This window comes from Pan troglodytes, chromosome X (assembly GCF_028858775.2).
Source record: "Pan troglodytes isolate AG18354 chromosome X, NHGRI_mPanTro3-v2.0_pri, whole genome shotgun sequence".
NCBI lineage: Eukaryota > Metazoa > Chordata > Mammalia > Primates > Hominidae > Pan > Pan troglodytes.
In genome coordinates, this window is record NC_072421.2 from 135,118,324 (window position 1) to 135,190,412 (window position 72,089).

The following is a 72,089-nucleotide window of genomic DNA, read 5'->3' on the forward strand; positions in this document are numbered from 1 at the left end:
AGCCATTATTTCAAAATAAAATGTTAAAAAATATTAACTCATCACTCCTAAAACTTTGTGATTACTCCATTTCTGTCAGGGAGACCAAAATTCTCTCAATCTTTCAGGTGAGAAATCATGAAACAGAGATTCTACTTTCTTCACCACCCTCTATATCCAGAAAATAACAAAGACCTGTTGGTACTTCCATCTAAATGTCTCTTGTATTATATCTTTTGTCTCCAGCCCCATAGCCATGACCCTAGTCCAGAACATCCCTCCTGGACTTTTGTAATGTGTTGTTCCTCCTGGCCACCTTCCAGGCCATAGCCAGACTAAATTCCCCCAAAAAACAATCTCACATTCCTACTCAAGGACCTACAATGGCTTCTGAGGATGAAGTACAAACTCCTTAGCTTGGATTTCTAGACCAGCTCTGTATATATATAGTTTAAAATTTTCTACCAGCCATATTTTAAATAGTAAAATGAAACAGATGAAATTAATGTTAACAATATATTTTACATTCTTTTTAAAATGCTATGTTTCCAAAATCTGGTGTGTATTTTGCATTTAGAGCATATCTCAATTTGGACTATCCACATTTCAAATGTTCAATAGCCACACACAGCTAGTGACCACTGCATTTTGGACAGTGTAGGGTTTTGGTCCAGAGTAAGAATCCACATTGCATTTGGTTGTCATGTCTCCTTAGTCTCCAATCTGGAACAGATAAATTTACTTCTGAATTAACTGAGGTATTGAGTCTTGGTGCTTAGAGGTAGTTACAGATAAGATCTTGAAGTGCAGGTAAGACTGGTCTGAAACTCTTGGGGTCAAGTGATCCTCCCGCCTCAGCCTCCAGTGTAACTGTGATTACAAGTGCCAGGCCCAGCTAGCGACTGAATTTAACATTAATAAAATCAGACTTTTTTTCACTTGAAATAATGTTTTAAAAGAGTTGAGAGAAATGAACAAATTTGTGGTTACAAATATTTTCTCCACTACTTCTCTGCCTTTTTTTGTCACTTTCACCATTCCCTCCTTTCTTCTGTCTGCTGGGTCCCCTCCCTTCCTTTTGGCTTTAGGTTGACTATTGGACAATTTGTTCGAAATTTATTAAGCACCTACTATTGATTATCTAGTTTATTCTTTAGTTCTTTAGTAATGATTATAACAGTGAACAAAGTATCCTTTTTTTTTCTTTTGACAGAGTCTCACTCTGTCTCCTAGGCTTAGCACAATCTTGACTGACTGCAACATCTGCCTCCTGGGTTCAAGTGATTCTCCTGCCTCAGCCTCCCAAGTAGCTGGGACTACAAGAATGCACCACCACGCCCGGCTAAGTTTTGTATTTCTGGTAGAGATGGGGTTTCACCATGTTGCCCAGGCTGGTCTCGAACTCCTGAGCTCAGATGACCCTCCCACCTCAGCATCCCAAAGTGCTGGGATTACAGGTGTGAGTCACTGAACTCAGCCCAAAATATCTTAATTCTCCCATATTTTAGTTAAATGTTTACTAGGAAATTAAATCAAGATATATGAATGTTTTGGTTTATGCAAACTCAATGAACGATATTGCTATCATTTGATTTATATTTGTATTACAAGGATTTATAGAAAGTACTGTTGAGATTCTTAAATACCCATATTTATCTTACCTGAATTATACATAACTGTAAGTGTGTTAAAACACCTCAAGCACTAGAATTAATTTAAATGTCAGATTCTAATTGACAGGAATGATTTAGTGAAATTTCCTTATACTGCTTCCCCCCCCCCCCAGGGGAAGAAGTTTGACTTTATTCTGACCTTTATTTACCCTTGTTTCTTTAAAAAAAAAAAAGTTTAATGAGAAAGACTTGGTGTCAGTTAACAAAAAAATGACTTCAGATTTACATTCTTTTACCAATGGAATAAATGAACAAAGTTTGCAATTGAAAAGGCAGTTTACACCTTTTGTTGTTTGGGTTCATAGAAATCCTATTATGCTTCATGCATAGCTCTGAAGAATGTGCAAACAAGTATTAGATCAATGACATTTCTTTGTAATTTCTTTTATCAACATATTTAAAACTGAATATTCAAACCTTCATTCATATTTTAGATGCCTGTCTCATCAGTACACTTATACCTGAGTATATTTCATTGCTATAGGTGTTTGCAATTAAGCAGCCACTCCACTCACTGGTGGCTTGGAAATTAGTGTTTGAAATTATTGTGTGTTATCTACCATCAATGATGATAGCATTCAAAGGAATTCATAGAAAGATATTCCACAAAAGCAGTTTATTTTAGTTTGGGGAGTAAAAACACATGAAAGAGCTTTATCGAATGTGATCAGATCGCGTGAAAATAAAGTTGAGTTTCCAAAAATTTTCATAATCTAGAGGAAAGGTTTCTCCCAGACCTCTGAAATATATACTTACTTTCTGCCTAACTTCTCTTTCATTAGTCTTTTTGATTCTGAGGAAATGCCCTGAATATGTATTGACAGTTCATCCTTGACCATTTTAACCACAATCTTTCATGGTGTAGAAATCCTAGAACGCACTTTTACAAGTAGGTCTAAGACAATCAATCTGTTTAGAAGCTTGATCCCAAAATTTGTACAGATAAGGCATTTTAGACAAAATTATAGAATATTTTAAACTAAGCCCTAGGTGACAATATATGTTAATTTTTTTAAAGTTTCCTCTTTGAGTATAAACCGTATATATTATATATTAAATTAGACCAAAGTTGTGTAAACCTTAGGTTTTATTACAGTTCTTTTGCATTTCAAATTGATGTTTTCCTTTGAAATAGAAAACAAACTTCTGAGAAGTTTTCTAACAGACGTTTCTATTTTTCTCAACTCTAAAATTCCAGATTAATAAACTCTACTACTAATTGTAGTATATTTTATTGTGCAAAATGCAGTATAAACACATGATGTAAAGTAACAAAAAGCATAAGGCAACTTTAAAATATTTTTAAGGTAGTTATCGTTGGGTAAGAACAGGTGCTTTAAAGTCACATTAGCTTTCTCAGGAGTAAATACGTAAATAAAATATTGAGTTAGTTGATGAATAAGCTGAATTGAAAAAAGCTAAGATAAAATATATAAAATATATGTTTAAGTATTGCCGATAGGGTTATTTTAGTTAGAATGATTATACACATTCAATGTGAAACGATAAAATTATATTGCAACATAATTACATTTAACTATTTGTAGTTTTTTAACTCTGGGAAAGAAATTGCATTCCCAGCTGTTTCTCAACTCCTGTAATTTAAATAAGTAAACCTTTTGTTCTTGAAACTTACTTAGTTCCTTCTAATTCTGTTGATGGACATCCATTTCTACTGCCTTATTTTATGTTAATATCTAACAAAAGAATGCTGTTAGCCTCCTGCCAGTAAAAGCCCACCTCCTTTGTTGGAAGGGTAGAGAGGAGGGAGATTCTTTTTTAGCCTTTTACTTTACAGAAGACTTAAAACTTCCTCTCTCCACATCTAGTCAAGAAGAGCATTTCTACTTGAGCTAAAAATTCCTAGGAAAAGGCTATAGCCCCCAAGTGTGGAAGGTGGTTCTTAGCTGTCAATTCCCTTTTGTTATTCGCTCAAATGGAATTATGAAATGTTCGTGGCTTTGTAGGGCAGAACACATTTCTCCCGAGCAAATGCAAATGCATTAGGTGTGCCCAGGTAATTTGAAGTGCTCATGCTGGCAGCTTTTCTGCATGAGTAAAGCTGTTTAATTAATGCATTTTCCCCTTCCTTCTGATTAGTTGATTCTGATTTTCTTTGAATAAATTAAACTCTCTGTAATATGCTTCCTATAGCTTCTTGGGCTACCCAAGCCCTGATACCTCCCACCAGGAGGGCAGATGCAAAGAAATGAAATGATTCCTCTGCATATTTCTCACAGAGATTTTTCTCCTGTACAAAAGACTGATTTTCCTTGTAATATAGCTCAGGCGAGTGATGTGTTTAAAGAAGATCTTTGAGTTTCTGTTGATGTTGCTCATTGGTAATTGTCCTTCCAACTTGAATTATGGAAATGGGTATTGGATCCATTTAGTTTTGCTTTATTGAGATTTGGGGAGTAAACATTCAGCGAGGTTGGACAGAAGTGGCATAAACACCTTCCCTAATAATAGTGCTCATGTTAACTGCCACTGCTTACTACAAGTGCCAGCATCTACAGATGGCATGGGAAGTTAACATTTTTCCCAGGGTTTCTAAAGGAAACCTTTGATTTGTGAAAAGAATTTCTTTGCATCAAAAAGGCAGAGTAGTGTAGTAGAAAGAAGGCTGGGATTGGAGTCAGGAAGAACTGTGTTTAAGCTCTAACTTTGCCACTAGCCAGTTTCTGTAAAGTCAAGATCTTGTAGCAGTCTCTTAAGTGGGACCCTTCCAGCCTGTATAGCCTCATTATTTTCACACACGAGGCATCTTAACAAGGGTTGAGATAAGGTCCCAAACTCTTGTCCCATTTTAAGTTTTGGCTTCCAGACCAAAACAGAAATCCCTAAACATAATTTTCTTGTTCCTCTCCAACCTTCACAACCTGGTCTCATTCCACTTGGACACACTGCAGAGGTAATGCAATCATGTTCATGAGAAAATTATTATTATTATTATTATTATTATTATTATTATTATTTTGAGACGGAGTCTCGCTCTGTCGCCCAGGCTGGAGTGCAGTGGCGCAATCTTGGCTCACTGCAAGCTCCGCCTCCCGGGTTCACGCCATTCTCCTGCCTCAGCCTCTCGAGTAGCTGGGACTACAGGCACCCGCCACCAAGCCCAGCTAATTTTTTGTATTTTTTAGTAGAGACGGGGTTTCACCATGTTAGCCAGGATGGTCTTGATCTCCTGACCTCGTGATCCACCTGCCTCGGCCTCCCAAAGTGCTGGGATTACAGGCGTGAGCCACCATGCCCTGCCGAGAAAATTATTATTATATTGTTTTGAGACAAGGTCTTGCTGTGTCATCCAGGCTGGAGTGCAGTGGCACAATCGTGACTCACTGCAGCCTCTAACTCCTGGCCTCAAATGATCCCTCCACCTCAACCTCCCAAATAACTGGAACTACAGGCGTGCACCACCATGTCCAGCTATTTTTGTTGTTGTTATTTTTTTTGTGGAGACAAGGTTTTTCTATGTTGCCCAGTCTGATCTTGAACCCCTGGCATCAAGCGATCCTCCTTTCTCAGCCTCCCAAAGTGTTGGGACTACAGATGTGAACTACCACACCCAGCCTCATGAGAACATTATTAATGAACATAATGACAATAGTCACAAGATCACTGCCGTAGTTGGTATTTTGTAGCCCTTTCCTTTTAAACATTTGAGAGTTCTCAGCAGCATTTTTGATTGATTTTTATATATTTATGTATTTAACAGAGCTACACTGACTTCATTTTTTTTTTTTTTTTTTGAGACGGAATCTCGCTCTGTCACCCAGGCTGGAGTGCAGTAGCGTGATCTTGGCTCACTGCAACCTCTGCCTCCCGGGTTCAAGCAATTCTCCTGTCTCAGCCTCCTGAGTAGCTGGGATTAACAGGCACATGCCACCATGCCAGGCTAATTTTTGTATTTTTAGTAGAGATGGAGTTTTTCCATGTTGGCCAGGCGGGTCTCAAACTCCTGACCTCAGGTGATGCCACCTTGGCCTCCCAAAGTGCTGGGATTACAGGCGTGAGCCACCACGCCTAGTTGACTTCAAACTTTTTAAGACTCTGGTCAATGAACATTTCTTGCTTCTGAGGCCCTTTCAGGGTTTCCTTCAGCTCAAAATACTCAGCATGCCAAGGCACCATATTTGGGATATCATGTTTTGAGCCCTGACAAAAACAAATGCCAATGCTACTCTTACAGTAACCTTCTCTATTTTTTATTCATGTCTCACCTGTCTCCATTGTTCACTTAATAAACCCAGTACCTCTAGCTTAGGGCTAATTGACATGGCTGATCAGTAGAAATTGGTATAGAGCCCACTTAATACTCCAGAAGTGTTCTTAGAGAAGTTCTGTATGATTAAGAACTGGTCAAGAGGGGAACAATACTTTTACACTGATCATTATAATTACGTTCAAATCCTTCATGAATGGGTTTTCTTGACATCTCTTACTACTCAAAGTAGTTAATGAGCTAGATGTAGTAGTATTTAAAGTAGACTTGTTTGATTAAGTGGACAACCCACTCAATGTATTTTTTTTTCTTTTTCTTTCTAAAAAATATAAAATGCAGGCCGGGCACAGTGGCTCATGCCTGTAATCCCTGCACTTTGGGAGACCGAGTCGGGTGGATCACCTGACATCAGGAGTTCGAGACCAGCCTGACCAATATGGTGAAACCCCATCTGCACTAAAAGTACAAAAATTAGCTGGGCATGGTGGTGGGTGCCTGTAATCCCAGCTACTTGGGAGGCTGAGGCAGGATATCAGTTGAATTGGGGAGACAGAGGTTGCAATGAGCCAAGATTGTGCCACTGCACCCCAGCCTGGGAGACAGAGCCAGACTCTGTCTCAAAAAAAATTTTTTTTATATATATATATATACATATATATATATATATAATGCTCCATGAATTTGTGTGTCATCCTTGACCAGGGACAATGCTAATCTCCGTATCATTCCAATTTTAGTATATGTGTTGCCAAAGTAAGCACTTAATATGTTATATATATATTTTTTTGACATGTGGATCCAGCTGTTTTGTTTTTACATTTTTCATTTTGAAGTAATTTCAAACTTACAGGAAAGTTGCAGGAAAAGTAAAAAGACCTCTTATATAGTTTTCACTCAGATTCCCCAATTATTTACATTTGCTTTATAATCTCTTTAAATATATATTTATATATAATATATGTAATTAATATTTCTATATATTATATATAATTAATATTTATATATGTAATTAATATTTCTATATAGTATATAATTAATATTTATATATACATAATGCATTCTCCTCTTCCTTCTGATTAGTTGATTCTAATTTTCTTTGAATAAATTAAACTCTCTGTAATATGTTTTTTAAAATAATTCTTTTTAAGTAAACATATTAGTATTTTTCTGAATTAATGGAAAGTTGCAGGCATGATGCTCGCTGCCCCTAAATATTTCAGTGTGTATTTTCTACAAGATAAGGGTACTTTCATATATAGTCACAGTACTGCCATCAAAATCAGGAAATTAACATTTATGCAATACCATCTAATCCACAGATCCCATTCGAATTTCACCAATGGTTCAATAATGTTCTTTATAGCAATCAATTAGTCAATAAATAAAATATATTTTTTAATCTGGTCCAGAATCCCTCCAGGATCATGTGTCACATTTAACTGTTTTGTTTCTTTAGTTTTCTTCAATCTGGAACTAGTTCCTCAGTTATTCCTTGTCTTCCATGACATAGATATTTTTAGAGCACAGTTATTTTGTATAAAGTCTCTAGGTTTATATTCATCTGATATTCCTTATGAGTAGATTCAGTAATGTATTTTTGGCAAGAATATCACAGAACTGAGATTGTGGTTTTGTCAATTTATCATATCAGGGGACACTTCGAGGTGTCCCATTACTGTTGATCTTAATTTTAATTGCTGGTTAAGTGGCATCTACCAGATTTTCCCACTGAAAAGTTTTTATTTTCCCTTTGTAATAAACAAGCATTTTGAGAGAAAATATATTGAGACTATGTAAATATCCTTTTCCAATGGCAATTTTCTAATATTATATTTTTGTACATTTATTAGTCAGCATCCTACTGTATGGAAGAATTTTTCTTGCCTATCATCTGTCTGTCTGTCTATGTATCTATCTATCTATCTGTCTGTCTATCTATCAAAACATAGTCCTATGAATTGCTATTTTATAAAATTGGTGCAGAAATAATGTTTTAGCAACTTTCTGGATATCTTTAATCTAGTCAAGTTGACACCTAAAATAAACCATCACAGACAATATATCCAACTGCCTAAAGAACAGTATAATAGTATAAAAATGTTTATGGAATGTTTTCTATTTTGCAAGCATTTTCTCCCTAATACTTCACATGTATTATCTCATTTCATTCCTCCCAACAGCTCTTTGAGATAGTTACTATTACTTTCTTGCTTTACAGCTCAGGATATTGAGGCAGAGAAGTTAGGCAACTTGCCCATGGTCACACAGTTGGTCTCACTGGCACCTTGATAACAGAGACTAGGCCTTTGACTACTACACTCTGCTGACAACTCGAGATATCCCAAACTTAATCATCTTCCCCTACAAGCCAGCACCCCTTCCAGTCTTCCAGATCTCAGAGAGAATGATGCTAGTAACCATCTAGTTATTCAAGTTGAAACCTAATTATCATACTTGATTCCTTTCTAGCCTTTCATGAGAACTTGTACTTCTCCCAGCATAGTACTTCCTATTTGCATTGTAATTGTTAATTTTCTTGTATCCTTCTTTATCCTTGAGAAAAGTGGTGGTGTGATGTTCATAGTTGTATCCATAGTACCTAATATCCAGATGCTAGTACCTAGCACAGGACCTGGCACACATTCAGTACCTATTTGTTGAATCAATGAATGAATGAATGAATTGGTAGAATTAAGCCTTTTATAAGTGAGCAGTTAGAATAGAAAAATGAAGTGACTTACTCAAAGTTATACAATCAGGAGTGGCATATTTACCATAAAGCAAATGAGGCTTAAGTTTCAGGGCCCATCACATAGATGGCCCCTCCCAAAGTCCTAGGATGGGCCTTTGGAATGTGTTCATTTTGTCTTGTTTTTGCAAAATTTGCAAATGGTTAAGGCCATTGTCTCTTTCCATTTAGACTTCTTCATCACCCTCCTCCTTCTTGTTGAATGGCATCTGAGTGGCTGCAGGAATTTTGGGGATCAGGCTAAGGGGAATTTGAAATGGGGATACATTTAGCTAAAGTTTAGTGGAATATATCTATGTTATTTGCGGTCACCTAGGGGTATAATTATGTTATTGTTACCTGCCAAGGATAGGAATGGCTGGCAGAAATTCTCTACCACTCACTGTGCCATTTCACCTGGTACATGTCATGGAATTGCTGGCCTAGAGCTTATATCCTGATATGAATGTGTCCCTTGGTACTCATCATTGGAAGTATGTGAGTAATAGAGGAGAAACAAAGTTGAAATGTACAGAACCAGAAGCTGATCTGTGGAGAATTCTTCTCAATATTGCAGGTTATATATGAAAGATACTTGATAATGTTCTTCTTATTTTCATAAAGAATTATGTGATATTAATAATAAAGAACTTTGATGTTGAAAATACTTTTCTAAACTGTCATTAATAATAATAAAAATTTGATTAATGATGCTAGAGGAAAGATTGATTTATCTTTCTATTTTCTCTATGGAGATGTCTATTGTAAAATTATTGTTATAGGAAGAGATAATCGAAGAATATGCAGCTTAAAAAGAAAGAAAAATGAGCCCATCACGGTGGCACACACCTGTAAACCCAGCACTTTGGGAGGCCAAGGCGGGCAGGTCACTTGAGGCCAGGAGTACAAGACCAGCCTGGCCAACATGGTAAACATGGTAAAGCCCTGTCTCTTCAAAAAAATACAAAAATTAGCTGGGTACAGTGGTGCATGCCTGTAGTCCCAGCTACTTGAGAGGCTGAGGCAGGAGAACTGCTTGAGCCCAGGAGGCGGAGGTTGCAGTGAGCTGAGATCACGCCACTGCACTCTAGCCTGGGTTACAAGAGTAAAACTCTGTCTCAAAAAAAGAAAAAGAAAAAGAAAAATGTTGTAGATATGTGTGAAGCAGTTAATTAATATAAATATTATGTGATTTTAATGGATTTTCTAATGTTTGTGGTATTTCAGCTTTTGAAAATATGTACTTTGTTGTGTTTTCTAAATTCTAGGTAAATATTCATTTTGTTACTGAATTCTGTTTTTACATTTTTGGTATCATTTTTCTTAGTGACAGCCCTACAAATTGCATATGATTTTTGGGAGGTGGGCTGGTCAATTACAAAAAACAACAAATTTAAAGGTTAAAACTACTGGAATTTTAGGCAGAATAAAAAGTCCAGGAAACCTGGATCCAATATGACAAGGCATGCAGTAAGTGCTCTATAAATGTTTGTTGAGTGAGTGAATTAATGAATGAGTAAAGAAAGCATCTTTTTAAATTTTATAAAATTTATATGAGATTTATATATATTATTATTATTTGTTTAAAGACAGAGTCTCGCTCTGTTGCCCAGGCTGGAGTGCAGTTGCTCAATCTTGGCTCACTGCAACCTCTGGTCTCAAGCAATCCTCCTGCCTCAGCCACCCGAGTAGCTGGTATTACAGGCACGCACCACCAAACCCGGCTAATTTTTGTATTTTTAGTACAGATGGGGTTTTGCCATATTGTACAGGCTGGTCTCGAACTCTTGGCCTCAAGAGATCCATCTGCCTTTGCCTCCCAAAGTGCTGGGATTACAGGCGTGAGCCACCATGCCTGGCAAGAAAGCACCTTTTTACACAGGCTTCTTGGGCATGGAAGGCACTCGGGGAAATACCAGTTGGTTTGCATTTGGGTCAGGGTGGTGGCAACTAGGGGGAAAGAGGTTCCACCTGAGGTCTCTGATGAGTAGGGACCTGTGCTGAAGTAGAAGTTATCACCTCTTCTCCACCTTGTGAAGAGGCTGAGGACATGCCAGTTGGAGTTAGGTGGAAAGTGGTCAGTGGTTTGCAAGGACATGACAGGGAGGTAATCTATATTCTGGACTCATTCCCTCATCCCGGATATTTTCTCTACCTTTGGTAATGAGGTTTTTAGCAACAAAACGTGGGGCTGGCACATATCTCCCTTGTTATAGATGTATTACCATATGACTCTTTCCAAATAGTAAATCGCATTAAAAGGACATGCATTTCTACTTACTTGTAGTCACAGCAGAGAAAAATAAAAGCCAAAAGTGTGTTACTCTAAGATCACAGAATCATGAAAAAAGATAGTGATAATTTGGAAAATGGAAATCATAAATCATTGTGTTTTTTTTTTCTTTGTAATTAAACCACGCTTCTTTTTCTTTTCCTTTCTTTTTTTTTTTTTTCTTTGAGATGGAATCTCGCTCTGTCGCCCAGGCTGGAGTGCAGTGACGCGATCTCAGCTCACTGCAACCTCTGCCTCCCAGATTCAAGCAATTCTCCTGCCTCAGCCTCTCGAATAGCCGGGATTACAGGCATGCGCCACCACGCCCGGCTAAGTATTTTTTTAGTAGAGAAGGGGTTTCTCCATGTTGGTCAGGCTGGTCTCAAACTCCTGACCTCAGGTGATCCACCCGCTTCGGCCTCCCAAAGTGTGGGATTACAGGCATGAGCCACCGCGCCCGGCCCCAAAAGCCACCATGCCCGGCCCTAAACCACACTTCTTATAATATTGAGAACAAATCATAATTTGATTTGGGCTTTGATCTTTTCAAAGACAGTCATGTTTGCTTCTACTTTTTCACGTGGATTGTTTAAAGTCCTCAAGGGGAAAACAAGCAAAAAAATAGGCAAAAATCTTGCATCTTTATTTTCAATCATTTTGTTTATTTTTCAAAGATTGATAAATGTAAAATGTAAAAGTACTCCACAAACACTCAGTCCCCAGATACGCTGAAAGAAAAGAGAATGTTGTTTTCCATGGTAGGTAAAGTAGAAGGTTTTACAGTATATGTTTCACTAACTTATTATGATTTTTGCATAAAATGAATCCACGTAATCATCACATTGTATTTTCCAATTTAATACTGAGTTATCAGTCACTGGGCATTTTTTAAATGGCAAAAATGCTTTATTGGAATAATTGGAATAAATATAATGAACACAGGTATCTCCCTTTTACATTCAAAATATAAGTAAAAGGATGATATAAAATATTCAGGACAATTTTGATAACAAGAAAACCACCCATAATCTCCACAACCTATTAATAATATTTTAAATTTTGGTTAGTATCATTGAAGACTACTTATGCATATGCATATTTTTCCACATGATTGCAACCATTAGGTAAATAATATCTATTTATTTATTTATTTTTATTTTTATTTTTTTTTTGAGATGGAGTCTTGCTCTGTCACCCAGGCTGGAGTGCAGTGGCATGATCTAGGCTCACTGCAAGCTCCGCCTCCCGGGATCACGCCATTCTCCTGCCTCAGCCTCCTAAGTAGCTGGGACTACAGGCGCCCACCACCATGCCCGGCTAATTATTTGTATTTTAGTAGAGACGGGGTTTCACTGTGTTAGACAGGATGGTCTCGATCTCCTGACCTTGTGATCTGCCCGCCTCGGCCTCCCAAAGTGCTGGGATTACAGGCGTGAGCCACCGCGCCTGGCCCGGTAAATAATATTTTATAGTCTGAATTTTTCTGTTGCATTCTGTCTTAAACATACGTGCTCCCATGTTTCTGCACAGTCTTCAAAATGATCATGTTAATGGCTGGATAACAACACAGTGAGCAGATGTGTGCTCCTTTATTAAGCCATTCTCCTATGGTGGTGTGTGGTAGGTAATGCAAGCTATCATGATGGTATGTCCCCTTCTGGAAGGTGGAGGAGAGGAGGGTGGGAAAGAAAGAATGGAACATACTGAGAAAAATATTATTACTTTAAGATTTGAATTGATTTCCCCCGGTTATAAAAGTAGTACATGGTAATTATGGGAAAACCAGGTAATCTCAGGGTATATAAATTTTAAAAATTTAAAAAACCAACTATAATGTGTCTACTTGGTGGTCATTCTATCCCCAACAGTAAGTATAGCCGAATCTTGATGATTTCAAGAGCTAATAAACTTTTGGATCATCATTTAATACTGTTTCTCCAGATTTTTCCACTTCTCAGCAAGTTTACATGCTGCAGGAGGGGAAAACAAAAATTATCTTGTCACTTTTTAGACATATTTCATTTGGACTGTAAACAGTGTCACCAGTCTTATCTTTGGTGTTTGGAATGGGGTTTGAATATTTCCCAAAATTAAACCATCCCAAAAGCATGATAATTGCTAGCTATTGAGATAAATTAAAACAAAAAACAAAACAAAACAAAACAAACAAAAAACAGAAAGCTGTAACAATTATTGGGGAGTAGAGTGGTTAATTCCAAAAGAAAAACCTTTTTAAAGGTTAAAATTACTGCAAGTATATATGGAATACGAGTGCAGCTTCGCAAGGGGACTCTGTTCAAGAGGACAGCTCTCTTAGATGGGTGGGTTGTGGTATATTTGCTAAATAGCTGCAGTTAGTTCCTTATGAGCAAAACTTATCCTTCAGCTTTTCAATGAAAGTACCCTTTTAAGGGTGGGTAGACAATTTTAGGAACTGTTGGCATTTTGGGTGGAACAATTATTCATTGTGTGGGGCTATCCTGCTCATTGCATGGTGTGATGGTTAATGTTGAGTGTCAGCGTGATCTGAATGAAGGATGCAAAGTATTGTTTCTGGGTGTGTCTGTTAGGGTGCTGCCAAAGGAGATTAACATTTGAGTCAGTGGATTGGGAGAGGCAAACCCACCCTCAATCTGGGTGGGCACAATCCCCTCCCCTGCCAGCGCGGCTAAAAAAGCAGACAGTAGAAGGTGGAATGAGCAGACTTGCAAGTCTTCTGGCCTTCACCTTTCTCTTGTGGTGCTGGATCCTTCCTGCTCTCGAACATCGCACTCCATATTCTTCAGCTTTTGGACTCTTGGACTTACACCAGTGGTTTGCCAGGGGCTCTCGGGCCTTCAGCCACAGACTGAAGGCTTCACTTCCCTACTTTTGAGATTTTGGGACTCGGACTAGCTTCCTTGCTTCTCAGCTTGCAGACGGTCTATTGTGGCACCTCATCTTGTGATTGTGTGAGTCAATACTTCTTAATAAACTCCCTTTCATATATACATCTATCCTATTAGTTCTGTGCCTTTAGAGAACCCTGACTAATATACATGGCATTTAGCACTGGCCCTGCCCACTAAGTGTCCCTCCTTCTGACAAAAAAAAAAAAAAAAAAAAAAGCCTTATGTCCATTTCTACAAGGCCCTTGGGGTTAAAGTGGGATCAACTTTGGTTAAGGACCACAGATTTGGTTTCTAAAGTACTAGCCCCTACTTTGAGGAATGGGCTCAGGAATTATGATCACTAGGGTAGGAATCTGAAAATATATATTTTTTTCAATTAAAAACATTTTTTTAGAGATGAGGGTCCTGCTGTGTTATCCCTGCTGGCCTCAAACTCCTGGGCTCAAGTGATCCTCCCAAAAGCTTCCTGAATTGTTGGAATTTCAGGCATGAGCCACTGGGCCCAGCTGAAAATCTTTTTAGTAAGCTCTTCCAGTGATGCTAATGTAGCCAGTCCTCAGAGAGGCTTTGAGGAATCAGAGGCTTACAGCAATAAATGACTCCCTGCTCCCTCCCCAAAACCTCATTCATCCACCCTCTGCCCTCCTTCTCTATAATGCTCTAAAACCTCATCCTTGCTTTACAAAAAAAAAAAAAAAAAAAAAAAAAAAATTTCCCCAGCTCCTGGAGAAAGGGGAAAGATTGTTTTGTTATATGCCCATCGGGGAGGGAACACTGTACATTCAACTTGCCAGTATAACACAGTGTTTATATTTCCACTTTCACAGATGAGAAAACTGAGGCTCAGAGTGGGCTGCTAATACTAATAGCCAGCTACTATGTACTATGTATCTGCATGTGCTTGATTCCTGACAACAGTTTTGTGAGATATGTACTCCTAATGTGTCCGTTTTACAGATGAGAAAACTGAGACTCGAAGAGTCTTGCAGAAAGTTATGCAGCCTGTAAGAGCAGCTGGTGGAGCTAGAATTCAAGTCTGGGCCTTCTCATCTCAGATCCTAAATTTGTTTCTGGGGCCCAGCACTGCCTCTGTGTCAGGGGGATACAGACCCTACCTGCTTTCTAAATGACCCCTTCAGGAAGTTGGAGGCTGAGCTGAAAAATCAGGCCCAGGCAGGATTGGAATATTTGAATAGCAGTAATAAAAATTTGGTAGGAAATGAAGACAACTGGCTGCTAGTTTCATTAAACATGCCCCCAGAACACAGGCTAAACTGAGATAGTTAATCAAAGACAACTGTAAATCTCAGACTGTGTTTTTCACAGCATTCAGAGATCCAAAGAAACAGCATGAAAATTATGGGAGCTATAATTCTAAATTGTTTGAGGCAAGAGAACATAGGGTGGACTATTTTGAATACAAGCTCTGTAGTTGAACCTCTTGCCTTATTATTCTTTAAGCCAGGGATTCTTAACTTGAGATCCATCCACTTCCAAAGGATCCATGGATAAAATTTAGGGGTTCTTGAAAAGTGTAGGCAAGAGACCACCATAATATTAGCAGTGCCTAGGACTTTGACACCAGTGAAAACCACAGATATTTTCATATCATATTAAGGGTGTTAAAGACACCTAAATATTATTTTGCTCATCACTACTTAGAAACTATGGTTGTTATTACACCTGCTTTTAGGTCTTTAATTATCATTATTTTTTGTTTTTTAATTTTTATTCTTTGAGATGGAGTCTCATTCTGTCACCCAGGCTGGAGTGCAGTGGTGTGATCTTGGCTCACTGCAACCTCTGCCTCCCGGGTTCAAGTACTTCTCCTGCCTTAGCCTCCTGAGTACCTGGGATTATAGGTGCGTGCCACCATGCTCGGCTAGTTTTTGTATTTTTAGTAGAGATGGGGTTTCACCATGTTGGTCAGGTTGCTCTTGAACTCCTGACCTCATGGTCCACCCGCCTTGGCCTCCCAAAGTGCTGGGATTACAAGCGTGAGCCACGATGCCCCACCATAATTATCATTATTATTTAATGTGTTACAAAAGAAGCACACATATTACTATATCATAAAGTTGATTTTTAAAATAATTTTGATAAACTTTTCCATATAATCAGTTTCCTTCATAATTCTATGTGTGTTACTGTATTCATTTATAAAGATTATTCTGAGAAGAGGTCTGCTATAGTCTGAATGTTTGTATCCTCCCCAAATTCATATTGAAACCTAATGCCCAATGCACTAGCATTAACACGTGAGGTTTTTAGGAGGTGTTCAGGTCGTGAGGGCAGAGCCCTCATGGATGGGATTAGTGGCCTTATAAAAGAGGCCCCAGAGAGCTTGTTTGCCCCTTCTGCCATGTGAGGACACAGCTAGAAGACACCATCTATGGAGCAGAGTGAACCCTCACCAGGCACCAAATCTGCTGGTGCCTTCCTTGTTCTTGACTTCTTAGCCTCCAGAACTGTAAGCAATAAATTTCTGTTGTTTATAAGTTAACTGCCAGGGCATGGTGGCTCACGTCCATAATCCCAGCACCTTGGGAGGCTAAGGTGGGAGTATCACTTGAGCCTAGCAGTTAAAGACCAGCCTAGGCAACACAGTGAGACCCCATCTATAGAGAAAGAAAATTACAAAATTAACCAGGTGTGGTGGCATGTACCTGTGGTCCCAGCTACTCAGGGGGAGGCTGAGATGGGAAGATCATTTGAGCCAGGGGGGTCGAGGTTACAGTGAGCCGTGATCGCACCAGTGCACCACTCCAGCCTGGGTGACAGAGCAAGACCTTGTCTCAAGAAAAAAAATATTACCCAATCTAAGATATTTTGTTATAGCAGCCCCAGTGGACTAAAACAGGGTCAATGTACTTCATCAGAAGGCCAATGAGGCTATGGCAAAAAAAATCACAACAAAACAAATAAATGGGAATTCAATTGACCTAATGAAAAGAATATTTTATCTATACATATTTCTTTTAGCTCATGGATGCCCTCATTTCTTCTCCTTCACTCAGGTTAGATCCCTGGAGATAAGAAGTGATGGCAGGGGCTGAGCAAAGGAGCGGATACAGTTCTTAGGAGGACAAGGACTTAGTTCTTATTTGCAGCACTCACTCACTCACTCACCGATGACTGAGCAGCTCAAGGATACAGTCTGCTGCTAAATCAGGTACTTCAGGGTGGAGAGAAAAAATTGAGGGCCTGGGACCTGGTGCTCTAAAAGCTTATAAGTTAACCCAGAGAAAGAACAGTACATTTCTGCATAGTATTATGTCAGTAGGGTAGAGAGGTAGAAGGGCAGTGTGGAATGATCATGGACATTAGGGGTCAAATTGTCCTGAATCTCAGCAAATCCACTGTCTAGCTGTAGAAGTTTGGGCAAGCTTTGCTCAGCCTCAGTGTCTGCATCTGTAAAATGAGGCTGACATCACCTAAATTAGATGATTTTCATGAGGATTAAGAAAGATGATGTTGCTAACGTGCCTGCCACATAGTAGGTACTCAATGAAAGATACCAATTATTATTATATACAGAATCTACGAATGCTCAAATAACCTCAAGACAAACTTGATGGTGGTTAATACATTGGTGTGAAGACTGACATGTTCAGTCTTTCAATAAGTGATAGCTTTCTTTTTCAAAGTTTGGGCCGGCTGCTCTATCAGGAGGTTGACAATATGAGTTTTTTATTTCTTTGTTTTGTTTTGTGAACCTCTGAATATGCCTTTTCTTTTTAGCTGTTTCTACATTTCTACTTTCTGGAATACATTGAGTTGCAGGTGGCCCAAAGAAAAAAGTATTGTCTAACATTCTTTAGGTCGTTAGTAATGGCCACCTAAAACAATTTAACTGTGAATCTTACAACTTTTTTCCCTCCCTAATTACATTTGGAGAAGAAGGCATACAACTCTTGTATATTTGAATGCTGTAAACACTGTTAATTTCTGCAGCTTAGGTAAATGCATTCTGCAGCAAATGGTCTCGGAGCAGTCATGACGACATTTGTTGTTTACTCTTCATGAGGCACCAGCCTAAGATTTTTAGAACTTCTGATCATTCCGCAGTTACGTGTCTATCTGAAGTTACCTGACTTTCATCCCATCAAAGGATATACAGAAGGTGTACTCATCTCTGACAGGGATGTGTTTAGAAGCAGATGCTAGGTGGTAGTCAAAGACATTGGAATGGGGACCCTTTGATCCTGTTCCAAAAGGGGACTCAAGGAAAAGTCCCAATTGTTAATAGGAACAGAGTATATGAGTGCTCCTGAGCCCCTTGAGTCTATGTTTTAATTTGAGGATTTAAGCCTCTGGAGATTGATATGGTAATATCCTGAAAAGAGAAGATGAAATTAGGCAAGTTCTGCTCCCATAAGATATAGGCTCTTCAGAGTCAATGTCAAAAGAAGAGTTATGGAAAAACAATTTGTCCCTCCAGCACAGTGGAACGAAGATGAAATTATACCTGAATATTAGGTCAATGGTCAACTTCTCAAAGGAGAAATGGGGCCTGCTGTAAGTGGTGACAAAAGCAGATGGAATGAACTTCCAAGAAGAGGACCTCGAAAAGGCTAAAATGCTGTTTCCCAAAGAATGTAATGAAAACATGAAAAATTACATTCCTAAGGAAACCACCAAAAACATGGAAAGACCCTAGACTGGAAAACATGGAATAACCTCTTATCTTGTTCTTATCTTGACTTTATTTGCTGTCTGCTTAGAGTAAAATGAGAATGATGGAGATGGAGAGAAGGAGATACATAGACATCTCAAACAGTTATTGATAAAGAGAACAGTTATGTTAATTGGTGGGCAAGGAATATATTTATACGTGTGTGTGTGTGTGTGTGTGTGTGTGTGTATATATATATATATTTTTTTTTTTTTTGAGACGGAGTCTTGCTCTGTCACCCAGGCTAGAGTGCAATGGCGTGATCTTGGCTCACTGCAACCTCTGCCTCCCAGGTTCAAGTGATTCTCCTGTCTCAGCCTCCCCCAGTAGCTGGAACTACAGGTGTGTGCCACCATGCCCAGCTAATTTTTTTGTATTTTTAGTAGAGATGGGGTTTCACCATGTTAGCCAAGCTGGTCTCGAACTCCTGATCTCAAATGATCCACCCACCTCAGCCTCCCAAAGTGTGGGATTACAGGCATGAGCCACTGCGCCCAGCCACATGTGTATACATATATGTGTGTGTGTGTGTGTGTGTGTATATATATATATATATATATATATATATATATATATGACAAGATACATCACCTTGATGGGCAGCTTTAAATAGTACAACTTCTAATCTTTCCAACAATAAGTTTTAGCAGCTTCTAATCTTGTCTCCAATAGAGGGGTCATGGCAAACCACAATCTGATTGCGAGGAAGGAATATGCCATGGCTCAAAAAATGTGCTTAGCAAAATCAGACAAGTCTATCACTGTGTGAACAAGCAGGGGAGATCTGATGCTTATTTTATTTAGCACTGGAAAGACCTTTACTTTAGAGTGATAGCTTACTCTTATATAATGCTCTTTAGTTCAGAAAGCCCCTTTATTTCTGTTATCTGATTTAGTCTGGACTGTATCCCAGTAAGGACAATTATTATCTGAATTGATAATAATTCGGATGAGGAAACTGAAGCTCAGAAATTTTAAATAGCTTGCCAAAGTTCCCATGGGTAGGAAGAGACAGAGCTGGCACTAGAACCCAGGCCTTCAAATTCCCAGACCAAGCCCGATTTGTCACATAATGCCTCACCATACAGGTTCTAGGATCAACATGAGCAGTATGGAGAGAGGCCAATGGACTAGGCACCAGGATGAAAATAAAGCAACAAAATATGGCTAGGGGCATGAGGACTATTAAGCCAAGAGAAGAAAAACACAGGGAGTTAACTCTTTAGTGGCTTTAGTAATGAAAAGTGAATATTAAGAGAGTCTACTTCATTTTGAGTAATGATGCACTCAAAGGCTATGGATTGGAATTGCAAAAAAAAAAAAAAAAAAAAAAAACAAAAAGAAAAGAAAAGAAAAAAAGAAAACAAAACACGCAACCACGTTTGGTATTCATAAAGTAGTTCCGGACAGGGAGCAGTGTTCAACACTGAGGAAGGTACCAAAAGGACTTGTGGAAACTTCTTTAGAAGCTTTCAAGACCAGCAGGATGTGTAGTTCATGAACACATGCATCCCATAGGGAGAAAGGCGCTCATTGAAGTTTTCAGCATCTGTCAAACAACTGGGCCATCTGGGAAACATGTCTCTTGTCCCACTAGAATTTTCCTTCTCTTTCCAATTCTGTGATTTTAGTAAAGAGGCTGAGGTGGCAATGTGCTGCTGTAGTTCCCAGCTCAACACTAGAGTCCAGGGTGAGAGTGGGACTTTGGGGCTGACAAGAAGCCCTTAGTGGAGGTAAAAAGGGAATTCCAGGCAGTGTTTGTCCTGGAAAGGGGGGAAATTGACACCTTCTATATTCTCCCCTTACACTTCGCTAGAGGGGGAAATTGGCTGGGAAAGGCTGGCCCTTCAGGGTTTTTTTGTTTGTTTGTTTGTTTGTTTGTTTTTTTCTGTATACCTGCCAAGAGAGAAATCACCTGAAAGTGAAAGGAAGCAGCTCACAGCCTGTGAAATTCTGTGATTCCTGGGGCCAGGTGGAACATTCTTTCCTCTAGTCTCATTATGTAAATCTTCATCTGCGAAGTGGGCGCATACATTCTTCTTGTGCAGAGGCACCTGCAGCTTTAATTAGTTTCTCAAATTTGATTGGGTTTGAGAATCAAAAGTTGTATTTTGAAAAGCACAATAAGGTTTGTATAACTAATCACTAAGGAGAAGCAGATAAGAAGTGAGAAAAACAGTAATCCAGGAAACTACAAAATGGCAGAAAGCTGGGGAAATTCCCACACCTGCTCCCCACTTACTTTCTTTCTTTTTTTTTTTTTTTTTTTGAGAGAAGTCTCGCTCTTATCCCCCAAGTTTGAGTGCAATGGCTGGATCTCGGCTCACTGCAACCTCCGCCTCCCAGGTTCAAATGATTCTCCTGCCTCTGCCTCCCAAGTAGCAGGGATTAAGTCGCCTGCCAACACGCCTGGATAATTTTTTTATATTTTAGTAGAGACGGGGTTTCACCATGTTGGCCAGGCTGGTCTCGAATTCCTGACCTCAGGTGATCCGCCCGCCTCGGCCTCCCAAAGTGCTGGGATTACAGGCGTGAGCCACTGTGCCTGGCCACCTGCTCCCCGCTTTCTTACAGGACATCCATAAGGCCCGAAACCCCTCTTAATCTCCATCCCTCTTCTCTAGCTCCCCACACTTCTCCAGCAGCATTAGCCTCTGTGACTTTTCAATTTTGTATGTTCTTATTCCAGTTTTTGTTTGTTGGCTTCAATATTTTTGCATGCACTTATTCATTTGTTTCTTAAAATGTTACTTTTAATTATAAAGCATTTCAAACATTCAAACTAAATGTAATATAGCAGACACCTATGCAGTCCCAAGATAAAACAGATGTTAACATTTTGCCATACTTGTTTCCAATCTCTTTTTGTAAAGAAACTGAATGATGCGGATATATTTCCCTTTGCTTTCCTTCCCCAGAGGTAACCACTAATCCAGAAATCAGCAAGTATCATTCTCATGTATGTTTCCAATATATGCATGTGTCTCCACAAAACATAGAAGTCTGCCAACTTTTTCTGTAAAGGGCTAGATAGTAAATACTTTAGGCTTTGCAGGTCTCTGTTGAATATTCTGCTTTTAAAATTAGAAAAAATGTTATAACCTTTCAAAACTGTAAAAAGCATTCGTGGCTCTCTTGCCATACAAAGACAGGCTGAGGCCTGGATTTGGCCATTGGAGGTTAGTTTTCTCACCTCTGGATGTTTTTCTAGCCCTGTGCGTTCTAATAATTTGCATACAAATAGAATCATGCTATTCGTATTTTTTCACTATTTAAGTTTTTCATTCAGTATGTTTATGAGATGTATGTATGTTGATATGTTGATCTATTTCATATATATGTACATATATATGTATGTATGTGTGTATATATATATATGTATGTATGTATGTATATATATATATGTATTTTTTTTTCTTGAGATGGAGTTTTGCTCTTGTTGCCCAGGCTGGAATGCAGTGGCACAATCTTCTCTCACTGCAACCTCCACCTCCCAGGTTCAAGTGATTCTCCTGCCTCAGCCTCTTGAGTAGCTGGGATTACAGGTGCGTGCCACCACCTCCAGCTAATTTTTTTTTTTTGTATTTTTAGTAGATGGGGTTTCATCATGTTGGCCAGGCTGGTCTCGAACTCCTGACCTCAGGTGATACACCCGCCTCGGCCTCCCAAAGAGCAGAGATTACAGGTGTGAGCTACTGCGCCTGGCCTATTTCATATATTTTAATAGGCTATATTGTAGTCCATTGTATGAATACACCACAGGTTCCTTTTCCTTTCTTCTACCAAGAAACAGTTAAGGTTGTTTCCCACTTTTCATCGTTGTAAATAGTGCTGCAATTTTATTCTACTGACATAAAATCCAGCTTGGCATTCTGTGATCAGGATTGGCAGCACATGTTCAAGTCGACTTCTCAGAATGACTCCCATCATGGGAGGTGCACTACCTCTGCCACAGTCAAGGTGGTGGAAAGAAAGGAGGCTGCCACTGGAAGTACTGAGCTCATGAAGTTACTGCTGTAGCCGCAACATAGGGAACAGGAAATCTTGATCATGAGGCTTTTACCGCTGCTTCTGCTGTCTCTTAACACCTGTGAATTTGGTGACTGGGCATGAGGATGCTGACTCTTGCCACCACCACTCCAGTAGCTGCCTACAGTTACCAATAAGCAAGAGACTGGATACTGAAATGCGGTTTGTGAGGACAACTCACATCTCCACAAGTGTGCTTGCAATAGCAGGCATATATATGGCTTCCACATCTCTTCTGCTTTCCAAATATCATGTGAGTGCATCAAATTGGCAGAACCCAGTTTGTATAGAGAACGCTAGTGGCAAAGGTGTCTGGAAAACACAGTAATTTTTTTCTTTCTTTTCTTCTTATTTTTTGCTTTTCATCTTCTGCAGTACAGGAAAGTACATTAGAAGAATGTAGGAATGAGTGTTGGGCACTGGGCATCAATCAGCCTTGTCTACCCCCACACTTCTGGCTTGTTAACAGATTGTTTCATGTGTTTTAGTCTTATTCCCACAAGTAAATGTTTAGCTCCCCAAATCCCAAATCTGAATACGAGGATTCTACCTTGGCCCTAACACAGAGCTGAACACAATGTAACTTCTCTCTCTCTTTGTGTATAGATTATATACATTTATTTTGTATTTTATATAATATATATGTATTACATATAATATACATATATGTATTATATATTATATGTGTGTGTATATGTATATATATTTTTTGAGACAGGGTCTTGCTCTGTCTTCCAGGCTGGAGTGCAGTGGCACAACCATAGCTTACTTCAGCCTCGACCTCCCTGGACTCAGGTGATCCTCCCGCCTCAGTCTCCTGTGTTGCTGGGACCACATGCACATGCCACCATACCTGGCTAATTTTTTTTTTGTAGAGACAGAGTCTCGCTATGTTGACAGGGCTGGTCTTGAACTCCCAGCCTCAAGTGATCCTCCTGCCTCATCCTCCCAAAGTGTTGGGATTACAGGTGTGAGCCACCACACCCAGCTCAATATTTTTATTGAAGTGAATAACATGGAAGTAACCATTTTAAAGTAAACAATTCAGTAGCATTTAGGACACTCACGATGTTATGCAACCACCATTTCCATTTAGTTCCAAGACATTTTCATCCCCAAAAGACAAATCTCATGCCCAAAAAACAGTGGCTTCCATTCACCATTTAGTCTACCCCTGACAACCACTATTGATTTTCTGCCTTTATGGATTTACTTATTCTCTATGGATTTATCTGATCTTGGTATTTTATGTACATGAAATCATGAAGATCTTGTTAAAATTTATATTCTGATTCAGTAGGTAGGTTGGGGTCGGGACTTGAGCTTCTGCATTACTGTTAAGCTCCCAAGTGAAGTCTATACTTCTGGGCCATAGAACACACCTTAAGGTAGTAAGGTCTTAGAGTATAGTCATTTAAGTTAATGACCATAATTTAGGTGCCAGTACATAGTAAAAATTAAAGGCAAACACCCACTAGGATGACTATAATCAAAAAGTGTATAATAGCAACAAGAGTTGTTGAAGATGTGGAGAAATTAGAACCCTTATACTCTGCTGCTGGGAAAGTAAAATGTTACAGTCATTTGGAGAAGAGTTTATCAGTTCTTCCAAAAGTTTAACATAGAGTTACCATATGACCCAGTAATTCCACTCCTAGGTATATACTCAAGAGAAATGAAAACACATATTCACACAAAAGCTTTATGCGAATGCTTATAACAGCATTATTCATAATGGGCAAAAAGTGAAAACAACTTAAATGCCCATCAAATGATGAATGAATAAACAAAATGTTGACTATCTATTCAGCACAATATTCAGTAATAAAAAGTTAAGAAGTAGTGATTTATGCCACGACATGAATGATCCTTAAAATCATAATGCTAAGTGAAAGAAGTCAGCAACAGAAAAGGCCACATATTGTATGATTCCATTTGTATGAATTTTCCAGAATAGAAAAATTCGTACTGACAGAAAGTATTATAGATTAGTGGTTGCTTATTGCTGGGGGGCAAGAATGGAGAGTGACTGTTTATGAGCATGGTACTTCATTTTAGGGTGATGAAAATATTCTAAAATTGATTGGGTTTTGGTTGCACAACGTTATGAATATACAAAAAACACTGGATTGCAAACTTTAAATGTGTGAAGTATATGGTATGTGAATTATATTTCGATAAAGCTGCTGCAAAAAATGGAAAATAAAAAGTAATCGTGACTTTGTGGCATTACCCTGTGGCCAGCATTTCAAGTTGTGGTGAAACCAGATCACTGGTGCAATTTGGGCAGTTGCATGGCCTCCAAAGTAATTTGGGCATAAAAACAGTTCAGGAAATACTGAATTTGTTGACCACTCTAGAATTATGCACATTTTTTTCATAGATTCTGTCTTTTATTTTATTTTATTTTATTTTTGAGACAATGTCTCACTGTATTGCCCAGGCTGGAGTGCAATGGCATGATCTTAACTCACTGCAACCTCTACCTCCCGGGTTCGCGTGATTCTCCTGCCTCAGCCTCCCAAGTAGCTGGGATTATAGGGATGTGCCACCATGCCCGGCTAATTTTTGTATTTGTAGTAGAGATGGGTTTTCACCATGTTGGTCAGGCTAGCCTTAAACTCCAGACCTCAGGTGATCCACCCGCCTCGGCCTCCCAAAGTGCTGGGATTACAGGCATGAGCTACTGCGCCCGGCCAGACTCTGTGTTTTCTTCTATTGGCATTGAGGGAAGACTGACTGAGAGAGATTATGAAAGGATCAGGCCCTTCTCTATCCCCAGCTGCAGTTCGTCTTCACCATCACCTGACCTCTAAAATGGGAGTTGGAATATAAGCTTGTTTTGGGTAGGAACTATGTTTTACTAGCTTACCACCATATCTCTTGTGCCTGCCATAAAGTAGATTTGCAATAAATGTTTGTTGAATGAATAAATGATGTTATCACTTATTAGAAGTTATATAAAAAGGAGAATGAAGTTGTGGGGGCTCCAATACATAATTCATGTTATTTTTGAAAAAAAGTGAGCAAAAAGATGAAGAAGTTCCATTTAGAGATTAAAATGTCACCTTTATTTCTCCCAAGTGGTGAAGTCAGAAGACATGGCTTATATCTGAAGGTGCATGGAACTATGGAATGCCAAACCTCCGAACTAGATGTAGCCACTGTGCTAGATAATTGTAGCAGTAGCCCCAATTTGTTCATGCCTTCCAGGGTAGTCCACTCCTGCATTGAATCTTGGCTTAGGCTTGTGGCTTGCTTTGGTCAGTGAAACATTAGAAAATGTGATATAAGCAAACATTTGGAAAATTATTGCACATTGAAACTCTCTGCCTCCCACTTCTAGGAAACTATCCATCACTGTGAGAACAATCCTGTGCTAGACTTTGAAAAGGTGAGAGATCATGTGGACAGAGGCCCTAGCTATGGAAGTCATCTTAGCTGTCCCAGATGAGACCCCAGAAATGTGAATGAGGCTTTATTACACCATCCGGTCCCAGTTGAGCCAGCCTAGACTAGAATATCCTGTCCAGCTAACCAGCAGAATCATAAGAAATAATGTTTGCTGTTTAAGCCATTGTTGTGGGTTGAATTGTGTTTCTTAGACAGATATATTGACATCATAACCCCTGGTGCCTCTGGTACCTGTGAATGTGACCTTATTTGGAAATTGAGTCTTTGTAAATGTAATTAATATGTAAGTTAAGATGATGTCATACTGTAGTAAGTTGGGCCCTTAATCCAATACAACTGATGTCATTATAAAATAAAAGGAGAGGAGGGATAGAGACAAACACACAGGCAGAATGCCATGTAACAATAGAGGCAGAGATTGGAGTGATGAATTTACAAGGAAAACCAAGGATTGCTGGTGACATCAGAAGCTAAAAGGCATGCAACAGATTCTTCCTGGGAGCCTTCAAAGGGAACATAGAATTTAATTTCGAAGTTCTAACTCCTGAACTGTGATAAAATAAATTTCTGATGTTTTAAGCCAACCAGTTTGTGCTACTGTGTTACAGCAGCCACAGGAAAGTCATATGGCCATTAAATTTTGGAGTGATTTCTTACACAGTAAAAGATAAACTATATACTTATCTGCTCATTTGTGGAAGCAATAGACCAGGGCGAGGATCCCAATATGCCTGCCCAGAGAAAACTTACATTACTCAAAGAGTGTGCTCTTAGAATGTTTCCTTTAAAAGGGAAAAGAGAAAAGCTCTGGGCCTAATACACCTGGCTTATTCGCCTCAGATTCGTTAAACAGATTTCACCCCACCTACGCTTTAATGGGGTTTGTAAAGAAGTAGAAAGAATCTTCTAGGAGTGTCACATTAATTAAACTCCCTCCTATAGAAGAAAACATCAGGAATTGAGAAGCATACCAATTAACAGTGTCATACACTGAACACACGAAAAGCCAGATTTATTCCTACTAAGACTTGTAAAGAAAAACTGGTATGGTGTTCATCCAGGAAAATTGTGATCATAAGTGAGCTTCACACTTGTAACTTGAGGTGATATTCTACAAATGGCTGCAATGTTTCACTTTCCATCAGCTGAGTATGGATATGTGAAATCCAAGGCCATGCATATTTATTTAATTTTTGATAAAAAATATCAAACCCTATTAAACCTCTTTTCCCTTTTAAAGGACACGTTCTAAGAGCACACTCTTTGAATAATGTAAGTTTTCTCTGGGCAGGTATATTGGGATCCTCGCCCTGGTCTATTGCTTCCACACAAAAATATATTTTTGATATACATTTGATATATATCAAAGATATATATTTGATATATAAAATATATTTTATTTTACATTAAATATATACTATAATATGATATAAATTATATATATTGCTCTGTCACCCTGGCTGGAGTGCAGTGGTGCTATCTCAGCTCACTGCAATCTCCACCTCCTGGGTTCAAGCGATTCTCTTCCCTCAGCCTCCCAAGTAGCTGGGATTACAGGTGCACACCACACGCCCAGCTAATTTTGGTATTTTTAGTAGAAATGGGGTTTCACCATGTTGCCCAGGCTGGCCTCGAACTACTGACCTCAAGTGATCTGCATGCCTCAGCCTCCCAAAGCCCTGGGATTACAGGTGTGAGCCACTGCGCCCTGCCCATGCATATTTACCTCTGTTTTCTTCCAAGGGGTTTTTAGTTTTAGTTGTTACATTTAGTTTATCGATCTATTTTAGTTAATTTTCTGCATATGGTGTGAGATAGAAGTCCAACTGTATTCTTTATTCATTATCCAAAGGATAAAAACACATACAGTACATTGTTTGAGATCTAATAGGACAATGGATCATCTAAAGTGGGTTACCATTTAGAATAATTCCTGGATATATTTTAAAATGTCTGAGGACATATCATATTTTCTGTAGAACTCGCCTATTAGCCCAAATTCCTAAATAAATCATTGCTTTTGGAAGTGATTTCAGAGTCTGTGAATCTTAACCAGTCATTTATTCAAATTTTAATATAAAGTAATAGCATTCTATAATCTTTGTGAAAATTGGAAATGATTATGCCACCTTCATGGATCCCATTGTATGACTTACTGCGTTCTGTAGTTTGAAGATGATCTTATAAACTCTATGATTAATTGTTTTGTTTACTGTAGGTCCTAGGTCACATCCCCTTATTTATTCATAGTGGTTTTGTGTGGAAAGCTCTCACTGAGTCAGAGGGACTCTGTGGGTAGAAAATCAAGAATTTCTGTAGAGGTAAACAAGAGTCATCATTCATCCAACAGACATAAGGCAATGTTCTAGATATTGGGTAATACAAAGGCAATGGGAAATCAATTTTTATCTTCAAGGAGCTGGCAAACTGATTCAGGATATAAAACGTGTTTATAAATTACTATAGAACTAAGGTAAAAGTGTGTTAGTGATATAGGAAAGTTAACAAAAAAGCCAAGCTATATACATATCCTTTCAATAGTAGGTAGGATGATCATACATTTTGGTTTCCCTGGAAAATTCAAATTAACACCTATTGTCACTGTGTGATAGCACTCTTTCTCTCTGGAAAGTCTTATGGCTTGTATGATAAAATATATGGTCACTATAAAAATCGGTAGACAGTCTAATAAATTAGACAGGTGAACAACCATATTATGGTTTTCTTTTCTTTTTATTTATTTATTTATTTTTTTTAGAGACCGAGTCTCACTCTCTGTCGCTGGAGCTGGAGTAGAGTGGCGCGATCTTGGCTCACTGCAACCTCTACCTCCCGGGTTCAAGCAATTCTCCTGCCTCAGCTTCCCAAGTAGCTGGGACTACAGGCATGTGCCACCATGCCCAGCTAATTTTTGTATTTTTTAGTAGAGACAGGGTTTCACTATATGCTGGCCAGGTTGGTCTCAAGCTCCTGATGTCAGGTGATCCGCCTGCCTTGGACTCCTAAAGTGCTGGGATTACAGGCTTGAGCCACTGCGCCCTGCCATATTATGGTTTTCTAGTAAAAGAAATGAGGGAGTGCAAAAGGCAATTGCACAAAACACAAAACTCTGTTGCATTTCTATATATTAGCAATGAACAATCCAAAAAGGAAATTAAGAAAATAATTTCATTTACAATAACATAAAAAATACTTAGAAATGGGCGGGGTGTGTTGGTTCACGCCTGTAATCCCAGCACTTTGGGAGGTGGAGGCGGTCAGATCACGAGGTCACGAGATCGAGACCATCCTGGCTAACACGGTGAAACCCCGTCTCTGCTAAAAATACAAAAAAATTAGCCGGGTGTGGTGGCGGGCGCCTGTAGTCCCAGCTACTCTGGAGGCTGAAGCAGGAGAATGGCGTGAACCCGGGAGACAGAGCTTGCAGTGAACCTAGATAGCGCCACTGCACTCCAGCCTGGGCTACAGAGCGAGACTCCATCTAAAAAACAAAACAAAACAAAACAAAACAAAAACAACAACTTAGAAATAAATTTAACCAAAGAAAAGAAAGACGTGTACACTGAAAATCATAAAACATTGCTGAAAGGAACTAAACAAGATCTGAGTAAATGGAATGACAACCTGTATTCATAGATTGCTACACTTAATATTGTTAGGATGACAATACTACCCAAAGTGATCTACAGATTAGATGCAATCCCTATCAAAATTCCAACAGCACTTTGTGCAGAAGTAGAAAAAATAACACTTATATGGCATTTTAAGGACCCTCAATAGCCAAAACAATCTTGAAAAAGAACAAAGTTGGAGTATACACACTTCCGGATTTCAAAACTTACTAAAAAGGTACAGTAATTAAAACAGTGTAAAACTGGCTTAAGGACAGACATATCTACAATGAGATACCTCTTCATACCCATTAAGATGACTATTATTTTAAAAAAGGAAAATAACAGGTGTGGGAGGTGGTAGATAAATGAGAACCCTGGTACATTGCTTGGGGGAACGCAAAATAGTTTGGTAGTTCTTCATAAAGGTAAATATAGAATTATCATATGATCCAACAATTCTACTCCTAGGCATAGACCCAAAAGAATTCAAAGCAAGTCCTCAAACAGACACTTGGACACCAATGTTCATAGCACCATTATTCACAATAGCCAAAAGATGGAAGCAATCCAAGTGTCCACAAACATGAATGGATAAACAAAATATAGTATATCCATAAAATGGAATATTATTCAGTCACAGAAAATGAATTTCTGATACATGCTACAACATAGATGAACCTTGAAAACATTATGGTAGGAGAAGTAAGTCACACACTTAAGGACAAATATTGTATAATTCCCCTTACATGAGGTACCTGAAGTAGTCAAATTCATAGAGACAAAAAGTACAATGAATGTTATAGAGGTGGGGGGAAGGCAAATGGAGAGTTATTGTTTAATGGGCAGAAAGTTTGTCTGAGATGGAGAAAAATTCTGGAGGCGGATGGTGTTAACGGATGTTGTTGCACAACATTGTGAATGTACTTAATATGGTTAAAATGGTAAATTTCATGTTATATATATATATATATTACTACAATATAAAAGGTAACTAGAGAGTAGTATGATCCATATATATTTATATTCATACACAGTAAAAATAATTTAAAACTAAATAGTGGGTAAATCTGGGTTTTAGGATTGGAGGTGTGAAGGAAATAAAAGAGGCCTTCTCTTTTTATTTAGACACTCTTTTACACTGTTATAATTTTTACTTTTTTGGTATTACCTATATAAATATTCTTTTTAAATTCATAAATAACTGAACATATTTATGGGGTCCATGTGATACATGCATGCAGTGTGTAATGATCATATCAGGGTATTTAGGATATCCATCACCTCAAACATTTATCATTTCTTTGTATTGAGAATATTTCATTTATTCTCTTGCAGCTATTTTGAAATATGTAACAAGTTATTGTTGACTATAGTCACCCCACTGTGCTATCAAACACTAGAACTTATTCCTTTTATCTAACTGTATATTTCTAACTATTAACCAACCTTTCCTCAACCCCCCACTTCTATCCTTCCCAGCCTCTGGTAACCATAATTCCACTCTCTATCTCAATAAAATAAATTTGTTAAGCTCCCACATATGACTGAGAATATGCAATATCTGTCTTTCTATGCCTGGATTATTTCACTTAACAAAATGACAGTCCTAGTGCTTTGAGAGGCTGATGTGGGAGGATCACTTGAGGCCAGTAGTTCAGGACCAGCCTGGGCAACATAGTGAGACCCTGTCTCAAAAAAAAAAAAAAAAAAGGCAGGGGATGGTGGCTCACACGTGTAATCCCAGCACGTTGGGAGGCCAAGGCAGGAGGATCACCTGAGGTCAGGAGTTTGAGGCCAGCTTGGCCATCATGATGAAACCCCGTCTCTACTAAAAATACGAAAAAACTAGCTGGGCATGGTGGCACACTCCTGTAATCCCAGCTACTCAGGAGTCTGAGACAGGAGAATTGCTTGAACCCAGGAGATGGAGGTTGCGGTGGCAGTGAGCCAAGATCGCGCCACTGCACTCCAGCCTGGGTGACAGAGCAAAACTCTGTCTCAAAAAAAAAAAAAAAAAAAAATTAGTTGGGCATGGTGGCTCATGCCTGTAATCCCAGCTATTTGGGAGGCTGAGCCCAGGAATTCAAGGCTACAGTGAACTATGATTGCATCACTGCACTCCAGCCCAGGTGACATGTTACTGCAAATGAGAAGATTTCATTCTTTTTATGGCTAAATTCTATTATGTATCTATAAACCGTTTTCTTTGTCCATCCCGATGAACACTTAGGTTGATTCCATATCTTGGCTACTGTGAATAGTGCTGCAATAGACATGATAGTGCATATATCTAGTTGATATACTGATTTCCCCTCTTTTGGATAAATACCCAGTGGATGGATTGCAAGATCATATTGTAGCTCTATCTTTAACTTTTTGAGAAATCCCCATAATGTTTTTTCATAATGGCTATACTAATTTACATTCCCCAAAGTCTATAACAGTTCCCTTTTCTATATAGTTATTCTTTGCATTTTTCGTAATAGCCATTCTAACGGGGCTGAGATGATCTCATTGTGGTTTAGATTTGCATTTTCTTGATAATTAGTGATGTTGAGCATTTTTTCATATATGTGTTGGCCATTTGTATATCTTCTGAGAAATGTCTATTGAGATCCTTTACCCACTTTTTAATGGAATTATTTGTTTTTGGGTTTTTTTTTTGCTGTTGAGTTGTTTGAGTTCCCTGTATCTTCTAGATATTAGTTCCTTGTCAGATGAATCATTTGCAAATATTTTCTTCCATTTAACAGGTTGTCTCTTCACTCTGTTGAATGTTTCCTTTACTGCACAGAAGCTTTTTAGTTTAGTATAGTCCCATTTGTCTATTTTTGTTTTTGTTGCCTGTGCTTTTGAAGTCAGCCGTAAAATCTTTGCCTAGACCAATGTCCTGAAGTATTTCTTCTGTGTTTTCTTTTGGTAGTTTTATAGTTTCAGGTTTTATGTTTAAGTCTTTAATCCATCTTGGGTTGATTTTTGTATATAATGAGAGATAGAGGTCCAGTTTAATTCTTCTGCACATAGATATCCAGTTTTCCCAGCACCATTTATTGAAGAGGGTCTCCATTCCCCACATATGATTTTGATGCCTTTGTCAAAAATCTTAGTTGTAAACACATGAATTTATTTATCGGTTCTATAATATGTGCCATAGGTTGATGTGTATATTTTTATACCAATACCATGCTGTTTTGGTTGCTATAGCCTTGTAGTATATTTTGAAGTTGGGTAGTGAGTGTGATGCTTCCAGCTTTATTCTTTTTGGTAAGTATTTCTTGAGCTATTTGGAGTCTTTTGTGGTTCCATATACATTTAAGGATTTTTTATTCTATTTCTGTGAAGAATGTCTCAGTATTTTCTTAGGGAATGCATTGAATCTATAGGTTGCTTTAGAGAATGTGGTTATTATAACAATATGAGATATCTTTTGATTTGTTTGTGTCCTCTTCATTTTTTGTCATCAGTGTTTTGTAGTTTTTGTTGCAGAGGTCTTTCACCTCCTTGGTATAATTTATTTCTAGGTATTTTATGTAGCTATTGTAAATGGGATTGTTTCTTGATTTCTTTTTCAGATAGTTTGCTATTGATGTATAGAAACATTGCTTAGTTTAGTGTGCTGATTTTATTTCCTGAAACTTTACTAAATTCGTTTGTCAGTTCTAACAGTTTTTGGTGGAGTCTTTAGGTTTTTCTATATATAAGATTATGTTATCTGCAAAGAGGGACAATTTCACTTTCTCTTTTTCTATTTGGATGCCTTTTATTTCTTTTGGTTGCCTGATTGCTCTGTAGGACTTCCAGTACTCTGTTGAATAAGAGTGGTGAAAGTGGGCATCCTTGTCTTGTTCCACTTCTTAGAGGAAGGACTTTCAGCTTTTCCCCATTGAAGATGAAGCGAATGGTGGGTTTTTCATATATATCCTTTATTATGTTGAGGTATACTCCTTCTATACCTAGTTTGTTGAGAGTATTGTGAAGAGATGTTGAATTTTGTTAAATGCTTTTTCTGCATTTATAAGACAATCATATGATTTTTGTCCTTTGTTTTGTTAATACTATGTATACATTTGTTGATCTGCATATGTTGCACCATCCTTGCATCTCTGGGATAAATCACACTTGATCATGGTGAATGGTCTTTTTAATATACTATTGAATTCAGTTTGCTGGTATTGTGTTGAGAATTTTGTGTCTGTATTCATCAGGGATTTTGGCCTATAATTTTTTCATTCTTGTTGTTATGTCCTTGTCTGGTTTTGGTAAGGGGGAATGCTAACATCATAGAATGAGTTAGAGAATTCTCTTCTCTTCAATTTTTTGTAATAGTTTGGGAATAATTGTAGAATTCAGCAGCAAAGCCATTTGGTCCTAGGCATTTCTTTTTTGGGAGACTTTTTATTACTGATTTAATCTCACTAATTGTTATTGGTCTGTCCAGGTTTTCTATGTCCTCTTGGTTCAATCTTTATAAGTTATATTTGCCCAGGAATTTATCTTTTTTTTCTCTAGGTTTTCAAATTTGTTAGCATACAGCTATTTATAATGGTCTCTAATGATTATTTGCATTACTTGGTATCAGTTGTAATACCTCCTTTTTCATTCATAATTTTACTGATTTGGATCATTTATCTTTTTTCTTGGTTAGTCTAACTAGCAGTTTATCAATTTTGTTTTCTTTTTTAAAAACAAAACAAAACAAAAACACAACTTTTTGGCCAGTTGTGGTGGGTAATGCCTGTCATCCAGGAGGCCGAGGTGGGTGGATCACCTGAGGTCAGGAGTTTGAGACCAGCCTGGCCAACATGGTAAAACCCCGTCTCTACTAAAAATCACAAAATTAGCCGGGTGTGGTGGCACACGCCTGTAATCCCAGCTACTCACAATCGCTTGAACCTGGGAGGTAGAGGTTGCAGTGAGCTGAGGTTGCACCACTGCACTCCAGCCTGGGGAACAAAGCGACATTTCGTCTAACAAAACAAAACAAACAAACAAACAAAAAACACTTTTCACTTTAGTGATCCTTATTATTATTTTTGTAGTCTCAATTTTATTTAGTTCTGCTCTGATCTTTGTTATTTCTTTTCTTCTACTAACTTTAGGTTTGAGTTGTTCTTGCTTTTCTAGTTCCTTGAGGTGCATTGTTAGGTTGTTTGTTTCAGATCATTCTACTTTTTGTTTTAGTTAATTTTTTTGGAGACAGAGTCGCACTCACTCACCCACCCAGCCTCCTGAGTAGCTGGGAATACAGGCACACGCCACCTTGCCCGACTAATTATTTGTATTTTTAATAGAGACGGGGTTTCACCATGTTGTCCAGGCTGGTGTCAAACTCCTGAGCTCAGGCAATCTGCCTGCCTTGGCCTCCCAAAGTGCTGGGATCACAGGAGTGAGCCACTACACCCGGCCTCTACTTTTTTGATATGGGCTTTTATTGCTATAAACTTCCCTCTTACACTGTTTTTGTTGTGTCCTATAGGTTTTGGTGTGCTGTATTTCCATGTTCATTTGTTTCACATTTTAAAAGATTTCCTTTATAATTTCTCCATTGATCAAATGACTTTTCAGGAGCATATTGTTTAATTTTTGTGTATTTGTACAATTTCCAAAGTTTCTCTTGTTACTTCTTTCTGGGTTTATTTCACTGTGGCTTGATAATATACTTGATATGATTTTGATTTTTTAAAACTTATTGAGACTTGTTTTGTGACCTAACATATGGTCAGTCCTGGAGAATGTTCCATGTGCTGATGAGAAGAATGTGCATTCTGCAGTAGTTGGATGAAATGTTCTGTGAACGTCTGTTAAGTCCATTTGGTCTAAAGTACATTTGAAATCTAGTGTTTCTTTGTTGATTTTCTATCTAGATGATCTGTCTAATGTTGAGAGTGTAGTGTTGAAGTTCCCAACTATTATTTTGTTGGAGTCTATACCTCCTTTTAGATCTAATAATATTTACTTTATATATCTGGGTGCTCTGGTGTAGGATGCATATATGTTTAAAATTGTTATACCCTCTTGCTCAATGGATCCTTTATCATTACATAATGACCTTTTCTGTCTCATTTTAAAGTTTTTGACTTAAAGTCTGTTTTATCTGATAAAGGTATCACTAGTTTTGCTTGCTTTTGGTTTCCACTGGTGTGGAATATCTTTTTCCATAGCTTCACTTTCAGCCTATATGTGTCTTTAGAGGTGAAGTGAGTTTTGTGTAGGCAGCGTATAGTTGGATCTTTTTTTTTTTCCATTCAGTTAGTCTATGTCTTTTATGTGAGGAATTTAACCCATTGACATTCAAGGTTATTATTGATAGATGAGAATGTATTTCCATCATTTTATTTTTTTTCTGTTAGTTTTGTATATCTTTTGTTCTTTTTTTCCTCTCTTATTATCATTGTGGTTTGATGGTTTTCTGCAGTGGTGATATTTATCTCCTTTCTCCTTCTCTTTTGTGTATCTGCTTTATCAGTGAGTTTTATAGTTTCATGTGTTTTCAAAATGGTAGATTTTTCCTTTCTGTTTTCAGGTATAGGACTCCCTTAAGCATTTTTTTTTTTTGCAGGGCCAGTGTAGTGGTGATGAATTTTCTCAGATTTTGCTTGTCTGGAAAAGTATTTCTTCTTCATTTTTTTTAAGACTAGCTTTACTTGTTTTAGTATCCTTGGCTGACAGTTTTATCTTTTTCTTTCAGCACCTTGAAGATATCATGACATTCTCTCCTGGCAAAAGGTTTCTCCTGAGACATCCATCATTAGTCTGATCAGGGTTCTCTTATATATGACTAGATGCTTTTCTCTTGCTGTTTTTATAATTCTCTCCTTGTCTTTGACTTTTCACATTTCGACTTTTTTTTTTGAGATGGAGTCTCGCTCTGTCACCCAGGCTGGAGTGCAGTGGTGCAATCTCGGCTCACTGCAACTTCTGTCTCCTGGGTTCAAGTCATTCTCCTGCCTCAGCCTCCTGAGTAGCTGGGATTACAGGTATCTGCCACCACACTTACCTAATTTTTGTATTTTTAGTAAAGATGGGGTTTTGCCATGTTGACCAGACTGGTCTCAAACTCCTGACCTCAGGTGATCCACCCACCTCGGCCTCCCAAAGTGCTGGGATTACAGGCATGAGCCACCGCACCCAGCCTGGCAGTTTGAATTTTATGTGCCATGGAGAAAATCTTTTTGGCGGCTGGGCACAGTGGCTCACACCTGTAATCCCAACACTTTGTGAGGCTGAGGCGGGCAGATCAACTGAGGTCAGGAGTTTGAGACCAGCCTGGCCAACATGGTGAAACCTTATTTCTACTAAAAATACAAAAAAATTAGCGAGATGTGGTGGCTCATGCCTGTAATCCCAGCTACTCAGAAAGCTGATGCAGGAGAATGGCTTGAACCTGAGAGGCAGAGGCTGCAGTTAGCTGACATTGCACCATTGCACTTCAGCCTGCGCAACAGACTCCATCTCAAAAACAAAAACAACAACAAGACTCCATCTCAAAAACAACAACAACAACAACAAAAGAGGCGGGGCATGGTGGCTCACATCTGTAATCCCAGCACTTTGGGAGACCGAGGCGGGTGGATCACTTGAGGTCAGGAGTTCAAGACCAGCCTGGCCAACATGGCGAAACCCCATCTCTACTAAAAATACAAAAATTAGCTAGGCGTGGTGGCAGACACCTGTAATCCCAGCTACTCAGGAGGCTGAGGCAGGAGAATTGCTTGAACCCAGGAGGCAGAGGTTGCAGTGAGCCGAGATTCCACCATTACACTCCAGCCTGGGGGACAAGAGCAAGACTTCGTCTAAAAAAAAAAAAAAAAAAAAGAAAGAAAACCTTTTGGGTTGTATATATTTGGGGATTTCTGAGCTCCCTATGTCTGGATGTTTAAATCTCTTGCTAGACTTGGGCAATTTTCAGGTATTGTTTCAGTAAATAAATTTTCTATGGCTTTGGCTTTCTCTTCACCTTCTGGAACACCCAAAATTTGGGTATTTAATTACCTTATGATGTCTCATATATCTGACAGGTTTTGTTTATTTTTTCTCTTTTTTTTCTCTTTTTTTGGTCTGACTGGATTTTTCCAAAAGACCTGTCTTCAAGTTCAGAAATCTTTTCATCTGCTTGATTTAGTCTATTGTTGAAACTATATTCATATTTTTAATTTCATTCATTGGATTTTCAGTTCTTGGATTTTTGTTTGTTTCTCCTTTATTATATCTAACTCTTTTTTAATTTCTCATTTTGATCATGAGTTGTTTTTGTGATTTTTTTGTATTGTTTATGTTTTCTTGACTCTCACTGACCTTTAATATCATAATTTTGAATTGTTTTTCAGACATTTCATAGATTTATATTTCATTGGAATCTGTTGCTGGAGAATTATTGTGTTCTCTTGGAGATGGCGTGTCTCTGCTTTTTTATGTTTCTTGTGTCCTTACACTGATATCTGCCCATCTGGTGTAACAGTCACTTACTCCAATTTTATTCCTTTGCTTTCATAGGAAAATACTTCTTCCTATGGATATATCTATAGCGCTGGTTGGGTAGGGTGGTTTGGCTTTGATTCCAGGTGGCCACAGTAGTGTTGTCTCCATATGATTTCTTTGGCTGTTATCAGTACCAGTGGCATCTGTGAGTTCCTCAATGGCTTAGACTGTGGTTATTAGTGGACACCGTGGTAAGGCTTGGCTGGGGACAGGAACTCCGGGCAGACTGGTCCTTAGGCACCAGTGATGATAGTGTCAGAGGGATGGACCTGTCCTTACGCTTCCCCAGTAGTGTGCAGAAGTGCTGGCTGCAGCAAGCAGATGCCTGGATGGCATGCTTGGGTGCAGGTAGCTTTGATGATGGGTGAGACAGGCTTGTCTTCAGGTCCTAGACAATGCCCACATGCACTGGCAGTAGCAGTGGTGGGAGGGGCAGGCCTGTCCTCAGGCTCCTGGATGATGCATGCAGGCACCTGCAGTGGTGGACAAGACAGGTCAATCCCCAGGTCTCCAAATGTCTGCGGTGGCTGGTGGGGCAGGTCAACCCCTAGACTTCTGGATGACATGCACGGCCACCAGTGGTGGGCTCACAGACTTATCTTCTGGCTTCCTCAGTAGTGCACACAGTTGCTAGCTGCAGCAGGAGGGGTGGGTCAATCCCCATTTCCTGAATGGCATGCTTGGGTGCAGGTGGTAGTAATGGTGGGTAGACCAGTCCTGTCCTCAGAACCCTGGATGGTGTGTGCAGGTGCCTGTGCAGGAGAGATAAGTCCCCACATCCCCAGATGACATGCCTATGTAAATAGTTTTAAGTTCTCTGGGTATTCAGGAAAGGGAGTGATTGTTTTCCCCATAGGTGATATGGGGTAGGGACAAGGGATATATAAGTAAGGTTCTATATGATTGTGGGTGTATAGATCTCTATCTTTATGCCTTATTGACCACTCCCCCTTCTATAATAGCCAATAGACTTTTTGCCTAGAGATACCATTTTGCATCTAATTATATTATGGCTGCTAATATTTGTTGAATGTGGCAGGTTTGCTGTTAAATTTGCTCTGTTATAAGATAAACTTGGGTATATTACAATTTTAACCATTTTCTTTGAGCAGTCAACAATTCATGAATCAGGCAGCACCAGACCACAAGAGGTTTAGCACTCCACTAAAGGGGCATGAGGTGACAACTTTTATAAGGTGTTTGGAGAAACAGGGTGAATAAAATATTTGATTGGTTAAAGTGGAAAGTCTTTATTTAGAGGTTAGTTGGCAGTTTCTGATTGGTAAAATCTCTAGTTAGAGGCTAACTGGTTGCTTCTAATTGGTTAAGCTTAAGTTTCATTTTATAATTTACATTAAATTGGGTTTTGGTTTGCTAGAAACTCAAGGTGCTGGAGCTCTCTCAGCCTAATTGCCTCCCAATTAACTGTTTTTTTTTTAAAAAAACAGCTAATTATTTGTTGCTTCTTAAACTAGATGGTAAAATCTTGAGGCCAGGCCTAAACATTTCTTGTCATTGCACATAGGGTTTAGCCTGGATTGAGCACACAGCAGAGGTTCAGGAAATATATATTGGTTGATTCCAAAATTAAACTAAGTTAATTTGAGATGATCTGTTGTTTGTGTTTGCTTTTCCTCTTCTCCTTATAATCAGTGTTTAGATAATTAAGAAATTACTGTGAAAGTTAAAATTTCTGCCTGCTTTTCATTTAATAAGAAATGCATTTTCTAAACTTCATCTCAATCATGTGTCTTGCTTTATTTCTTAAGAGCTAATTTCTGCTGATTCCTGGGCTGGTCAAGACTTGTATTTATAGTTTCAAATTGAGGAGATTTTTAAATTAAGATGTATACTTTAGCGAGGTTGTGATGCAAGTTATGGTCTTCTACATAGTTCAGAATAAGAGAATTCAGGTATAAACAGATGCGTTTTACAGAAGTTAGGCAGAGTAGATGCTGACAAGTAAGTGAACTGAGCTATTTCCAAGCAACAAAGGTAAAAAGGGAAATAGGTTCGGTTGTAGTTTTCCTTACATTAGAAGAGCTATTTTACAAAATTATGGGTGCGCACAGTTTTTCTTTCCTGAGATTAAGCTCAAAAGGAAATTTGTCTCACCAGTTCTTTTATAAACCACTTTGAATAACATTAAACAATATCTTCAGTGAGAGTTTTGCAGAAGGTACAGCAACTCTATTTAAATAAATGGATTGTCTCTCAAATGCAAGACTGAAGGTAAAATGTTAAATTTTATTAACAGTATAAACATTTCTCAAAAATATTCAAATGGTATGATCTAGATATTTTACTTTGTGCTGACCCAACTTCATAAGGTCTAGACTCTAGAGGTAAAAAATGATTATTTTGAGCCAGTTCACTACAGGTGCTCGGGAGTTACCAATTCAGAATTGAGCACCTATAGTAAACATGACTTTTGTGGTTGATTAATGCCAGAGTGGCACTCATGATATTCTAAATGTGATGGGGAAAAGCCACTAATCAATTAGGAAAGTTTCACAACAGGATTGTGTTCCCACTTGGTGAGAAGACCAATTCATCTCCACAAGAGGGTGGATGGCAGCAGTATTCAAAAGAAAGAGTCAGGAGTCTTTACAAGAAAGAACTTTTAATATTTTCAAACATTCAATATGCAGTTTATTATTTGAGACTCTAGTATCCTGTGCCTAATAGCTGGAAAACCTAGGATGTTTATTGAGTAGTTTTTAGTAATGCACTAACAAGCGACTATAATTAATGCATTACAGCCTATAAATCTAGGCCTTTCAAAAAACGTTTGTGCAAAAATGCACATTTCCTCTAATCTAAAATATAACTGGAAAGCAAGTATAGGGAAATTTGGCACATATATATGGACATAAAATATAAATTATATATTATTTAAAATATGCACATTATGTAATACATCACATATTAATAGATACTTGATAAATATATAAATAAAATAAAGTGGTCTCTTGGTATCCATGGGGGATTGGTTTTAGGACTCCCTGTGGGTACCAAAATCCACAAATGTTCAAGTCCCTTATATAAAATGGCATTGCATTTGTATATAACCTATGCATATCCTCCTACATACTTCAAATAATCTCTAGATTATTTACAATACCTAATACAATGTGGATGCTATGTGCATAGTTGTTATATTGTATTTTTTTTCTCCAGACGGAGTCTTGCTCTGTCACCCAGACTGTAGAGCAATGGTGCAATCTCAGGTCACTGCAACCTCCGCCTCCTAGGTTCAAGCGATTCTCCTGCCTCAGCCTCCTGAGTAGCTGGGATCACAGGTGCATGCCACCACGCCCAGCTAATTTTTTGTATTTTTAGGAGAGATGGGGTTTCACCATGTTAGCCAGGCTGGTCTTGAACTCCTGTCCTCGTGATCCGCCCACCTCGGCCTCCCAGCGTGCTGGGATTACAGGCGTGAGCAACTGTGCTTGGCCTGTTTTTAATTTTTTATTTTAATTGTTGTTTCGTTAATTTTTTTTCAGAATATTTTTGATCCATGTTTGGTTAAATCCACGAATATGGAACTCATGATTATGGAGGGTCAACTGCTTATATTTGATCATAAGGCACACAAATGACCTCATCCCTTTCTACCTTTAAAGATATAAGCCCTTAAGATCTCACATCCAGGTAGGTTTTCTCTCTGTGTCAGTCTTGCTGTGTCTTCGTATCTGTCTCTTTCTCTCCTTTCTTGTGCTGGGCAAGACTTTTAGTTCCCTGAGTTTTAATTATCCCATCGAACTAATGGCTGAATATTCAGATGCTGGTAAGAGAATTTTTTTTCTTGCCTCGAGGTCTTTCCATTTATTAGGCCCACTGCAGAATACTCTTCTTGCTCCATCTCTTTCTGGTTTAGCTCCTAGTCGTCGTTCACAGCCCCATTTAAAATTCCCTTCAATCAAGAAGTCTTCCCTGAGAGTTACATTGAGACTGAGATTAAATCCCTCTCTTATACATTCCTCTAGCATCTCTTATTTAAGACATTCACTGTTGTAAAAAAGTTTCAAACATATTCAGATGTAAGGAGAACAGTATAATGAGGACCCACTGAAGCATACTTTCTAACTTTCTACAGTCTGGTAAATTCCTTTCTCAAAATTTGTCTTTGAATTTAAGTTTCATGATGTCAAGAGCCATGGCTGACTTGTTATTGCTTTATCCTTAGTGCTTAGAACAGTAGTGGATATACAGGAGCCATTTAATAAAGATGTGTTCAATAAATGAATGCATCAATCAACCAGTGAGAGTGATAGCAAGGTTTGCTTTTATGGTTTTTTGTTATTAACAAGAGAGTGATATAAACATCTTTACTACTTATAAGAAAATAAAAAAAAAAGAGCTAAAAATACAACAGAGGGCAACATGGAGAGATGGGATTCCTGAAGATGTCAAGGTGGGCCTACAGAGGTTAATACGGGATTTGCCTAGCTAATTGCCCTGCATGTCTCTGCTTGGATGTTGTAGAGCAAGCTTGTCCAACCTGGGGCCCATGTGGCCCAGGGAAGACAAAGGATTGGACACACTTTGTTGAGGTATCTCAAATTCAAATAATTCAAAATCTATTTCTCGTCTTTTCTTCCAGATCTGTTCTCCCTATTTTAATTAGTGTTTCTATTATGCCCTCAGGTGAGAATCAGGAGATCTTGATTCTAGTCCTGACTTCCCTACTTGCTTTCTGGATAGATCACTTGACCTCTCTCAGCCTCAGATTTCTCATCTGTAGAGTCATAGAACAAGACTAGATGACATCAAAGGCATTATCCTACGCTTAGATTCAGAGTCTAATCCTGAGCCATCTGAAATTCTTCTATTTTCCTCATTTAACATATCCAACACACTGGCAGGTTTGCTCAAATTTTGTTCAGAATCTCATCTCTCTTCTAGATTAGTGTACTAGCCTAGACTCTTTGTGACTCCTGTACACAAATATGATCCAACCCTTCAGTATCCCTCTGGTATTTAATAAAGTCCCAACTGCTTAGCCTAGCATTTGTGATTCTCTAAAATCTAACCTGAACCAACCTCTCCAGCCTTGTTTCTTACTTCTACACGGACCTGACAATCCAGCAGTACTAAATTGCCCTCTTTTCCCCCATGAAAGGACTATGCATTCCCACCTTTCTGTCTTTGCCCATGCTAGTTTCTCCACCTAAAATGCATTTTATTCCATTACTGCATGTGTTGGGCCTCTTAATTCATTAAATGACAGCTCAAATGCCACTCCCCATGAAACTTCTTTTTATTCTTTTAGCCAGAAATGGTCTCCCTGCTTTCTGAATACTTTGTATTTTATGGTACATATCTCTTTCTATCTTATATGAAGTTCCCATGGATGTCTGACTAGACTGTAAATTCCTTGATGGACAGGACCAATGTTTTGGTCACCCTTTTTCATCCCATAGTAAGTTGCTCTGCGCCTAGCACATTGTGGACACATGATAAATTGTTTAAATGTATGAATCTATTTCTAAAATTTATAAATTTTCTGTAGTCCATAATTTTTTTAGGTACTCCAAAACTGTATTAGTCAGGGTTTTTTAGAGAAATGGAACCAATAGGAATGGGCTCACATGATGATGGAAGCTGAGAAGTCCCAAGGTCTGCTGGAGACCCGGGAGAACCAATGGTTTAGTTCCAGTTGAAAAGCCAGCAGGTTTGAAGAAAAGCTGATTTTTTTTTTTTTTTTTGAGACAGGGTCTCCCTCTGTAACTGGTGTCCAGTGGTACAATCATGGCTCACTGAAGTTTTGAACTCCCGGGCTCCAGCAATCCTCCCATCTCAGCCCTCAAAGTAGCTAGAACTGCAGGCATGTGCCATTATGCCTGCTTAAATTTTTTATTTTTAAATTTTTTTGTAAAGACAGGATCTCACTATATTGCCCAGGCTGGTCTCAAACATCTGGCCTCAAGCAACCCTCCTATCTTGGCCTGCCAAGGTGCTGGGATAACAGGTGTAAGCCACCATGCCCAGCCTAGAAAAGCTGATATTTTGGTTAGAGTCTGAATATAGGAAACGACTGATGTCCCAGCTAGAAGGAAGTCAGGCAGAAGGAATTCTCTCTCTCTCTCTCTTATTCAACCTTTTTGTTTTATTCAGCCTCTCAGCAGATTGGATGAGGCTCACCAACATTGGGTAGGACAATCTGCTTTACTCAGTCTACCAATTCAAATATTAACTCCATCCAGAAGCATCCTCATACATACATAGATATTTAGGTGATGGGGTACCCTGTGGCCAAGTCAAGTTGACACATAAAATTAACCATCACACACACACAAAAATCAGTGAAATTTTAATCAGTTTTTCTCTCACTTCAGCTATTGCAGCTATTGAATACTCTAAAGTGATATAATGTAGCAGGGCATTCTTTGTAAATAAGTTAATAAGTATAAATTATTTGTGAAACATTTGGGCATATCTACGCCAAAGCTCTATGACTCTTTTTAACTTGATGCATAGGCTTCCTCAGATTCAATTACAGCAACCAGGGTATTTCTCCAAATATCAGGGATAGAACCTGGCACTAGCATTCAACTTCCAAAAGGATTGGTATCTGAGTTATACACCTATAGGTTCTGGTGACCCATTGAGCTATACCCTAAGGGTGGCAACTTTATAGTGGCATGGGTGTATCTTGGAATTGACCCTTGAGGACAACTATCTTTCGTTTGTTACTTCATAGTAAACTTACTATATTATATAGCCAGAGGGCATGAGAACTTCTATAGACTGTTTGTGTTCCCCCTGAATTCATATGTTGAAACCTAATCCCTAATATATTGATATTTGGAGGTGGGGTCTTTGAAAGGCAATAAGGTTATAAGGATGGAACTCTTGTGAATGGGATTAGTGCCCTTATAAATGAGGGCCCAGAGAACTCCCTTCTGCCCTCCAGTATGTGAGAACAGAGCATTAAGATAGCACCCTATGATTCAGGAAGTGGGCCTCACCAGATACTGAATCTGTCTTGATTTTGGACTTCTCAGCCTCCAGAGCTGTGAGAATAAGTTTCTGCTGTTTATAAGCCACTGACCAGGTATTTTTGTTAGAACAGCCAGAATGGACTAAGGCAAAGACTGAGGATGACTTCACTATTAGCTAATTTGTTTTGCTTTTGATCTGTGTTTAAAGGATTCATATAAAGGAGTTATTTCAAATTATCCTTTTTTTTTTTTTTTTTTTTTTGAGACAGGGTCTCACTCTGTCACCCAGGCTGGAATGCAGTTGTGCAATCACAGCTCACTGCAGCCTCAACCTCCTGAGCTCAAGTGATCCTCCCACCTCCACCTCCCAAGTAGATGGGACCACAAATGCACACCTCCATGTCAGGCTAAGTTTTGTATTTTTTGTAGAGACAGGGTCTTACCATGTTACCCAGGCTGGTCTCAAAGTCCTGGGCTCAAGTGATCCACCCACTTCGGCCTCCCAAAGTGCTGGGATTACAGATGTGAGCCACTGTGCCTGGCCTCAAATTATGTTTTAAAGTCAACCTGACTCTTTTGACATTGTGACATGCCTTCATCATTAGGTGATTCTCTCCACTGGAACAAATACCATGCTGGAAAAAATCAAGGGTGAGAGCCATAGCTAGAGCAGCACAATAGTGTTAAATTTGTATTATTTTGTATAATTTGATGAGTTATTGATAAGTAAATGCTGACCCCCATCCTCATTATGATCACAAGGCCTGTGAAAGAAATGGGAAGGGGGGCCGGGCACAGTGGCTCACACCTGTAATCCTAGCATATTGGGAGGCTGAGGTGGAAGGATTGCTTGAGCCCAGAAGTTCAAGACTAGCCTGAGCAACAAAGTGAACCCTGTCTCCACAAAAAATGCAAAAATTTGTGGGGTATAATGGCATGTGCCTCTAGTCCCAGCTATTCAGGAGGCTGAAGTGGGAGAATCACCTGATGCTGGAGAGGTCAAGGCTACAGTGAGCCGTAATTGTACCACTTCACTTCAGCCTGGGTGACAGAGTGAAACCTCATCTCAAACAAAACAAAAGGAAACAAAAGAAAAAGAAAAGAAATGGGAAGGTGATGGGGTTTTCATTTGTCAGCCAAAGAACCCTGGTGACTCATGTAGGCACAGAAATATTACCACTTATGACTTCTTCTCCAATTAGGAAACAGTTTGTCATCATAAGTGCATCTTAGGCAGGTCTGCAGAAATCCTTAACTCCTGACAGGCACTCCATGAGGAAGTGCAGAGTGCATTGTCAGAAAGTCTTTGCTACATTGGAAGCAAGAGGGGCCAGGTTAAGCAGGACTGGGGAGCAAAACATTTGTATATTTGTCCAGATTGATAAGTCAATTATGGGCAGCTATGAGTCTATAATGTCTCCTTTCAGTGGAGACTTACTTGTTGATTTGGTGTCCATTTTTGTTGGGTGCATTTCTAGCATATTGTTGAATGCGCAGATATCAATGACATCTGATTTGTGGTAAATGATCCTCCTGATCAAAAAGTATTCTAATGACCAAGCAATAGCAAAGTCTACTTTCAAGGGCATACAATTTGCAGAGTTAACAAGGACAAATTGAGATTCCCTAAGTATCCAAACTACTGCAATCATTGTAATCACTGCAGGAGTCAAGTCTGTAATGTGGCACTTAGGATGTGCTCTTAGCCTAAGGGTCTAAATTCATATGATTCGAGCTTGTTATTTGTTTATATGCCACGAAATAAAAAACTGGAAGTAGATTGAGCAATAGAGTCACCTCATATTTTTAGCATGCACGTTTCCAAAATCAAATTGTACAAATTTGATAAGAAGCTTGGTTTTAAGCCAGGGTCTTAAAGGCCTGCCCCCGCAGACCTTTAGAGTGGGATAGGAATCTAAATGAAAAAAGTGGGCTGAGGGAAGACTGGGACAAAGTGGAGAGTCTGTGTCCTATCTTCAAAGGCCTGAAATTCCTTAACCCCAGCCAAGTGACTGCCTTTTGGGAATATGGGTCTTGTGTGGCTACTCTCTATCATTTAAAAAAAATATATAGACCCCAAACAAAGGAAATCAGTATATGGAAGAGATAGCTGCACTCCCATATTTATTGCAGCATTGTTCACAACAGCCAACATTTGGAAGCAGCCTAAATGTTCACCAGCAGATGAATGGATAAAGAAAATGTGGTACATATACACAATGGAGTACTATTCAGCCATAAAAAAGAATGAGATCCTGTTATGTACAACAACGTGGATGAAACTGGAGGTCATTATGTTACATGAAATAAGTCAGACACAGAAAGACAAACTTTGCCTGTTCTTGCTTATTTCTGGGAGCTAAAAATTAAACTCACAGAGATAGAGAGTAGAAGGATGGTTACTAGCAGCTAGGAAGGGTAGTGCGAAAGTGGGGAGAAAGTGGGGATGGTTAATGAGTGCAAAAAAATAGAAAGAATGAATAAGACCTAGTGTTTGCTAGCACCACAGGGTGGCTACAGTAAAAAATAATTTACTTATACATTTAAAAATAACTAAAAGACCATAATTGGATTGTTTGTAACACAAAAGATAAATGCTTGAGGGAATGGATACCCCATTTACCCTGATGTGATTATTACACATTGCATACCTGTATCACAATACTTCATGTAACATGTAAATATATACACCTATTATGTACCCACAAAAATTAAAATAAAAAACCCCTGAAAATCCAGATTTTTTTCTGAAAAAACTTCCTGATCTTTAGGTGCTGGCAGCACACGCTCTAAGGCTTGGTTTGGCCTGGAGATTACTAATCTCTAGTTTAGTAGCAAGAGCAGTAGACTGGAAATCAGAAGACCTGGGTTCAAGCATGCTATCTCCTATACTTGTGAGGTCTTTGACAAGTCACTTCATCTCTGTGGGCTCCTTTTTCTTTTCTTCAACTTTTATTTTAAGTTCTGGGGATATATGTGCAGGATGTGGAGGTTTGTTACATAGGTAAATGTGTGCCATGGTAGTTTGCTGCACAGATCATCCCACCACCACCAAATTTAGCTAGGTTGTGTGTTTAAGGTATTAAGCCCAGAGTCAATTAGCTATTCTTCCTGATGCTCTCCCTGGCCCCACCTCACCTCCAACAGGCCCCAATGTGTGTTTTTCCCCACCCCGATGTGTCCATGTTTTCTCATCATCCAGCTCCCACTTATAAGTGAGAACATGCAGTGCTTGGTTTTCTGTTCCTGTGCTAGTTTGCTGAGGATAATGGCTTCCAACTCCACCCATATCCTTGCAAAGGACATGATCTTGTTCCGTTTTATGGCTGCATAGTATTCCGTGGTATATATGTACCACATTTTCTTTTTCCAGTCTATCATTGATGGGCATTTAGGTTAATTCCATGTCTTTGCTATTGTGAATAGTGCTGCAATGAACATTCACGTGTATGTGTCTTTATAATAGCATGATTTATGTTCTTTGGGTGTATACCTAGTAATGGGATTGCTGGGTTAAATAGTATTTCTGCCTCTAGGTCTTTCTTTGAGGAATCTCCACACTTTTTTCCCCAATGGTTGAACTAATTTACACTCTATGGGCTTCTTTTTCCCCCTCTGTAACATAGAGAAAAAATGCCTACCATAATTGTGCCACAGAATTGTGTCAATGAGATGAATGATGGTGTATGTAAAAGACCTTTGACATAGGCCAAATGTTAGACAAATGTCTGAGTCAGTGAATGTTGCTTTGATACACATCAGGGATGATGGTAAAGTTAACTAATTTTCTGCCAGCTTTATTAGCCTAAGGAAAAGACTCAAGGAATTTTTGAAACTTTAAAGCCAAAAGACATTCACATTTGGGCAAAATGTTAGAAGGTTGTGAGCCAGGGCAGCATCCTCAGACTAAGGGCTGCCTGTGCTTTGAAGAGAAGAGGTAGTCTTTTTAAAGTCAGTAGCTGTGGGCCATAAGTTGATTATTGAGTGGAGGTAGTGGTGCATGGTGGGAAGGGCAACCTGGTCATCTAACCAGGTGCTCCTCAGCTTTGAGAGAGATCACTTGAAGTCATTAGCTCTGGTAAAATGAGCAATGCAATTTATAGGTGTGAGTCCTGGCTTAAATTGTAAAAGATGCTTGGTGCTAGAGTCATTTGTCACGCAGAAGCTCAGGGAAGCCATAGGTTGCAGATTTCAGTTCAGCAACTGCATGAATAATTCACCAGTCATTTTGTCAGGTTAGAGCAACCAGTTTTTCTCTCTCAAATTCTTAGACCTAGCTGTTAAGAATTACCTGACAAGAAAGTGGGCACTTCTACACTGCTTTAAGACTCAGAAATGGCAGATGGAGAGATGTACCTTCTTGAACTTATTTTTCTAACTTACCTGCTGTTATTTTGTTCTGTCCTATTTAATTATATTTTCTTAGTTATTGATTAAGTAGACTGGATTTGAATAATTTACTCTATGAATAAGAGGGCCAGTGTTGATTCTTAAAATCACTTTGCCATTCTTGTAAAACTTGTCTTCTCATTCGTTTTGAAAACAAATCTTTAGGAAGTCAATATGATCCTGAAGAGTTGCTTGTACTGTATTTTTTTGTGTGTTTGTTTGTTTGTTTGTTTGAGACAGAGTCTCACTCTGTCACCCAGGCTGGAGTGCAGTGGTGCAATCTCAGCTCACTGTAACCTCTGCCTCCCGGGTTCAAGTGATTCTCCTACCTCAGCCTCCTTAGTAGCTGGGATTACAGGCACAGGCCACCACGCCCAGCTAGTTTTTGTATTTTTAGTAGAGACGGGGTTTCACCATGTTTGCCACGTTGGTCTCAAACACCTGACTTCAAGTGATTCACTTGTCTCAGCCTCCCAAAGTGTTGGGATAGGCGTGAGCCACCACGCCCGGCCTGTACTGTTCTTTAGTTTAACTTTCAGCTAACAGGTATAGAGTATTTACAGATAAAAGGTTATAGTGTTTGGGATTTGCTTTAACAAATTTAGCTATGTTGTGTGTTTAAATATATGAGGGACCATGAATGAAATGCCAGTGGCCAGGAAGTGATCATTGTTGAAGTTGGATAGTGAATACATTGGGGTTCATGATACTATTCTCTAATATTTTATAAAAGGAAAAAAATTGTGAATTACTTTGCATGATGTATAAGCAATGTTTTATCAGCTTACCCTCACCCATGGGACTTCATTTGTCTTTTTATTTATTTATTTATTTATTTATTTATTTATTTATTTTGAGATGGAGTTTCGCTCTTGTTGCCCAGGCTGGAGTACAATGGCGCAATCTCGGCTCACCTCAACTTCCGCCTCCCGGGTTCAAGCGATTCTCCTTCCTCAGCCTCCCGAGTAGCTGGGATTACAGGCATGTGCCACCACGCCCAGCTAATTTTGTATTTTTAGTAGAGACAGGGTTTCTTCATGTTGGTCAGGTTGGTCTCGAACTCCTGATCTCAGGTGATCCGCTCACCTCGGCCTCCCAAAGTGCTGGGATTACAGGTGTGAGCCACCATACCTGGCCGTCTTTACTTTTAAATTACTAATTATAAAAGTAACATATGCTCATTATGAAAAATATTCAAAGAATACAGAATATGTAAACAGTAAATGGTCCCCATTTACATCTCACTGTGACTTCTCCCTTATTTCACATGTTTCTCAGAAGTAACAACAGTAAAAGTCAGGTGTGTATTATTTCAGAGCTTTCTTTATGTAAACACAGACATATATAGAAATGAGTAGTTTTTTAAGAGAATTGCTATATTATAAAGGGCAATTTAACTCTATAGAAGGATCTACCCTCCACTCAGGTAAAACAGTCTCTAATCCTATTATGTAAATGAGTGGAAAAAAGACATATCACTTAGCAGAATTTCATGTATTGGCAGATTTTGTTCTAGCTATAAATAAATGTACTTCTTTTATTAATAGATTAAGCTTTATCGAGATCAGAAAACAATATGATGTGTCCGAATTGCTCCAATGTGTAATGACTGACCACTTTAAGTTATGGCCATTGAAAGCAACTTGAAACAACTTAAAAGATTTATCAATGCTATATTTTATTTGCGTGCATTTCACGTGCATTTTGAGATGAAAAAGCAAACCCATTTAGGCCAAAGAAATCAACTTGTGATTTTGGTTAATTTTTAAAGAGTCAAGAAAAAATAGATCATTTTGAAGTAAAGCTTATCTTGTGACAACATTTAGTTCCATTAGCTTTTACTGAATGATGAGTAGTAGGAGTTCTCAATATATTTTGAAAGGATTCTCTCTCTTTTTTACTCTGGAACATCACCAGCCACCCCTCTCCGCCTCCCTCCTCTGTTCAGTTTTATGTAAACTTTTGAATATAGGCTCTGTTTCTCCCAGATGCTTCATATTTACTTCCAGCAATGCCGGGGACTGAAGATCTCAAGAGTGACCCTTCTTTGTTTTCTCTCTGATTCACTTTTAAGGCGCATGAAAAGCACTAGGCTGACAGCTCTGGAGGCTCAAGACCTGTTGATCTCTGCACCATGTGCAGCATGGACCTTCTCTGTCCCATTAGCAGTAGTTCTCCCTTTGCACCTGCAGGAACCAGCATGGGGCAAAGGCCAGGCTGCTCCATCCTTGGTGCTTTTCCTGAAAGGAAGCAATTAACCAGGATTCAGGGGTAGGCCCTTTCTGTTTCTTCTAACACTTCTCGCCTACTTCTCCTTTCCCCCAAACACACACACACACACACACTCACACATACATGCATACACACATACTCATTCATTCACAAACTCTCTAATTGGCTTATATGAACTGGTGCCTGGTATTGTACTACAGAGACCCATTTATTTAGAAAGAATTTAGTAAATACTTGCCATGTATAAAGCCTTGTACCAAACTCCAATGGCAAAATCTGTGTTCTCACCACAGTGAATAATTGAGGCTGTTATCCAGACGTTTGAGATGTAACTTTTGTATTAACTTGAATTATCTCTATCCATGGTTCTCTATTGAGGGTAGGTAGGTGGTAGAGGTGGGAGGCAGGGAATCCATATAAGTGCTCTACAAATTCATATGCAAATTGACTAAACAGTATATCTCATTTTCATATGTAAATGTATTATGAATTCATAGTAGCTTCTTTTATTTGTTTTTTAAAATGGTAGTAAGACATATAATTTGTCATTTTAACCATTTTAAGGTGTACAATTCAGTGGCATTAATTGCATTTGCAATACTGTTCTGCCGTTTTCAAAACTTTTTTTTATCATTCCAATAGAAACTCTGTACCCATTAAACAGCTCTCCACTTTTCCCTCCGTTCAGCCTCTGGTAATCTTTTGTCTACTTACCATCTTTGTGAATTTGCCTATTTTACATACTTCATGTAAGTGGAATACAATATTTGTATTTTTGTGTCTGGCTTATTTCATTTAAGATAATGTTTTCAAGGATCATCCATGTTGCAGCATGTATCAGAATTTCATTCCTTTTTATGACTAAATAATATTCCATTGTATGGAAAGGCCACATTTGTCTATCCATTTATCTGTTGAAAGACATTTGGATTGTTTCCACCTTTTGGCTATTGTGAATAATGCTGCTATGAACATTGGCACATAATTATTTTTTTGAGTCCCTGTTTTCATTTTTTCTTTTTCTTTCTTTCTTTTTTTTTTTTTTTTTTGAGACAGGGTCTCACTCAGTCAGCCAGGCTGGAGAGTCCAGTAGCATGAACACAGCCCACTGCAGCCTCGACCTCCTGGGCTCAAGCAATCCTCCCACCTCAGCCTCCTGAATAGCTGGGACCACAGATGCACACCACCACGTCTGGCTAATTTTTGTATTTTTTGTAGAAACGGGCTCTCATTAATATTGCCCAAGCTGGTCTCGAACCCTTGGGCTCAAGTGATCCTCCTGCTTTGGCCTCCCAAAGTGCTGGAATTATAGGCATGAGCCATCACTCCCAGCCTGAGTCTCTGTTTTCAATTCTTTGGGGGTATATACCTAGGAGTGGAATTGCTAGGTCATTTGGTAATTGCATATTTAACTTTCAGTAACCACCAAACTGCCTTCCACAGTGGCTGTACCATTTTACATTCACACCAACAATGTATGAAGGTTCCAATTTCTCTACATACTCCTCAAGACTTGTTATTTTTTCTTTTTTCTTTTTTTTTGTAAGCCATCTTAGTAGGTGGGAGGTGCATAGTAGCTCTTTGTTGCATACTTTCTTACTATTCTCTGTGTGTAGGAGAGCAGGAGGCGGTTCCATAAAATATCCTCGCATTCAAAATGTATTCTCAAATTCCAAAGTTTGATAATCTCTAATTTAGATACATTTTTAAAAATCTCTCCACATTGGCCAGGTGCAGTGGCTCATGCCTGTAATCCCAGCACTTTGGGAGGCCAAGTTGGGTGGAGCACCTGAGGTCAGGAGTTCGAGACCAGCCTGGCCAACATGGTGAAACCCTGTGTCTATTAAAAATACAAAATCAGCTGGGCATGCTGGTGCATGCCTATAACCCCAGCTACTTAGGAGGCTGAGGCAGGAGAATCCGTTACAACCCGGGTGGCAGAGGTTGCAGTGAGCTGAGAACACGCCATTGCACTCCAGCCTGGACGATAGAGCAAGACTCTGTCACAAAAACAAACAAACAAACAAAAACAACAACAACAAAAAACAACTCTCTACATTGCATGTTTAGAAACATTTTATATATCCCTTATAGTAATATTGTGAAGTATTATTATCCTTATATGAGGAAACTGAGACTCTGAGAAGTTAAATAACTTACAGAAATAGATGCCCATATTCAGTTTGTCCAGTTCCCAATTCTCAGAGAACTTTCCTCAACATTCTCCTAACTACCTTTCTGGACATGGACTGTTCAGAAAGCAAGACATAGGCCTTGGAGGAAAGCAAGACATAGGCCTTTTTGTTTGTTTGTTTTAAACCTTCATGCATCTGTTCTCCCTGCCATGGCCCTACCTGTCTACCACGGTTTTATTCTTTACTCTCTGTCTATGTCAAATTCTCTTTTATTTTGATTGAGCCTTTCCTATGGTGGAAACATTAGGGAATATGAGAAATTGAAAAACAGAGACGGAAGTAATTCTGAATCGTAATGCCATGACATAGCTGCATACCATGTACATTTACATACATCTACACCCACAAACACACGAATTCACATGTATACATATAAAGGTGTGTATACGTGTGTGTGAGAGAGAGAAGTGTGAAAGTCTTTATCTTTTTATTTGGTACTCTCGCTGCTGGGAGTAGGCTTAAGTGGCAAGTAATACAGACCATTTCCTTGAAAAATCTTGCAGTTTGCTTCTTCTCTCCTTAGTGCTCCACAGAGAGCATAATAATGATGGTCTCATTGGGAGGAGGGCTCCGAAGGAGGTTGCTCACTTTTAGGCCACACTCTCAGGGCTGCTCCATGTGGTAGGGGTAGTAGAGGGAAGTTAAAATCTGGGTTCATAAGCACAAATACCAAAAATGGATCTCTTGCTTTTTATGAACTATAAAATAAAGTGCTCTCCAGCAGGGAAAGGCCCCCTCAGCAATGCTTGGTTGGCATTTATACCCTTTAGATAGGAGTTGGAACTGTGGAGGCCACTGAGCCAGAGCTGCTCAGACTGTGCTCAGATTGACTCAACTGAACATGCAGTGACAGAGCCTGCTATTTATTCATTTATTCATTTGGTCTTTTTTTTCTTTCATTTATTCTTCCAATGAAACTTTTATTGACTCTGCTTTGGTTCCAGATTTTGAGCTAGGAGCTGGAGATACAGAGAAGAATGAGGAACATCACTGCCCCAGGGGAGATTGCAATGGAGTGGCATGGAGGAGATAGGCAGGAAAACAGAGAATTACAGTGGGGAGACCTAAGTGCTCCAAGTGGCAACTGCTAGATACCTTGGGAGCACAGACAATGGAGAGGGCAGGGTGGATGGCTTCGTGGGAATTCCTCGTGGATGATCAGCCCTGGAGCTCAGCGCAGGGGTCTACACGGAAAGAAAGTAACCACATTGGCAACTATTCATTAGTAACACTTAACTGAACACCTAGCAGGACCCAGAGCATGTTATAACATAATAATGATGGTAAGAAAATTTTAACTGACATTTATTGAACGCTTCTTATGTGCCGGTCAGTATACTAATCATCTTAAAAATAGACTTCATTTTCTTTCTTTTTTTTTTTGAGACAAAGTTTCTCTCTTGTTGCCCAGGCTGGAGTGCAATGGCACGATCTCGGCTTACTACGACCTCCACCTCCCAGGTTCAAGGGATTCTCCTGCCTCAGCCTCCTGAGTAGCTGGGATTATAGGCGCCCGCCACCATGTCCAGCTAATTTTTTGTATTTTTAGTAGAGATGGGGTTGCACCATGTTGGCCAGGCTGGTCTCAAACTCCTGACCTCAGGTGATCCACCTGCCTTGGCCTCCCAAAGTGCTGGGATTATAGGCATGAGCCACCACACCTGGCCTGAGACTTCATTTGTTTAGAGCAGTTTTAGGTTCACAGCAAAATTGAGCAAAAGGAAGAGATCTCATAAATCCCATGCCAGACACATGCATAACTTCCTTCACTTTCAACATCCTCCGCTACAGTGGTACATTTGTTATGATCCATGCGCTGACTTTGACTTACTATTGTCATCCAAAGTCTGTAGTTTACATTAAGGTTTACTCTTGGTATATGCTATAGTTTGGATATTTGTCCCCTCCAAATCCCATGTTGAATTTTGATCTTAATGTTAAAGGTTGGGCCTAGTGGGAGGTGTTTGGGTCATGAGGGTGGATCCCTCATGAATGGCTTGATGTTGTCCTCATGGTAATGAGTCAGTTCTTGCTTTATTAGTTCCCACAAGATCTGTTACAAGGAGTCTGAGGCTGGGCGTGGTGGCTCACACCTGTAATCCCAGCACTTTGGGAGGCAGAGGTGGGAGGATCACCTGAGGTCAAGAGTTCGAGACTGGCCTTGCCAACATGGCAAAACTCCATCTCTACTAAAAATACAAAACTTAGCTGGGCAGGGTGGTGTGGGCCTGTAATCCCAGCTACTTAGGAGGCAGAGGCAGGAGAATTGCTTAAACCCAGGAGGCAGAGGCTGCAGTGAGCCAAGATTGTGCCACTGCACTCCACAGTCCAGCTGGGTGACAGAGAGAGACTGTCTCAGAAAAAAAAAAAAAAAATCTGGTACCTCCCTCTTCTCTCACTCTCTTGCTCCATCTCCCACCATGTGACATATTGGCTTCCCTTCACCTTCCGTCATGATTGTAAGCTTCCTGAGGCCTCACCAGAAGCAGATGCTGGTGCCATGCTTCTTGTACAGCCTGCAGAACCATGCGCCAAATTAACTTCTTTTCTTTACAAATTACCCAGCCTCAGGTATTCCTTTATAGCAATGCAAACAGACTAACACAGTGTGGTACATTCTATGAATTTGAACAAATGCATAATGGCGTGTATCCACCATTACAGTATTATACAGAGTAGTTTCACTTAAAAAACCTCTGTGCTCTGCGTAGGTATTTTTAATATATTAAGTAATTTAATTATCATACCAACCTTTTGAGGTAGAGACAGCTATTACCATTTTTCAGATGGGAAAACTGACAGACAGGGGTACAAAGAGAGCAAGAAACCTGCCCAATCAAGTATTCTGACTCTAAAGCCTTAGCACAGCTAATTTCATTTCTATCACTCTACAAATCTTTGTCTGCTTATTTATAGTTTATGCAATTATAATCATGCTGAAATAATGTGCTCTTTTCATGTAATATATCAACAGAATTTTAAAACAAATTAAATTTCTTATCCATACATAATACTTGTACATACTTATAGGGTACCTGTGATAGTTTTTGTTGTTGTTGTTGTTGTTGTTGTTTTGAGGCAGGGTCTCATTCTATCGCCCAGGCTGGAGTGCAGTGGCTTGATCTCGGCTCACTGCAAACTCCACCTCCCGGGTTCAAGCGATTCTCTTGCCTCAGCCTCCCCAGTAGCTGGGATTACAGGCGCACGCCACCAGGCCAGGCTAATTTTTGTATTTTTAGTAGATATGGGGTTTCACCATGTTGGCCAGGCTGGTCTCGAACTCCTGACTTCAAGTGATCCGTCCACCTCGGCCTCCCAAAGTGCTGGGATTACAGGCGTGAGCCACCGTGCCCAGCCTGTGGTAGTTTATTAAATGCACAGAGTGCATAATGATCATGTAAGGGTATTTAGAACATCCATGACCTCAAGTATTTAGCATTTCTATGTTTTGAGAACATTCCAAGTCCTCTCTTTCAGCTAGTTTGAAATATCCAATACATGCTTTAAAAATTATAGTTACCCTATTCTGCTATGGAACATTAGAACTTACTTCTTCTCCCTAACTATATGTTTGTACTCATTATCCAACCTCTTCATTGCCCTTCCAACTCACACACCCTTCCCAGCCTCTGGTATCTATCATTCTACTCTTTACCTCCATGTGATCCATTTTTTAGCTCCTACATATGAGTGAGAACATGTGATACTTGTCTTTCTGTGCCTGACTCATTTCACTTAACATATTGACCTTCAGTTCCATCTATATCACTGCAAGTAACAGGATTTCATTGTTTTTTATGGCCAAATAGTATTCCATTGCATATGTATTTACCACATTTTCTTTATCCATTTATCCATTGATGGACACTTAAATTTATTCTGTATCTTGGCTATTGTGAATAGGGCTGTGATAAACATAGGAGTGCAAGTATCCCTTTGATACACTGATTTCCTTTCCTTTGAGTAAACATCCAGTAGTGGGATTGCTGGATCATATGGTAGTTCTAGTTTTAGTTTTCTATGAAATCTCCATATTGTTTTCCATAGTGGCTGTACTAATTTACATTCTCACCAAAAATGCATAACAATTTCCTTTTTTCTGCATCCTAGCCAGTATCTGTTATTTTTTGTCTTTTTGATAATAGCCATTCCAACTGGGGTAGGATAACTCATTGTGGTTTTGATTTGCATTTCCCTGATGATTAGTGACATTGAACATTTTTTCATATACTTCCTGGACATTTGTATGGCTTTATTTAAGAAATGTCTATTCAGATCCTTTGCCTACTTTTTAATGGTTTCTTTCTTTCTTTCTTTCTTTCTTTCTTTCTTTCTTTTTTCTTTCTCTTTCTCTCTCTCTTTCTTTCTTTTCTTTTGTAACTGTTGAGTTGTTTGGGTTCCTTGTATATTCTGGGTATTAGTCACTTGTCAGATGAATAGTTTGCAAATATCTTCTCCTATTCAACAGGTTGTCTCTTCCCTCTGTTAATTGTTTCCTTTGCTGAGCCGAAGCGTTTTAGTTTAATATGGTCCCATTTGTCTATTCCTGTTTTAGTTGCTTGTGCTTTTAAGGTCTTAGTCATAAAATCTTTGCCTAGACCAATGTCCTGAAGTATTTCTCCAATATTTTCTTTTAGTAGTTTTGGATCTTACATATAAGTCTTTAATTCATCTTCAGTTGATTTTTGTATATGGTGAGAGATAGAGATTCCGTTTCATTCCTCTGCACATGGATATACAGTTTTTCCAGCACCATTTACTAAAGAGGAAGTCCTTTTCCCCATGTATCTTCGTGGTGTCTCTGTTAAAAATCAATTAGCAGGCTGGGCATGGTGGCTCACTCCTATAATCCCAGTACTTTGGGAGGCTGAGGCAGGCAGATCACTTGAGGTCAGGGGCTCAAAAGCAGCCTGGCCAACATCATGAAACCCCGTCTCTACCAAAAATACAAAAAATAAGGCCGGGCACGGTGGCTCACGCCTGTAATCCCAGCACCTTGGGAGGCCGAGGCAGGCGGATCATGAGGTCAGAAGATCGAGACCATCCTGGCTAACACGGTGAAACCCCATCTCTACTAAAAAATACAAAAAAATTAGCCGGCGTGGTGGTGGGCGCCTCTAGTCTCAGCTACTCGCGAGGCTGAGGCAGGAGAAAGGTGTGAACCCGGGAGGCGGAGCTTGCAGTGAGCCGAGATAGTGCCACTGCACTCCAGCCTGGGCGACAGAGCGAGACTCCGTCTCAAAAACAAACAAACAAACAAACAAACAAACAAAAAATACAAAAAATTAGCCAGGTATAGTCCCAGCTACTCGGGAGACCGAGACAGGAGAATCGCTTAAAACCAAGAGGTGGAGGTTGCAGTGAGCTGAGATCGCGCTACTGGACTCCAGCCTGGGCGACACAGCGAGACTCCATCTCAAAAGAAAAGAAAACAAAACAACAACAACAACAACAAAAAAAACGACAACAAAACACCAAACAATTAGCTGTAAACGTGAAGTGAATTTATTTCTCGGTTCTCTATTCTGTGCCATAGATCTATGTGTCTATTTTCACCATGCTGTTTTTATTATAATAGCCTTCTAGCATATTTTGAAATCAGATAATATGATGCCTCCATCTTTATTCTTTTTGCTTAGGAGAGCTTTGGCTATTCAGGCTTATTTTTGGTTCCATACAAATTTTAGGATTTTTTTTTCTATTTCGCAACAGCATTTTTTATGTTTCTACATGGAGTACTTAATACATTTAACTTTTTCAAAATTATTAAAGAATAAACATGTTAGAAAATATGTAAAACAAAAAAAGAAATACAATTTAAAATACCCTATAATCTTGGCTTCTATACACTACTTAAAGCATTAATATGTTTAATACTTTTTTTAGTATTTTTTCCTTTGCTCACATTAAAAAAAATTTTTTTTGGCTATTGGACATTATGTTGTTGTTTTACAGGAAAGAGTGTGGAATCTGTTATTTGGTTCCCTTGCTTTGCTCAGTTCTGAACACATTGTAGAGTCTGAGTGAGCCTTGAAAGTCCCCATTCACCTTGCTCTTTTGCTTTTTGATTGGACTGGAAGCTCCATGAGACAATGGCCTTACTGGTTTTGCTCACTACTTTTTCCCCAGGAGGAAACATTGCCTGACACATACACAGTAGGTGCTCAATAAATATCTAGTCTCTCAGCTTTCTTTCTTGTCCCAGATTTACGTACAGAAATAAGATTGTTGTCTGTAAAATTTAAATCAAATTGTGTGCTGTCCTTGTAGGCCTTGGTAGAGATTTAACTTTATTTTTAATTTTAACTTTATTTTTACCTTGAGAAAAGTTGGTGAGGGAGGAATTCAGAAACATATGCGGTAGGCTTTGCTTTGTACAGGAGGGGCATTTCCTCAGTTGTTGCAAGAGGAAAATATGGGGGCAGGTGTAGTTCTGTTTTTAGGTTTGTAATAGAAAGAGAAGTCATTTTTGTTTGATGACTTCTATTTTGTCAATGAGTTAAGTAGCAAGGTTACAGCTGAGGGGGGTAGGATGTAGGAATAGGCATGAAATAGTCGTCTTGAAAAGTAAGAAGGAGATATTTCTAAAGTGATACGGTAGGGTTTCTGGGCAATGTTTGAGGGGTCATTAGAGGTCTTAGATCAGGAATTTTGAAGAAAACTTGTTGCCCAGAATAGGGGGGATTCTCTGTCCTAAGATACTTTTAGTTATTTTTCTGTCTATTCCTCTCAAAGGAACTTTTTGTTTTAAACCTAAGGCCTGGTGTCCTTGAAGCTACTTCAGGTGATCCAAAAATCCCCTGAACTTACATGCAAAAAATTATGCATATGTGTATTTTCCAGAGAATGGGTCCTTAGCTCTCATTAGATTATCAAAGAAGTGTCTGACCCCCAAAAGTTTAAGAACCACTGTTGAAATGCTTGCCCTCCTAATTAGTACAGCCCTTTAGGACTGCACCACAGTCGCTCTCCTTCCTAGCCAGTATTCTCACTGGCTCGTGAATTACCTAATATGGAGGCCTGTTAGGTAACTCAGCAACTAAACCCCTAGTATGAACTTCAGGTAACCCTACCTAATGTGGTCTTTTCACACCACCAACTCTGCCTCTCTTACCCCCAGCCATTCACCACAATGACTACAGAGAGAGGGGACAGTGTCATTGCTTAACAATGCAATGAACACTGTCACTACAAGTATGGCTATTCTTGCCTTTATTTAATACCCCTCTTATTAGTACACATTGATGCTGTTTCTCATCCTTGGATATGCTAGTTCAAAGAGGGTGTGCATATAAATAAATTTCCGGCCGGGCGCAGTGGCTCATGCCTGTAATCCCAGCACTTTCGGAGGCCGAGGCGGGCGGATCATGAGGTCGGGAGACCGAGACCATCCTGGCTAACACCGTGAAACCCCGTCTCTACTAAAAATACAAAAAATTAGCCAGGCGTGGTGGCGGGCACCTGTAGTCCCAGCTACTCGGGAGGCTGAGGCAGGAGAATGGTGTGAACCCAGCAGGCGGAGCTTGCAGTGAGCCGAGATCGCGCCACTGCACTCCAGCTTGGGCGACAGAGCAAGACTCCATCTCAATAAAAATAAATAAATAAAATAAAATAAAATAAAATAAAATAAAATAAAATAAAAAAAGAAATTTCCAAAGAGTTGTCAGCAATCTATAGTCCCGTCAGTGGCATGTGGACTTGCTTGTTTCTCCACACTGGGAATTATTGTGCCTTTTATCGCTATTACCAATCTGATAGTTGAAAATAGTACATTGTTGTCTTAAGTTGGCACTTGTTTAAAGTATGTCACCACAGGGATTTTTAACCTGGAGTTCTTAGATGGGCTGGGAACTCCCGGAAATTGCATGCAAATTGTTGTTTGTGTTTCTGTGCATTCTTTAGGGGTGAGAGAAAGGGTGAGAAGGGTTGAGAAGGGTTCTGTAGCCTTCCTCAGATTTTCCAAGGGAGTCTAAGCCTCCAAAATATTACAAAACAAAACTGGAAAGGTTTTATAGCAAATTACTAATGAAAAGTAGGTAAGCAATAAATAACTAACTTGGGAAAGTTATAAAATGCAGCAATCACGTAAGATGCCCATGGTCCCCAACTATAATTCTTTTTTTTTTTTTTTTTTTTAATCAGTGTTGACCAGGTTGGCCTCGAATATGTAGCCTCGCCTCCCCGAGTCCCAGGGCAACCGGCCTGAGCCACGGCGGCTCCCCCAACTATAATTCTTGATACCCTTTTTTATGTTAAAAAAATTCAGTGATACTTATTAAAGCACCATAAGGAAGACTTTATTTAGGACCATGGCAACAGGTACACTGCAACAGAGCCTTGAGGTGGAAGAGAGAGAGAATGGGCTCAACTCCAAATAGAGCATGGGCAAGTGGGAATAGCCAAGCAGCAGGGTGGAGGTGGTCACAGGATGGAAAATTGCTAAGAAGCGCAGCAGGGACAGGGGTATTCTGGCTAAACCAACCCAACAGGATTCTTGCTGAAAGCAGGTCAGGGTGATAAGACATCCCTTGGGGAATGAGGGAGGATTGAGGACCCTGATCAGATAATTACTGAGGATAATCAGATATCAAGGATGGGGATTCTTGCTAAGGTGACTTAGCTAGTTTTCTAAAGCTAGATTTTACAAGGAAATGCACAGATGGGCCTAGTAGAGGATTCCTGACCAAAGTTTCACTAAGCAAATAATCTTTGTCACTTTTTTTTTTTTTTTTTTGAGACAGAGTCTCGCACTGTCAACTGGGCTGAAGTGCAATGGCATGGTCTCGGCTCACTGCAACCTCCGCCTCTTGGGTTCACGTGATTCCCCTGCCTCAGCCTCCCGAGTAGCTGGGATTACAGTCACACACCGCCACACCCGGCTAATTTTTTGTGTTTTTAGTAGAGACAGTGTTTCACTGTGTTGGCCAGGCTGGTCTCGAACTCCTGACCTTGTGATCCGCCCACCTCGGCCTCCCAAAGTGCTGGGAGTACAGGTGTGAGCCACTGCACCCGGCCTCTTTGTCACTTTTGACACCTGAAATTCTCAGCCTCTCCTAGTTTCCTTCCTCTGGGATGCTCCTGCTCTCTGGCACATAGTCTGGAAAAATCTTTTCTTTTTTTTTTTCTAAGACATAGTCTTGCTCTGTCACCCAGGCTGGAATACAGTGGTGTGATCTGGGCTCACTGCAACTTCTGTCTCTCGGGTTCAATTGATATTCCTTCCCCCACCACCACGCCGGGCTAATTTTTTGTATTTTTAGTAGAGACGGGGGTTTCACCATGTTGGTCAGGCTGGTCTTGAATTCCTCACCTCAGGTGATCCACCTGCCTCTGTCTCCCAAAGTGCTGGGATTACAGGCATGAGCCACTGTGCCCGGCCAGAAAAATCTTTTTCTGTGGGAAAACCATGAATGAGCTCTGTGGACCAGTCCATTGCTTCCTCATCTAAGTGGTTGAGTTAATCCTGATTCCTTTCTCAAAGCTCTCCTCTTGTTCTTAGAGAAAGGCCATTCTAGCACTTTACTTCCACAGGGTTCCTGAGGAGGTACCTTTGTGGGAAGCAGGATGTGCAAATCTGTTTTTCTGAGGGGGTCTTGGCGCCTTTTAAGAAGCTGCCAGCCAGAAAGCTTTGAATTTTATCTTTAAATTTCATGTAATTATTGCATTGTATTCCCTAGAATATTTTTGCATGTCTTAAAGTTAAAAATTCTTACCAAAATATTGGTTTAAAATGGACATTTGGGGAAGTTGTCTTATATTTGTCAGTGAATCCAAAGATCCCTCAGTTGGGTTCAACTGTGCCTGATTTTCTCTGTGTTTACTTTAAAAGTGTTAGGTACATATAAACTTAAAATAAAGCATGTTTGCAGGGCTGACTTTTCAGTTTCTTTCATTTTGTAGGATTTTCTTTCTCAGAAAATTCTACTTTGGATCAAAAGAAGCTATGAATTCTATTTTCCAAAGATCTTCCATTTTGCAGAACACGATTTTAACCATCCAAAATGTCGTTAGTTGAAATTATTTTTTTCAATATCTCAATTCAACTACCAAATGCCATTCTGTGTTCAGAAATGGTGTCTCTTCTGCCATCTTGGAGGAAGTGCGTGGTTTGCCTTCTGTTCACTATTACCCTTCTAATTTTATCTCTATCCATGAGGTAGGTGATACAACCCTGAAGACACAATGCCTATATGGGCTAAGGAAATTGAAGTAGAGGATTTGTCCCAGGACATCGGTGATAAAGTGGGACAAGAAAGTTAATCTTCTGATACCCATTATCTTTTTGTGAGGGAATGTTGTGTAGCATTGAGAATTCCTATGTGATGATAGGCCTTGGTTCTACCACTTACTAACTGGGAGGCTTGTTGCGAGGTACATCACTTCTGTATACCTCAGTTTTCTCATCTATAAAATGGAGATAGTAATATTTACTTTGCAGGGTGGTGGTAAGGACTAAAGGAGATAATATCTGTAAAGTGTCTGGTATATAGTAGGTAAAATGTAGAGATTAATTAACCTATCCTTCCATGCTTCTTGGAAAAGTTCTTTGTGGAGAGAAATAAGTCTTATGAAGATTCTATTGCGAACTTTATTTTGGCAATTCAATCATAGAATCTAAGATTCTCTGGAACTGGAAGAGCACTTAGAGATTGACTAGTTTAATTAACTTGTGTTACAGAGGCAGAAACAGGCTGAGAGAGGGTGATGACATGCTCAGGGTCACAAGGTGATGTAGAATCCCGGGTAAAGACACTCATACTTAAGAGGGGAATATGTATTTTCAGGAACCTTTGTTTCAAAAGATGTATTAAAAAGAAGTCTTTCAAAGTAAAAATGCTTTGTGCCCTAAAATAGGAATCCCCATGTCTAAAGTTCATTTGATAATGGATATAAATCAGTTATATTTAAAATGGTACCAAAGTAAAGTAAAACAGGTGGGTTTCTTTAAAATTAAAAGGTCATATGCATTTTAAAAATACAATGATGTGCAGATAATGAACATGTTAGCATATATAGCCATTAAAATGTAAATCACCTTGCTAATCTCCCTCACAATTGAAAAAATAAATAGACTATCAAAATATTTAGGGGAATATCAGATGAAATTTTACTTAAATTTTTTCTTCCAGACTTTTTATTCTTCACCCAAGATTACTTTGGTCTATCTAACCATAAGAAGAAAAATAAGCTTAATACATAGATAAATGCTTGTCCTCCTAACACTACAAAAGAAACATTTGTTCTCCCAGATAACTCTTAAGTAAACTGCTGTCAAAACAATTAGTGTTATTTTTCTATTATCTTCCTATTTGAGAGTAAATAACCATTTCATGAATATGTTAATTATCTAGTAGGTGGAAAAGATAAGAAGGGCTCTATATCTCCAGAAGCAACGATAAATCATCAATTGTATACAAAAACACAAGAAAGGGTTATAAGCGGGTTAGTCATGTGTCTACATTTCACCTAGCCAAAGTAAAATCAGTTCAGTTTTGATAGTTGAAAGAGAACCAGGAAAAAAGTGACAATATTTTGATAGAATGAACCACGAATAAGCCTTCATTTGTGCACTGTGGCTGCAATGAGACTGTCTTCTATCTCACCAAGTATTCAATAGTTTTATTGCTAAGAAAGCTATTTGATTTTCACATAATTTAGAACACACGTTTTGGGATTGTGTAATTGTCACTGTAAAGAATTGGAGAAGTGAAGATAAATCCTTGAGTATGTTCCTCTCACTTAGAAAAGCCTAGTTTATGTTACAAGTACTGAACAGAGATTTTTCTCTTATAAAATCACTTTTTAAAATATATGATCGTGCTTACTTTAAGCTTCATCTACCTTTAGTAATCATGCCCAACTTTTGGCAGCTTTGAATGTGCCTTTTGAAATCTCCGGCACAGAATTCTTCACCATCCGCAGTGGTTAAATGTTTTGCTGAAAGGGAACACATTTTGAAGGGGGAGAGGAGGTGGGGGTGGGGAGAAAACGCAGAAAAGTGCTTTCTCTTCCTATTTTGAAGGGGCAAGATGTATTTTTCCATATTAAATATTTTGAAAAAGTTGAATGCTGCATTGTGCCAGATAATTAAAATGTAAATTTCAGTATCTATGCTTGCTTTGTGATTTTTTTTAATACATTTAAGTTAGTTGTCTTTTAAAACATGTGGTCAGCTGTTGTATTCACATATGGTCAAATGATCAAAGTCTGAACTCCTCTCTAATTGTCCCCCCGCTGCTCGTCTGCTCTGTCCGTGATCAAGGCCTCAGCAGGTGATGAGAAAGGCATGAGAACAAGCTGGAAGGAGAATGAGGCACCGAGAGGCCCAAGCTGAAAGAAATAAAGACTTCCAGTACATCACCCTGACAGTAAAGAGCGAAGGAAAAGTGACGTCTGGTTAGTAGTGCTTATATATTTTTTTGTTCGCCAATCTGCATACATTTTTTCCCTAGCTAAATGCAAATGGAGCCGAGCCTGCTGGCAGAGATGGAGCCCCACACATCAGCGCCACCGACGAAGTGTTGCATTTGTTTACTTGCCTTGGGAAGAAGCTGCTAAGTCCCACAGTTTATAGTATTTCACATGTTTGTGGAAATCATTGCAATTCTTTTCACTTCTGCTTGTCATTGTTTGCCTAGAGTTCACTTTGCCAGATGGCGCTTTATTGTCACTAGTGGTTACACCTCGCTATTGGATCAGTTCAAGACCAAATGGTGTGAAGAGCTTTCATACTTAGAGGATTTAGTCAAACATTCATTCTCTGCTATTCAGACTGCTTGAGCACTAATTCATAAATGAGCCGGCTGACCTAGGAATGAAGGGAAGAGAAAATGGCCCAGGTCTTTTTTCACCGTAAATTATTAATTTGCCTTCTATTTACAGTCCAAATTGGGATGAATCATAATTAAGCAGGAGTACCTTGCAAAAACATAAATAAGATGCTAGGGGAGGGGCTGGGACAGAAAACAAGACATTGCATTATGTGAATACTGCCAGAGCTTAAGGGTGGGGGAGTTGCTAGTCCGCACGAAAATACAACCCATTATTTTCCCACAAGTCCTATTTCCTGATGGTCTCTGGTCCCTTATCAATAAGCCAGTTCTATCAGCAAATGCCACAAATGATCACATCAAACATTTTTTTGAATGTGTATTTTTTAGTGAAAGTTGTCAGATGTGAAATGTTTTCAAATATGAACACATCTTCAAAGCTGAGAAGGAACTTCTAAAATCCAAGCTATTCCATTTATCTTTTGTAATTATTAGTGGAGGTTTGGGAAGTCTGTCTGAACAAATGCCGGGTGAGTTCACTTTTCGGCTTTAGAAATTGGGTAATTTGGGGGCCTGAGATAAGCAGCTTCATAATGTGTGTGTGTGTGTGTGTGTGTGTGTTTAAAATTTATATGGTATTTGCCTTTTTTGAACCAAATCTATTGATGCATCTCTTGGCTGCTGCCTCAAGCTATGGAACTTGTCTTCTTTATCAAATTTTTCAAACGACTGAAAAGATGGTGCAGTGAAACTAAAACAGGGGGAGCAAGGAAAGGGTTAAGCAAACAATGACTCAATTGCTCTGCCTAATGTTGTTTCTTATTAAATTTGAAGCCCTGTAGTTGTCGCCCTAGTTTTCTTTTTCCTTGGGATGGGAGTATAGCTTTACCTAACTATTCAAAGTCATGTTGAAAGGACAAAGAAAAGCGCCGAGGTGAAGAGGGAGGTTCTTTGGCAGAAGGCAGGTGCTAAGGGATTTGGAGGTTATTATTGAAAAAATCCTTGAAGCCCTTGGTGCAATGCCTTGCTGTAGTAAGAAAGGCAAACAGGATAATAGATTGTATCAACAGAGGGAGCGAACCCAAATCAAAAGACGTGATCTTGTTACTGTACGGACTGATATTGTCCCTCTACAAAGAGCTGGTTGGCGCTAATCAAACACTGCACTGCCAGCCTAATCACCTTGTCCTCAGAAGCCTATTGTCCTGAGTAAGGCCCAGTTCACAGAACAGCCGGGATGATACCCATTTTTCCATTGACGGAAAGGGAAAAAGAGGTGTAGGTTTTCTCCTTCATACATTTTTTTTTGCATTGAGGTACAATGCAAAATTATGTAATAATAGTATCCCTGGGTCCTGACCTAAACCCGGGGAAGCCACAGCAGAGGGGATTGCAGCTCTGCTTGGGAAGTAAGCACAGCTGGGAGGAACAAAGCACCAACTGGGGGTCCTCTGGTTTTTCCACACAACATTTCTGGACTTCAGCTCTTTGCTATGCTAAGTGGGCTGCCAAGTAATTGGACCTACCGTTATGGAGGGGAGGAGACAGAAAGCTGGAAGGGCATAGTGAGAAAACAGGAACTGCTAAGCTGGGGATTTGGGTGGGGGTGGAGGTGGGAGTGAGGGTGGGGGCGGAGGGCTGAGGACTTTGCTTTCAAGCAGCTCCTTGAAACCAAACAATGAAGTAGGGAGAGTTAGTTTTAATATTAAACCAGACATCTTGGCATTTTCCCTTTGCAAGTGGGATAAAACTGAGTAAATAGTCAGCGTCTGGAGTTAGGAGGACACTTTTGTGCACTTTGTTAAGTCACTTCTTAGGGCTTCCGGTTTCCTCATCTGAAAAATTGAGAAGGTGGTGGGGAGGGTGTTCCACTTCAAATCGAAATTCTCTTCTAGCCTAACATTCTGCGGGCTTGCATCTTCGTGATGTCTTGAGTTTATCTTTCAGGAAGACTCAGCGTACCAGGGGGCTAACAGATCCAGCTGCACTGAGGCTCTGAATGACTCAGGTCAGTTCAGGTACAGAATTAGATGAAAATATTGGACTTGCACTGTGCAGAAGGACCTCCTTTTGACAAACCAACCTATGAAGAATGGCTGGCTAACAAGTACTTGCTTGTTTAGCCATCAGTTTAAGAAGGGTGGAATCGTTGGAGGTTTAGCTCTTTTGGAGGTTTACAGCCCTTTTTAGAGGCTGTCCCTTGCTATTCCTCTCTCCTTGCAAGGTTCAGAAATTCCTGTCTTTTGGGTTCATATGGCTGAGGCCAATCAAATGCTTTCATCAGCTTGCCATTGGATGTTGAGTGATATATTGCCACCAGTTAAAATTTGACCTACTCAATGACCCTCTTGCAAACATTAATTGTGCAGAACATCCTTCTCCTCCAACAAGAGTATCTTCTTGAAAAGGCCACTCATTTACTTAAGGCCAGAGTTAGCCCAGCTCATCCAAATTTGTTACAAAGCTTACCTTGTACTACTTCATCCAGGGATTCCTGGAGAAAAGAATCACATAGGCCTAACATAAAGGTTAGAAAGAGATTATTTTCCTCAGCGACTTTGCAAACGATTACTAAAAAGGACTTTCTGAACTTCTATGAGATACTCATTTACCATAACAAAAACACAGCCCTAATCATCAGAGAATAGAAAGATGTATAACTAAGGCTTTACTTTAGCTGTGATGGATTTTGTACAAAACCTTTGAATTGCCATGGGAAAGGAACGGCAAATTTTAATGTGCAGAGAGATATTAAAACAGCATAAGCAATGATGGCCGTCTGGTTTTCAAACTGGTTGATGGATAAAGATAGGCTCTTTTTATTTCCGCAGAAACCAAACCACATTAAACAAGTATTTCTTATCATGGAGCCAATTGTATGCAATATTACAGATTTTCTTTAAACCTTCTAGTTAATCTTGTTGTGTGCCTTTGGAGGTATTAGGAAGGCATTGTCCTGAGATGAGCGAATATCTAAAAGGAGACTTTTTCTTTTTAATCAAAGTACAGAAGCTGCAAAACAAGGGAAAATTAAGAATTGTCTTTAAATTTAACTAAGCTAATCCAGCTAGCTACAGAGATATTCTTTCTATTTTATTTGATCCACTTCATCCATCATTTTAGTAATATTTTGTTTTTTAGGAAAATGGTGTAAATCGATCTGGAAATCTTGAGACTGTGTCTGTTGCACCCATGCTGTGTTTGTGTGCATATTCCAAGACAACCAAGGCAGACATTTTTGTTGTTGTTGTTTTAGCTTTTCTTTCCTGGACTTATAAGGTAAAAAAGTTTCTTTGTTGGGCTTGTTTTTTCTTTCAAGTTTATGGGGAGTAATGAACACTGAACTCAAAGTCAGATGCATTTTGGTTTGAATCTCAGCTTCATGCTTTGTAGCTGTGTGACCTTGGGCAAATCACTTAGCCTCTCAGAACTTCATGTATCTAATAAAAGGGTCACCTGCTTTCAGAATTTGTGAAATAAAAAGTTCACAAGCTCATCTCAGTAATTCTATCAACAATCAGATACAAAATATCTTGGGGAAACTCAAGACATATCTCTCCTAGGGCCAGGGCACAAGGCTTCCTTCCCTGCTCCATCTTTGCCTTTCCAAGTTGGGAAAAGGCCTGGAAATAACTCTGTAGAAGTTTTATCGAGGATGAAGATTTACTATCCTCATTTCAGGAGGAAACTGAGGCCCGGCAAAGTTGTGGATTTTTTTCAATGTCTCATAGCTGTTAAGTGACCAAGCAAAGATTATATAACCCAGATCGTCTAACTCCTCATCCAGCCTTTCCACCATAGTGTCTGTTTCGAAACAAACTGGGCCTTCTCATAGAGAGCTTTCAGTGAGAAATTAGCTTTATTTTGAAATGCACCTGCTAAAGAGAATTCTTCAAATCCTCTCCTAAAGGACACTTAGTGATTAATATAAAATCTCCACGCAGGCGACTTTTACACACTAATCCAAGTCAGACAGATACAGATCCAAGGTTCTCATGGCAACGTTTAGCCCCCTCTTTGAGTAAGTGCATTACTACAAGGCCCTTCATCAACCAATCCCCTAATGCAGGGGAACCTTGAATACAAGACCCTGGAAACCCTAACCCTAACCTTCTCTTACTCTGAAAGAAAGGCAAACACTTTTTCCCCTTCTATTCTCTTTTTTCCTTTATGGAAAAGAAAGGAAAGAACTTTCCTTCCTCAAGTTTCCTTTATGGACCATCCCCTGCCTTTGCCCCAACCCCACCTGGGCCTCAATTTCTGTGACAATTTTCTTCTTTTCCAGCAGGGATTACTTTTCAGTGTTTTTTTTCAATGTGGGAAAAATAGATTTGGACTAAGGGGAGAGCTTCAATTCCTTCTTTTGCATTTGGGTGATGGTGGATACAGTAACCCCATAGCTGGGTTCCTCTTTCCAGGTCCCAGGTTCATCTCCAGTTTTGTAGGGAGGCTTACATTTAGACCAATAGTATGGACTGCAATCATGAGAAAAGAATCCCAGTTTCTTTACTCAGATGTGGGTTTGGGTCTTGTTTGGCCTCAGGCATGGATGGAAAGACTGGGAGGGGATGCCACATTTCTAGCAGGACTCAAATTGTCTCCTGGCAAAAGTGTCCTCAAAAGGTAAACTTACTTCATGATAAATATAAGCTGCTTTAGCTCACAGGTATTGTAAGTGTGAATCCCATTTTCACCTGACCCTCTCTCCTTATCTTCCAGTCTAACAACTTTAGGAAAAAAAAATAGTGACTCACAGTAGCCGTTTCTAATTTGGTGCATTGGTTACTTGGGTGTGAAATACTGGGCTGTGTCTCTATCCCTCTGCAAAGAAATCAGGAGTAACCAAAAGCCCTTTTAAGAAAACTCTGGAGAACTGTTTTCTGTCAACATAAACCCACTCTCATAGTATGGAGAAATGAGATTATTCATTGCTGTCCACAATTGTTGACTCTATTTTCCAATAGTAACAAAGTCAAATTTAAGGAATCGTTTTTTTTTTTCTTGGTCACAATACTATTTTTTTCAGATTCACATAATAGCCCAGTTATTTTCTTTCTTTCTTTCTTTCTTTCTTTCTTTCTTTCTTTCTTTCTTTCTTTCTTTCTTTCTTTCTTTCTTTCTTTTCTTCCTTCCTTCCTTCCTTCCTTCTTTCTTTCTTTCTTTCTTTCTTTCTTTCTTTCTTTCTTTCTTTCTTTCTTTCTTTCTTTCTTTCTTTCTTTCCTTCTCTCTCTCCCCCTCTCTCTCTCTCTCTCTTTCTTTCTTTTTTGACACAATCTTGCTTTGTCGCCCAGGCTGGAGTGCAGTGGCATGGTCTTGGCTCACTACAACCTCCGTCTTCTGGGTTCAAGTGATTCCCCTTTTTCTTTTCTTTTTTTGAGACACTGACTTGCTTTGTCACCCAGGCTGGAGTGCAGTAGCGTGGTCTCGGCTCACTACAACCTCCATCTTCTGGGTTCAAGCGATTCTCCTGCCTCAGCCTCCCCAGTAGCTGGGACTACAGGCAAGCACCACCACGCCCAGCTAATATTTTGTATTTTTAGTGGAGACAGGGTTTCACCATGTTGGCCAGGCTGGT

The 72,089-nt window shown here is 39.2% G+C and overlaps 1 non-coding gene across 1 annotated transcript; it reads right to left on the bottom strand.

The window, feature by feature from the left end:
* Positions 1-6,537: 6,537 nt before the first annotated feature.
* Positions 6,538-6,641, bottom strand: LOC112207157 (U6 spliceosomal RNA). The gene has a single exon (XR_002941624.1). It is a non-coding gene; the product is annotated as a U6 spliceosomal RNA (small nuclear RNA).
* Between the last annotated feature and the right edge of the window lie 65,448 nt (positions 6,642-72,089).